This window comes from Eschscholzia californica, unplaced genomic scaffold, assembly GCF_041429995.1.
Source record: "Eschscholzia californica isolate CP2 unplaced genomic scaffold, dmEscCali1.0.p SCAF_5, whole genome shotgun sequence".
In the NCBI taxonomy this organism is placed as follows: Eukaryota; Viridiplantae; Streptophyta; class Magnoliopsida; order Ranunculales; family Papaveraceae; genus Eschscholzia; species Eschscholzia californica.
Genome location: NW_028238472.1, coordinates 20,781,430 through 20,853,046, shown reverse-complemented (window position 1 = coordinate 20,853,046; position 71,617 = coordinate 20,781,430). Strand labels below are relative to the sequence as shown.

The 71,617-nt window shown below is 37.6% G+C and overlaps 6 protein-coding genes across 6 annotated transcripts in view; 2 read left to right on the top strand and 4 right to left on the bottom strand.

Annotated features, from left to right (window-relative positions):
* LOC147537759 (non-specific lipid transfer protein GPI-anchored 11-like) overlaps positions 1–1,860 on the bottom strand; it is a 3,446-nt gene extending 1,586 nt beyond the window's left edge. Inside the window, exons 1-2 of the mRNA XM_086642080.1 lie at positions 926–1,860; positions 600–626 (exon numbers count right to left, since the gene is read on the bottom strand). Coding sequence (XP_086498206.1) covers positions 600–626; positions 926–1,262 — 364 coding nt within the window. The 5' untranslated portion in view covers positions 1,263–1,860. The remainder of the gene's footprint in view (positions 1–599; positions 627–925) is intronic.
* Positions 1,861–24,660: 22,800 nt separating this feature from the next.
* LOC147537758 (Protein phosphatase 2C family protein) lies at positions 24,661–37,657 on the bottom strand. The gene is made up of 9 exons (XM_086644420.1): positions 37,077–37,657; positions 35,504–36,669; positions 35,165–35,304; positions 34,643–34,715; positions 33,331–33,418; positions 26,483–26,652; positions 25,491–25,634; positions 25,150–25,278; positions 24,661–25,012 (listed from the first exon to the last, which is right to left on the bottom strand). Exons 1-9 carry the CDS (start codon positions 37,315–37,317, stop codon positions 24,842–24,844), a joined length of 2,322 nt encoding a protein of 773 aa, XP_086500546.1. The 5' UTR covers positions 37,318–37,657; the 3' UTR covers positions 24,661–24,841.
* A 4,046-nt stretch (positions 37,658–41,703) lies between these two features.
* LOC147537757 (uncharacterized) lies at positions 41,704–44,589 on the top strand. The gene is made up of 5 exons (XM_086642837.1): positions 41,704–41,841; positions 42,361–43,194; positions 43,264–43,401; positions 43,553–44,267; positions 44,372–44,589. Exons 1-5 carry the CDS (start codon positions 41,704–41,706, stop codon positions 44,587–44,589), a joined length of 2,043 nt encoding a protein of 680 aa, XP_086498963.1.
* A 287-nt stretch (positions 44,590–44,876) lies between these two features.
* Positions 44,877–46,268, top strand: LOC147537756 (uncharacterized). The gene is made up of 4 exons (XM_086643596.1): positions 44,877–45,118; positions 45,249–45,420; positions 45,502–45,887; positions 45,966–46,268. Exons 1-4 carry the CDS (start codon positions 45,003–45,005, stop codon positions 46,159–46,161), a joined length of 870 nt encoding a protein of 289 aa, XP_086499722.1. The 5' UTR covers positions 44,877–45,002; the 3' UTR covers positions 46,162–46,268.
* An 823-nt stretch (positions 46,269–47,091) lies between these two features.
* LOC147537754 (uncharacterized) lies at positions 47,092–50,278 on the bottom strand. The gene is made up of 5 exons (XM_086642026.1): positions 50,250–50,278; positions 49,955–50,013; positions 49,756–49,842; positions 48,467–49,242; positions 47,092–48,331 (listed from the first exon to the last, which is right to left on the bottom strand). The coding sequence occupies exons 2-5, from the start codon at positions 50,005–50,007 to the stop codon at positions 48,300–48,302; spliced, it is 948 nt and encodes a 315-aa protein (XP_086498152.1). The 5' UTR covers positions 50,008–50,013; positions 50,250–50,278; the 3' UTR covers positions 47,092–48,299.
* LOC147537755 (uncharacterized) lies at positions 47,289–48,005 on the bottom strand. Its single transcript, XM_086642836.1, has one exon. The coding sequence runs from the start codon at positions 48,003–48,005 to the stop codon at positions 47,289–47,291; it is 717 nt and encodes a 238-aa protein (XP_086498962.1).
* Positions 50,279–71,617: the final 21,339 nt, after the last annotated feature.

Genomic DNA, 71,617 nt, shown 5'->3' with positions numbered 1-71,617 from the left:
TTTTTCAACTTTTTCGGAGAAAATGGGAACGAAAGAAGAAAATGGGAACGAAAGATTTACAATATCCTTGACATGCTGACTCATTTTCACTACAAGACAAAGTTTGACTACGAACTAGACCACTCTACGTAAGAGGCTCAGCCAGTTAAGGATTTTGTTAAAATCCTTTGTACACTTGGCATTTGTGGGATCTAAGCCCCAAACTACCATCAAACAGGAGATGGTTACAAGGAATTGATGGTACTATCAGCAAACAATATTAACAGTTAGATTAAACAAAGTAAAAACTCTGACTTGGTCAAAATATTTTCGAATAGCCTAAGAACTATTTAAAGCTACTATTTCAACAAAAAAAAGAAACTATTTAAAGCTACAAAATTTTGAAAAACAGAGATTTGGGTTTCAAATTTAAATCCTTTTATGATGCATGAAGTTACTTAAAACTAAATGACCTAAGAACTATTCTCCATCAAAATTAGAAAAGAAACTATCACTCTCTTCCCTAAAACTCCGAAAAAACAGAATATAAAAAGATTAAAAAACAACTAATTTTAAAAAGAATGCAGGAATATAAACCAAAAAAGTTAAAGTTTTCATACCAGGAGATGCACCACCTGAAGGAGAAACTGCAAAAAAAAAAAAATCAAGAACAAATGGGATGAAAGAAGAAAGACAGACGAAAAATGCTACGGAACAAGAAAAACTAAACAGACTATGGCAACAAAAAAACACTGGGAGCAAGAAATCTTATGTGGCTTGCCGTGTTTCGTGCTTCCATGATTCTTATTCATTGAACCGTGAATCAGGGCAAGCCGCATAGAATTTCTGTCTAGTTTTTCTTGTTCTCTGCCATGACTCAAGACAAAATCCCCAAATCATAAATAGGATGAGAAGACAGAGAAAGGAGAGAGAGAGATGAACTCACGTCCACATTTAGTGATAGGAGGAGTACTGACACCACAAGCAGAAGGAAGGGTTAAAGCTTTAGTGATATTCAAAGGAATACCCAATTGACCACTGTTTTTAAATGTCTCACAAAGACATTCAGCATCAGTTTTCAACACAGTTTTCAACCCACTACAACACCCACCTTCTGGTTTTGTTAGTTTACTTCCATCACTAACAAAACTTAAACAATCAGCCATACTAAATATTATTGTTGAACAATCATGTCCTGGACTTGGTGCATTTGGTTTTGATCCACAATTTACCCCTCCAAATGCAAATATTGCTAATACCCATATGACAAAACTAAGCTTCATAGCTATTTTTACAGTCTAGTAGAGAGAAATGTAGAGAGAGAGAGAGAATGAAGAAAGAGAACCTAAATGTTGGTGAAGGTGTTTTTGTTTTCGGAAAGTGGGAAGTAGTAGGTGAAGGGATTGCAGTTTTTTGGTTCAAATTAATAAGGGAGATAATGGGGAGTCCAACTTTGCTAAAACACTAATGAACTGCGTCATGTGCGCATCATTATCTCTTTCTCTTCATCTTTCACTATCTACAAAACGCTTTCGACCCCTTCACCCAAAGTGACCTACCTACGCGTGTCTTCTTCACTTTTTTTTTTTGATGAGAGGTGTCTTCTTCACTTGATATTTGAGAATTGGGATTTCTCCCTTTCAAAGCATTTAGGAAATTTCTAGAGGACTACTTTGTGTGGTTCAGTTTCGCGGTACAAAATTTTGGACAATTCTTGTCCCTCAAATTCCTACTATCAATTTTTTTTGTACAACTACGGACAAACTTTTGTTTTCGGGGATCTTTAATATTTTTACATTTTTTTTTAATACTATTTTCCTTCCCCCCTCCATCTCTATCTACTGTTTCCTTTCTCTAATTGTTCCGGCAAAGGAGACGTTTCTTCTTCTTTCTCTTCTACAATTGCCTCTCCTACATCTCTTTCTACTACTCCCAGTCTCCCACCCATTCTATCTGTTCCGGCGAAGGAAAAGGCCTCTTCTGCCGGAAGGTCGACTTGTTTAGAAGAATTTTCTCCTGAACCAGTGTCTGACGTTCCGGCTAAAGGGAACAAATAGAGAAAAGAGAAATGTTACAGTTATTTAGAATTTCTTACTTAAAGATGACATGCTGACTCATTCGGGTAAAAGAACGGTCCAGATCGTAGTCAAATTTTGAAAAAACTTTATCTTGTATTGAAAGTGAGTCAGCATGTCATTCAATAAATGATCTTCTAAGTACTTGTAATGTATCTCTAGAAAAAAAGGGTGGGACTAGGAGAAAGAGGGAGGAAAGAGAAAGAGAGGAGATAAATGATGGTGGTAGTCGGGTAATGGTCGCCGAAATTGGTGGTCGGAGTTTGGCGATATGGGAAAGAAGAAGGAGTTTTACTGTCAAGAAAATTTTGACAAAAATCACATTTACCCTTTCAAATTTTACATTCCGAAAATTTTTCTTGTTTCCCCATATCAACGATCTTTTTTTGCTGAATTTTTTGTTTTGGATTGAATGTTAAGTCGTAGAGATAGTCCACAGTTGAAAATGGATGTTTCCCTTCTATGGTAAGGTTGGCCGACTCTTCATCCTCTCCACTGACCACCACCTCTACCTCTCATTGCCACTTTTCTATTTTTTTTTCTCGTATTCCAGCGAAGGAGATATGACACTTTTCGTGGAAACTCTTGTTCTAGTTGGGGAATACTCTCCCCTTTTGTTGCGATTGAGAGGTAAGTGTATAAAGGGGGAGAGAGATTGAGAGGTATAGTAAAAAAGGAAAGATATATCGTGGTGGGAGGACAAAGAATGAGAGATAGAGAGAGAGAGAGAGAGAGAGAGAGAGAGAGAGAGGGAGAGAGAGAGAGAGAGAGAGAGGGAGAGAGAGAGAGAGAGAGAGAGAGAGAGAGAGAGAGAGAGAGAGATAAAGAGGGGAAGAGAAAAAGAGAGGGAAAGAGATACTTGGATAATTGATTCTGGTGTTACAGATCATATGACTTTTGATTCTAGACAGGTCTCAACCATTACCCAATCTTCACATAATTGTGTATCTACTGGCAATGGCACCTCATCCCCTATTGTAGGGGAATGACCTATAACCCTAACTAATACCTTGAACTTAGACTCTGTTTTGGTTGTCCCATCTTTAAATCATAATTTATTATCAGTGCCTCAAATAACTACCACTCTATTTTGTGTTGTCATCTTTTGGCCTGAATTTTGTGTATTTAAAGATATCCAGACGAGGCAAACTATTGGTTATTGTGTTAGGCGAGGAAAGTTGTATTACTTGGATTTAGCATCTGAAAGCTCTAGTAAATTGCAACAGGCATTAGTAGTGACCAGTTCTGAAATAAAAATAAAGCTGAAATATGGTTATGGCATCGACGTTTGGGGCATGCCTCCTTCGGTTACCTTAAGAAATTATTTCCATCGTTATTTATTAAATGCGATGTTTCAAGTTTTCAATGTGATGTTTGTACACTTGCAAAGAGCCATCGTGAATCGTTTCCGTTAAATTTAAATAAAAGTCCAACTCCTTTTATGATCTTCCATTCTGATGTTTGGGATCCATCAAAGGTTCCTACTTTGGGTGGGTCACGGTGGTTTGTTACCTTTATTGATGATTATACTAGGATGACTTGGATGTGTTTGATGAAATCTAAAAGTGAGGTAAAGTTATTGTTTAGAAGGTTCATAAATTGTTTAGTACTCTGTACAACGCAAATGTTTAGATACTTCGTAGTGACAACGGAGGAGAGTATATGGACCATGAACTTCGAACTTATTTGGATTCTTATAGTATCGTTCATCAAACTACTTGACCAAATACCCCTCAACAAATTAAATAGGGTCGATGAAAGAAAAAAATCGTCACTTATTAGAAGTTATCAGGGCTATGTTGATCGAAACACATATGTCATTATCTTATTGGGGAAAAGCACTTCTTGCTGCAACTTATTTAATTAATAGAGTACCTTCTACTACTATTGAGTTTCAGCCTCCATTTTAAGCTCTATCAGATGCTACTACCTCTCCTACAGTTTCAAAGTTACCTCCCCGTATCTTTGGTTGTGTAGCATTTGTTCATCTTCATGAGAAACAACGTATAAAATTAACTCCAAGAGCATTAAGATGTGTATTTGTAGGGTACGCTGCAAATCAGAAAGGGTATAAATGTTATCATCCTCCAACTAAACGAATGTTTGTTGCATTGGATGTTATCTTTTATGAAGATTCCAAGTATTTTTCCCCTGAGTCTGAACTTCAGGGGGAGAAGAGCAAGCAGGAAGTTCTGACTCTTGATTATGAAGAAACAGATAATCATGTAAAAGAGAATAACATTGGATATAATATTGAAGTAAATTTGATTCTTGAAGAAACAAGGAGAGTTGAAATTGAAATCCCAGAATTACCACCACCTGAATCGATAATGGAAGAAAGTGTTAATGAACTCGTTGAATAAATTGTGGATTTGCCTCCAATTGAAACCGTTGAACCAAAGGTTAGTAATACACCAAACCAATCACTTGTCGAGGATGTTCCTGAAACACCTTCCGAACCACCTAGAAAAATATTACCGCCGCGTCAAACTAGAGGTGAATACCTCTGGTTTGACTTTACTAGACAACTCAGGTTCAAATGTCTCTGTGTAATCGAAAAATATTCCTAAACCGGCATAGGAACCTGAGTTGTCTAGTAGAGTCAAGTAGCCTATGAGCCACTATGTGTTAGGCCATCGATTGTCGGAATCAAATAAATCATTTATAAATCAATTATCTAATGTTTTTATTCCTAACAATATGCAGGAAGCCTTATCTGATCCAAAATGGAAAGCAGCTATGAATGAGGAGATGAAATCCTTACAAAAGAATGACAGTTGGGAGCTTGTTGATCGTCCATTTGATAAAAATCCAGTGGGATGCCGGTGGATTTATTCGGTGAAGTACAAAGCAGACGGTATAATTGAATGTTACAAAGCGAGACTAGTGGCAAAAGGCTACACTCAAACTTATGGAGTCGATTACACAGAGACATTTGCTCTAGTTGCAAAAATCAACACTATTCGCGTATTGGTATCGTTAGCGGCGAATTTAGATTAACCACTATAACAATTTGACGTGAAGAATGTTTTTTTGCATGGGGAACTGTTAGAAGAAGTCTATATGGACCTTCCACCGGGATGCAAGATACCAAAGATACATAACCAGAAGGTGTGTAGATTGAAAAAATCATTGTATAGATTAAAACAATCACCAAGAGCGTGTTTTGGAAGATTTACAAAGGCTATGAAAGAACTCGGGTATCGCCAAAGCAATTCTGACCATACCTTATTTGTAAAAAGGCAGAAAGGAAGACTCACACCACTTATTGTATATGTTGATGACATGGTGGTTACTTGAGATGATCCCTAATAATGAAAGGCTTTACAGAATTACTTATCTAAAGAGTTCGAGATGAAAGACCTTGGTCCGTTGAAATACTTTCTTGATATTGAAGTATCTCGATCTAGTAATGGAATTTATCTATCCCAGAGAAAGTATACTTTAGATTTGTTACACGAGGTGGGTATGTCAGCATGTGAGCCGATTGATACACTTGTCGAAGAAGGATTAAAGTTGTTCGTGGAGCCTAGTCAGATACCAGTTGATAAAGGAAGATATCAACGACTCGTTCGAAGGTTGATGTACTTGACACACTCGAGGCCAGATCTTGCATATGCGTTAAGTATTTTTAGTCAATTTATGCACAATCCCGATGAAAAAGACATGAATGATGTTGTACGTATTTTAAGATATCTGAAGGCGACTCCTTGAAAAGGTATTTTGCTTACTAAAAATTCGAGTCGTCAAACTGTTGATGCATATACTGATGCAGATTGGGTTGGAGAAGTAAAAGGTAGGCGATCCACTGAATGATATTTTACCTTTGTTGGTGGGAATCTAGTTACATGGAGAAGTAAAAAACAAAATGTTGTTGCACGTTCAAGTGCACTCTGAGTTTAGGAGTATGTCAGATGGCATTTGCGAATCATTATGGTTAAGACTCCTCTTGTGATTTATGATATCCTCCTGAAAGACCAATTCAGTTATATTGTAACAATAAAACAACATGCGATATTGCTCACAATCCAGTCCAGCACGACCGTACAAAACATGTTGAAGTAGATCGATGTTTTATTTAAGAAAAGTTAGACGACAACATTGTGGAGTTACTAAAGATCTGATCTGAAGATCAATTGACTGATGTTCTTCCAAAAGCAGTTTCAAAACGAATATTTTTGAAATTGGTAGACAAAGTTGGGCATGTGTGATATCTATGCACCAGCTTGGGGGGGGGGGAGTGTTGAAATATCTTTCCTATATTGAGATATTAGAAACTATTAAATATTAAAAACTGTTATTTAGAAACTACTAGATTTTTTAGTAACTAGTAAATTGGAAACTAGTAGTATTCTAAGTGAAATTGTTGAAAGGCAAGATACCCTCATTAGGGCTTGTCACTTGTATTTATAGAAGTATAATGTACATAAATTACAATAATAGACATTGAGAACAAAGACAATTACAAGTATGTATAAATATATGTTATCACCCCCCCTCAAGCCGAACGACGGGTCCCAAGTGAAAGCTTGAAACATAGCTCTTCAAACTTTGACGTTGAAAGTCCCTTAGTAAAGATATCCGCTTGTTGAGACTCACTTGGTAGATATTGCACACGTAACTTGCCTTCATTTACTTGCTCACGAACAAAGTGAAAATCAATGGCCGAATGACGAGTCTTGGAGTGTAAGATTGGATTTACCGCCAAATATGTTGTGCTTAAATTGTCGCAATGAATAATTGGTGAAGTAGGAGACACATAACCCAATTCATTCAACAAATTCTTTAGCCAAATGATGTCAGCAGCCGTATGAGCCACGACTCGATACTCAGCCTCGGTCGATGACCGAGCCACGGTTGGCTGAGTCTTTGAGGCCCACATGATTAAGTTAGGGCCAAGAAATATACATGAGCCGGTTACGGATCTTCTATCATCGGGTGACCCGGCCCAATCCGCATCTGAGAAGCCTAACAATGGCAGAGATGAAGATGATCGAAGTGTAAGTCCGGTTGTAACCGATCCTTTGAGAAATCGAAGGATTCGTTTGGCTGCTTTCCAGTGAATAGTGGTGGGATTATGCATGAATTTAGACACCTGATTGACTGAGTATGCAATGTCCGGCCGAGTTAGTGTTAGGTATTGTAATGCTCCGACGAGACTTCGATACTCTTGTGGATTCGACAGAGGATCACCATCAAGCTTAGATAGCTTCTTACCAGTTAAAGAAGGAGTAGACACAGGCTTTGAATGTAATAAACCAAACTTAGATATTAAATCAATTGTGTATTTTTGCTGAGTAAGAAGAAGAGAGGAGGAATCTCGAATTGCCTCCATCCCCAAAAAATAACTTAATGATCCCAAATCAGTAATATCAAATTGGGATTTTAATTTTGAAATCAGAGATTGTAAAATTTCAGGTGAAGAACCGGTGACAACTATGTCGTCCACATAGAGTAATAAAATGGTAATACCTGAAGAGGAACGAATGATGAACATTGAGGGATCTGAAATCGATTGATTGAACCCTAATTCAAACAAAAACGAACTGAACCGATGATGCCAAGCCCTTGGTGCTTGTTTAAGACCATAAATCGCCTTTTGTAGTTGACAAACATAATCAGGATGATCCTTATCTTCAAAACCCTTAGGCTGAGACATAAACACAGTTTCTTGAAGATCACCATGCAAGAAAGCACTCTTAACGTCCAATTGACGAATTTCCCAATTTCCATTAACAGCAAGTGAAAGGACTGTTCGAATTGTGGCCGGACGAACAACGGGACTGAAAGTTTCGGTGTAATCAATACCTTGCTGTTGAGTAAACCCACGGGCAACAAGCCGAGCCTTATGACGAGCTATCGATCCATCCGAATTTTGTTTGACTCGAAAAACCCACTTGCAGTCAACCAAATTCATATTTGAATTCTTGGGAACTAATTTCCAAGTTTTGTTTTTATGTAAAGCATTAATTTCGTCTGCCATAGCTGCACGCCAGTGTTCATGTTTGAATGCTTGAAGGAACGTTGAGGGTTCGTCAAGCAGAGATGAATTTTCTAAAAGAGGTAATTTGGACAAACTGGTTGTAAAAAGAATCTTTGCCTTTCTCGTACCATCACGACTGCGAGTTATCATGTGATGCTTTGAAGAGGTAACAGTGTTGTCGGTGGTTGAGGACGGTGGTGGTAAAGGATTTGCAGTAGAGAGAGAGAGAGGTGCAGAGTGGTGGTCCTCTGAATTAGGGTTTTGGGACGAAAGTGAATCAGAGGAGTGGGAGGCAGGAGACGACAGTCGTTGGACCACAGGGACAGGTGGAGGAGAGACAGAAGAAGGTGCAGACGAACGATCAGGATTTGATAATCGCTGGGCCTCACGAACAGATGTAGGGTTGATAGGTTGCGTGAGAGATGAATGGCCAGGATTAGAAGAAGGAACTAGTTGACGTGGATTGGATGGAATGGACGATGAGATGGACCCATCTGATGTGGGAAGGACACGGTGGACAGAGGTAAGGGGTACAGCTCGATTTGAGACCGTTGGAGTATTGGAATTTGAAATAACAAACCAATTTAGGGTTACAGGAGGAGAAGATGACGAACAAATTGGGGATTTTTGATTTTGAAGGGGAAATGGAAAAATTGACTCATCAAAAATCACATTTCGAGAAATATAAACCCTATTAGAAGATTCATCTAAGCATTTGTAGCCTTTATGGTCCGGACTGTAACCTATGAAGATGCAAGGCTTCGTTTTTGATTCAAGCTTAGAAGATCGATAGGCAGTGAGAAGAGGGTAGCAACGACAACCGAACACACGAAGAAACGAGTAATTTGGTGGTTTCCCTGTAAGTTTTTGATATGGAGATATGTTATTGAGAATACGAGAAGGGAGTCTGTTAATGGTGTAAATGGCAGTCAAGAATGTATCAGGCCAAAGAGAAAGAGGAACAGAGGCTTGGTTTATCAAACAAAGAGAGGTTTCTACTAGATGACGAATCTTTCTCTCAGCCACCCCATTTTGTTGGGGTGTATGAGGACAAGATTTCCTGTGAATAATGCCATGAGAATGAAGGAAGGAAGAAAAGGAATTACTAATGAATTCTCCTCCACCATCTGTTTGAAAGATTTTGATAGGTGTGGAGAACTGCTTTTCAACCATGGCTTTGAAGTTTTTAAAGTGAAATTCAACTTCGGATTTGTTTTTAAGAAAATACAGCCATGTAAATCTTGAATAATCATCCACAAGAAGAAGAACATAACGAAAATTAGAGATAGAGGAAACAGGAGAGGGTCCCCACAAGTCAGCATGTATTAACTCATTTGGAGAAGAAGAAAGATGATTAACAGTGCCAAAAGGAAATTGATGATGTTTGCCATTAATACAACTAACACATTTAGTTTTTGACATTGAAGAAGTTGTTAATGGTAACAATTGATTTCTAACTAAGAAATTAAAAATCTGCAAATGAGGATGACCCAGACGAGTATGCCATGTATCCGCAGATGTTCGAACACCAGGAGAAAGTGATTGAGCAAATAGAGTAAGAGGAGGAGTTGACACTGGGGATAGGCGAAACAATCCATCTCTAATCGTTCCTTGTAAAAGTATCCTCCCTGTGGGAAGATCCTGAATAACAAAACCATTTCGATGGAAGATGACAACACAGTCAAAATCATGAAGAAGCTTAGAAATAGAGATTAAGTTCTTTTTGAAGGAAGGCACAATGAGAACATTTTTGAGAGTTATAGAAGAGGAGAGAGGAACATTACCAACACCAGAGACTGAAGCAGTATGGCCATTGCCCACCATTACTTGGTCAGGAGCTTGAGTATCATTTCTTGATGCAATAGAAACATTATCAGAAGCAATGTGAGATGTAGCTCCAGAGTCTACATACCAATTTGGGTCTGAAGAGATGGAATCAATCCCCAAGGTAGCAAAGGAGTGAGAGAGTTCTTGTTGTCGTTGGAGAGAAAAGCATTGCCTAGCTGTATGTCCTGGACGACCACAAAATTGACATATGATAACTGATCGATCAGGATGAGGACCAAGAACAGAGTGAGAGTTGGAATAGGAACGAGAAGAACCCCCTCTGTTTGAATAAGAGCCACGACCACCTCTGTGACCTCCTCTGTTTCGTTGAGAATAGGACCCCCGACCTCCTCTGGAAGAGTTGTTTGAAAAACGAGGAGGGGGAGAGGACATTTGAGTGAAAAGAGCAGAGGGTTGAGGAGTTGGAGGTTGAAGTAGCTGAAGACGACATTCATGAGTTAAGAGATGAGAATGTAATTCAGAGGAGGTAGGTGGTGTGAGTCTGGTGGTCATTGAGGTTACAAAACCTTCATAAGAAGGACCAAGACCAGAGAGAGTGATTAAGACTAATTCATCATCAGCCACTGGATGACCAATGGCAGCTAGGGAGTCAGAAAGGGTTTTGAGACGAAGAAGATACTCAGAAACAGAGAGTGAGCCCTTCTTGGTTGTTTGTAGCTGAAGCTTGAGGTTCATGAGACGAGCTGAGTTGAGAGAAGAAAAGGTATTCTCAAGAGATTCCCAAACAGCTCGAGAAGAGGTAAGACCCAGTACCTGAAGTAGAATAGGTTCAGTGAGAGTGGCATTGATCCATGAGAGTAGCATTTGATCTACTCGATACCAGTAAGCAAAGTCTGGATTAGGAGTGAGCTCAGAGGAGCCTTCAGCTGAAGCAGGAAGAAATTCATTTGGAGGAGGAAGACTGCCATTAATGAACTTGTAGAGATCCTGGGAATGAAGAATGGGAAGAAGTTGGCTGCGCCAAAGAAGGTAGTTGGAAGAATCCAATCGAATGGAAATGAGATTGGAGATATTTGTTAAAGAAGGAAGAGTAGAGACAGAGGGAGTGAGAGAAGAGGAAGAGGGTTGAGGGTTAGGAGATGAAATAGGTGAGATAGGGATTTGATCTGCCATTGAAGAAAGGATGAAGAAGAAGAAGAAGGGATAAAGGAGACGCTGAAAACAAGGGTGGGAGGGAGGGAAAACTTTTAGAAGTTGTTGGCTAGCTCTGATACCATGAAATTGTTGAAAGGCAAGATACCCTCATTAGGGCTTGTCACTTGTATTTATAGAAGTATAATGTACATGAATTACAATAATAGACATTGAGAACAAAGACAATTACAAGTATGTATAAATATATGTTATCACTAAGTCTATAAATAGAGTCTTGTATTTCTTTTGAGATTCATCAAGGAATAAAATAACTTCTTTGATCACTTTGAACTAAAATGACAGTAATTTCGTTTCTCAAACGAATAACACTACATTGGGAGACATTTTGAAATGTCTCAAACGAATAATATAGACATTAAAAGACATTTCAAATATGTCAAACGAGTAACACAAACATTTAGGACATTTTAAAATGTCTCACACTAATAACAGAGACATTTCAAGACATTTAAAATATTTCAAACAATTAAATGACACAAAACCCTCCCCTCCTAAAGCTAACCACTCCTGGCCTTAGAAGTCTATGAGCAAACATTTCAGTCAAATGGATGGTCTTGTCTTCTGGGATATCAACAATGACACTCACATCAGTATCTGACATGATTTCTGGATCCTGAATCACCCTCCCCCTATCACTAATCAGAGTAACTCTAACCTCAATTGGGTTGCCCAACTCATCGCAAATAATACCTGGAATATTAACTTGATTAACAATTGTTTTGATAGTGACAGTTGCAGTGCGAATTTGAGTATTAATTTGCAGTCAGATAAGGAGGACACGACAAAATGGACGCTCACAAAAATCCGGTAACTTCTCAATTAAATCAATTTATAATTATCTCAGAACAGGTAGCAATGGACCTATGCATGATGACAATGACTGGTTTTTCATTTGGAATCCGAACACGATACCACGTATAAAACTATTCCTTTGGAAATGTTCTACGAATAGTCTACCAGTAAAGGACAAAATCAGAAGGTATATTAACAACAATTACTCTTATATAAACTGTAAGATAATGAAACTCTAGACCATGTGATGTTACACTGCAACTACGCTAGAGCGATATGGTTCAACTTTCAGGTTAGAGCGGACCAATTAAGCACGGTAAGTCATTGGATTCAACAATGGATGAATTTGGATGAAGATACTACTAACTTATATGCAAAAATCTCATGGTTTATATGGAAAGTCAGGTGCAAAAACTGCTTTACTGTTAATAAACAAACCCCTCTACAGTTGATCTCTCGCATCAACAACACTTCAACCAAGCCACTCAAAATTGAATCTATTATAACTAACAAATGCAGGGATAAACCACAACAATAACAATGGAGACCTCCATCGACACCATATATTAAAATCAATGTAGACGCTTCCTTTACGCAACCCACAGAACCAGCAGGAATAGGATGTATTATTCATGATGAAGAAGCAAATTTTGTCATAGCGGCAACAGACACAGTCCGGGGACAGAATGCAGAAGAATGTGAAAGTCTGGCGATACACTGTAGCATACTATGGGTCATTCAACTGCGAATATAACATGTCCACATCGAGAGCGACAACCAAAACATAATCCAGTACATTAATGGCCAAAGCAATGGCTTACACTGGCAGTCCAGACAAGTCATCTCACAGTCTCTTGAGCTCAAGAATCAGTTCCCAGACATTATATTCTCTTATGCTCCCAGGAAATGCAACGCCAAAGCAGACACTTTAGCTAAATGGGATAGAAATAATAATCAGAAAAAAATTTGGAGTGTTGCACCTATTTTTATTTATGCTTTTAGTTAGGTTCTTTGTAGAATAGTTGGTTGTTAATGCTAGTATATTTCATCAAAAAAATAAAAAATAGGGAGATTTTGACATTCACCCCCACTTTTATATCAATATTAAGGCTACACCCCCGATTTTTTAAAACTTTTGATTTATACCCCCACGTGGATGGAGACCGTCTACTCAAAGTTAAGTGGAGCGTGTGTAAAACCCATGTGCGAAGTAGGACGATAATGCCCTTTTTTAATCTAACGGATCTCAACCGTTCACAAGATTAATGGTTGAAACTTAAACCCTATTACATCTTTAATTTTTTCCATCCAAATTAGGGTTTCCTCAGGTAGTCTTTCTCACTCTATATTGGTATTGAATGGAAAATCAATACTTCACCCATTAAATCATCTCAGGTAGTCTTTCTCACCCTATAAATTTCTCACTCTGCTTCGATTATTCAAGGATATTGGAAATGGTATGTGGGCTGCAAGTGGTTTCTCACTCTATAGATTAACAGGTAGTCTTTCTCACCCTATAAATTTCTCACTCTGCTTCGATTATTCAAGGATATTGGAAATGATATGTGGGTTGCAAGTGGTTTCTCACTCTATATATTAACTTTGATGAGGTTGATTTCTTGATAATGACAATGGAGATTCCTTTCTCTTGTTGCTTTAGAATCTCTGAATCTCGTATTAGATTTTGAAGCGAATTGTGGAAATGTTCGACCTAATTTGGTTAATGAAGTGTTTATTGATACGCTTGAATTGATTTCTTCCTGGGTTTATGATTTTGATCGATCTCTCATTGATTTGACAAGAGTCATAGAAATTTGTATGTTGCTTAGGTTCAGGGAAGTTTAATTAGGTTAAAAGATGTAAATGAAAGTAAATTTATGAGTTCTTGTGTTTGCTTTTGTTTGGAAACAAATGCAAAATGCATGATTGAATGTGATTATGACTGTTTTGGAGCTAAAGATGAGAAACAGAGATGTTATATTAGATGGTTGAAAGGCGCTGACATTTTAGGTTGGTTGATTTTCGGGTGAGTGAAAAAGGGATTCGGCTAAGAGTTAGTTTCATAAATTTCAGCCACGGGATCAAAGATGATGGTGATGGTTATGATGGTGGGCGGTGAAGATGAAGATGGTGGCGGCGGATGTGGTGGTCGGAGAAGATGAAGATGATAGTGGTGGTTCTCAATGAAGGTTGAGTTGTTGTGGTAAGTCGAAGAAGGTTATTATTGGTGAAGAAAGAAGAAGATGGTCTCAGATGGAAATTGAAATGTAAAGAAGGGTATTATTGTCCTACTTTGCACATGGGTTTTTCACACGCTCCACTTAACTTTGAGTTGACGGTTTCCGTCCACGTGGGGGTATAAATCAAAAGTTTCAAAAAAAACGGGGGTGTAGTCGTAATATTGATATAAAAATGAAGGTGGATGTCAAAATCTCCCTAGAAAATAATACTGACATTGGAGGAAATAAAAATATCCCCTGGCGTCCTAAAGTATCACCACTCTTTTATACTAATTCTCTGACAAGCTGTTGCCAAAACCTTTTATGTCCAGCGCTTCTCGTCTTCCTATGCGGGGATCAAACAAAAATCTGTTTCTCTGGTGAAACTTCACTGGTAATAATCTTGTGGGAATTAGGGTGAAAAATTAGAACACAAATTCATTACAGCCACTGAGACGTGCATTTGGGGAATTATTCAAATAGAGAGAGTTTCAAAACAAAGAGATAGGTCATCTTTCATTGTGTTCCAACATCACTCCACCATAACTCCATAAGTCCATAACAGCAACCAGCTTCACAGTTGCAACAGACGACCCAAAGAAAGAAACACCCCAATAAAGGAAATATAAGCCATAAAGAGTTTTATCAAAAATTGAGGTTGTGTTTAAGGCTACTGGTTGTAGACATTGGTGAACACTGCCATATCCACCAATGCCCGTGTTACTAGGTGGGATATTTGAAATGTTTTCAAATGTCTATATTATTCGTTTTAGACATTTCAATAATAATATAATATTATCATTACATTATCATATTATATATATTATTTTTAAAATATTATAATGATAATTATGTATCTATTATCTATCGTCTACATGGATCCATGCGACCACAAAAGTCCATGAGGTCGTGGGATCGAGTCTTGGTGGAAGCAGTTGCCATCAAGATTTATCCTATGTAATTTAGGTAATAAATTATGTAATAATTTATCGGGCTTTAGACCTCTTTGTTGTCAGGCTTTAGGCCTCTTTCATTCTCGGTTTAAATTAGGCGGTTGTCGTGCTTATTACATCTCCATGATGCATCAATGTCTTGTAACGACTAATGTAGATCGTAGTCGAATTCTCAAAAAAAAATCCAAATAAATATTGTTGAAATATTAGTAAAATTACGTTATTACATATGATAAGATAGTAATAATAATACTAAATAATAAGTATTAACCAATTGTCCAGTCGATGTTTACATATTTTCCAATTACCACGAGAGTTCAAATTTATTTTTTGGAAATATTAGTAAAATTATATTATTTCATATAATAAGATAAAAATATTTGTATAATAATAAATATCCACCAATTGTCTATCAATGTTCACAGATATCCAGATCTCTACAAAAGTCAAAGTATATATTTTTGAAACATCAGCAAAAATATATTATCTCGTATGATAAAATATTAATTATCATGTGTAAATATCTATTATTTATCCATCAATGTCTACGGATATTCACATGTCCTTGAAAGTTCAAAATTATATTTGGAATGTTATATATTTCATATGATAAAATAAGGGTTATTTCCCTAATGGCCCCCTACTTTGTGACCAGCTTCCCGCCTGGCCCCTTACTTTACAAGAAATACCCATATGGCCCCCTTCCGTTATAACACCGTCACTCTCTCTCTTCCATCATGTTTTCTCTCTCTGCCAACTCACGCCACATCATCTGTTACGCCACCTCATCACCTTCTCCGGCAGAGGTCGCCGGCCGGCCAAATTTCCGGCCGGCGACCTTCAATTTTTTTTTCTCTCTCTAAAAAAAAAATTTCTTTTTTTTTTTTATTTCTTCTCACATAAATGAGGTGGCGTAACAGATGATGTGGCGTGAGTTGGCAGAGAGAGAAAACATGATGGAGGAGAGAGAGTGACGGTGTTATAACGGAAGGAGGCCATATGGGTATTTCTTGTAAAGTAGGGGGGCCAGGCGGGAAGCTGGTCACAAAGTAGGGGGCCATTAGGAAAATAACCCATAAAATAATAATCTACCACTACCTATTTTGATGGATATATATATATATATATATATATATATATATATAATAGCAATAAATGTTATAAGCTCTGTAATAGTAAAATATTTAAATAAGATATCCTCTAACATTTTGTTATTAGACTGAATCTCTTGACATGTCCGCACGACATTTTTGTCTATGGACTAAATATCTTGAAATGTTTACAAGATACTTTGTATATGCCAAAGGTCGCGACTTTGGGGCATAAAGAAAGTTCTCTGGGAAATAAAGATTTTGTCAATCAAAATTGACTTAGGAGACATATTTTTTGTTTAGTCCAAAATTTTACGTAATTGTTTTTAACCTCCTAATCTTCATCTCCTCTTCCTCATGTATTTCTCTCTCCATCTCCCTCTGCTTTCTCCCTTTGGTCTCTGTCTCTCACTTTGATCTTTTAACAAAGTGAGCTAGGGTTTGAGGACCCAAGTAATATAGAAATCTTCTCATTCTACTTCCCTTTTCTTTTCTAATATGAAAACCCTAACTCATTGCTCTCAAGATAGAACACCCTGTTAGCAAGATTGCTTCCTGCTAGCAATTCATTCGATTTCGACATGACTTTTGATGCTAGTGATCATGGGACATCAAGCTTTTGCGGGTTCTTATGTTCATAGATAGTTATATTCGATGTTAGGATCTTCAACACAAAGCAACACGTTGGAAATCTTCTAGTTCGGAATCTAGATGGATTAGGCCAGTTTGGTCAAGTCGAACTCATTCCATTTGACCAAAGCCTTTCTCTGCCCAAGAACTTAGAAGATCCGTGAGTGGATCCATTGGCCACAAGCATCTTTTTCCAGTGAAAGACCCTAAAGTGCTCAAAATACATGATTCCAGAAGTATGTATCCGGATTTTGTTTGTCTGCATAATTTTTCTAAAGGAGGCAGCAGCATTTTGTATGCATGGGTGAGATGATGAGTATATTATAATGAGTCATGATGAGGAACACTGAGATGATCAAATTTAGGGTTTTCTTTTTGTTTGATTTGGTCAAATTTAGGGTTTGAACATTAAACATTTGATATATGCCATGGTTAATGTTGCAATCTGGGTTGGATCAAATTTAGAGTTTTATTTTGATAGTCAGGGGCAATGAGAGAGAGAGAGAGAGAGCATCTGGAGAGAGATAAAGAGAGAAGGAGATTAAGGGGTGAAAACCGATTATGTAAATTTTTGGGTTAAAAAAAATTATGTCCTCTAAGTTAATATTTGTTGACTAAGTCTTTATTCCCCTGAGACTTTTCTTTATTCCCCAAAGCCGCGGCCATGCCAAAAGCCTTAAAATGTGTATACTTGTCTACAGACTCAATGTCTTGAAATATGTGTAAAGATATTTTATTTATGAATTAAATGTCTTGAAACGTCTACGCGATATTTTATCTCTAAATGTCGGTCACCATCTTTGTCCACTAGACCACTACCACTACCACCCCTAAAATAACAACCCATAATCACAATGTATTCCGCCACATTTGCCCATGTGATATTAATTTCACTCTTTATTAATATTCTTTTTCTTTTATATAGTCCCAAAGTTCTTTTAACAAAAAAAAAAGAAAGTCCCAAAGTTTACACAACGCACCTGAATTTGTTGTTGCATACACCACTAGGAATTTTTTTCGTCTTGTTTAGTAAACATCTTCAATCTTTTGTTGCAAGGTTAACGTCTTATATGTTAATCGGAAATTGGTTAATGGGGTGTCACTTGCACTGAGGTATTTGTATTTTGAGAAATCTCCAAAGTTCGAAGCAATCTCATAAAACTTGCTAAAAATTTGATGAGAAAAAGAACGACTAAACGATATTTCTAATATATCTTTTATAAGTTGGATTACTGCCTGCTAATCAAAATAGTTTTTTTTTTTTTGAAGTATATCGAAATATCATCTTACTATTGTAACAGTGAAGATTAAAGCCCTCTTTAAGCATCCAATTCTTTTTTTTTCTTAGAACAATTCAAATCTTAGTATTGCTGTTAGCAAGAATAATCAAATAAAGTTTAACAAAAGGGCTGCCCCTACCAACATTCTGTACTCATTTCCCAGCTAAAAAGAAAAACAAAAATAAAGCATCCACTTATTCTTTCACTTTGTTTCTTGATGGGTAAAAAACAAAAACAAAGCACAAGAACTTTCAAAATCTCACCTTTCTTTACTCTGTTTTTATATTTCTACTCTTTCAAATTTGATACAAACTTTAATATGTTCTAAAGTTTAAACTATGAGATACTAGCTTTAGTATTTTAAAATAATTCAAACAAGTGACTAATGAATAAAAAAATTTGCATTTTTTTTCTCTTTGCACAAATTCTCTTTTCTCGTCTAGTGGAGGTTCTTTTAAAGATTCTAATAATAACTTGGGGTTGTTGCATAAGAGACCTCATCATTGTGAAAGTCAAATTCATTAACATAAAACATTATTGCATATCAGTTCGACGGAGCACAAAGTGCTTTTATAGATATATATAACTCATGAGTATCTTCATCTATTTTCCTCGAGAGAATTTTAAAATTTACTCTTCTCTTTTCTCCTTTCCCTTTTCCATGGTAGGAGAAAGCGCACAAAGATTTCATTCCCCTGTTTCCTTTCCCTCCCATATCTACCTATTGAGACATGGGGAAGGGAACCTCATGACTCATGAGGGCATATAAATATAACTTCTGGTAAAATTTGGATGTGAACAATAATAAGAGGATATTTTTTATTTGCTACATTTTTTGGATTAATTCCATTTAGCCTTGAGTTTGTGAACAACTCACTGTTTTGGTGTGTATAAGTGTCCTACAGTTTGTTTTGATCTCCAAAGATTAATTTTTTTACTCTTTCCAGAAATGCCTTTAGAGACAAAAAAAAAAGGTTGTTGCCTAATGCTTACTAAATTTTTTTTTTTGAAAGATATGCTTCTTGCTTAGCTTGAGGGATATGTTGTGCCACTTCCCCCTTCTTTCTTGACAAACTTAACATAAATTAAATTCAGATACTGTTCATACCTTGTGGTCCTGCTCGATCTTTGTGTCAGGATTTATATTCTTGCATGTCGGATGCTCCAATCTGTTTGGGCTTCTCCTCCGCTATCTTGCAGTTTTTAGTTGAAACTAGATAGCATTTTTGGGTTAATTCTTGGGTTCCTTTGACCACCCCTATTAAGCATGTTTGCGAAATTGGAAGCTTCATCATTAGGCGGGTCATGGGGACGATTGCTCCCGACTCTTGTAGGAAGCTTCTTCCTAGGATGATATTATAAGCGACGAGGTTCTCCACCACCATGAAGTCTAGCATGATTATCTGGTTAGCTCTTCCTTTCCCAATTCCCAGAGGTAGTTATATTATCCCCTCCTTAAGGACTTTGTTATCTCCAAAACCTCTTAGGTAAGATTGACAGGGCCTCAAATAGTGAGGGCTTACACCAAGTTTCTAAAAGCGAGCTCCGCGCATGACTTCAGTAGAACTGCATGTGTCAACCATGATACGTTCACATTCCAGGTTGCTATCGTAGCTGTGATTACCAGCGGGTCAGTGTGTGGGATGATTACGCCATGCAAATCATCATTTATGAAGATGATCGGTGGAGTTTCCACTTCAGGTTTTGTGAATATAAAAGGTGGTCCCTTTGCTTCGTTTGCGTATCTGCGACGAACATTTTTGTACTTTCCCTAGAGGCTGGTCCTCCCGCAATAGTGGTAATGGTTCACACTGTTTTTGGTTCTGACTCATCTTAGGATTCCCTTTCTTTGTTTGGCTTCTTAGCCGAAGTGAAGTGGGTTTTAGTATCGAGTCTTGACCCGACTCCTCCTCTTTCAGAGGATTTTTTCACCTTTTACTCGGTTAATTGAGTCCAGTATTCTTGTATGACGTTTTTGTCGAGCTCTCCTTTTCTCAAGAGCTATCCTATTAGATTTTTTAGGTGCCGACAATCCTCTGTTTTATGGTCATGTTCCCTGTGGAAGGAAAACCATGCGATCATGTCCCTTGGCCTGAAATCATTTTTATCGATATTCGCCTTGGGCAGTTAGACTTTGTCTCTTTTCACGAGGATCTGTAGTATTTCCTCTCTTTTCCCGAGTTAGAGGTGTGTAACGGTTGTACTCAAGCCTTCTTCTTTTGTATCGGTCTTACTCTTTGGCAAGTCCAACCACCTCCTTTTCCCTTCTTTTGGGTTATTCCTTCTCGTATGGCATCTTTGCGACTTCTTTCATCTTTTTGTAATCTTCTTCCGACTTTACGACTGACTGGACCTTTTCAATGAACTCCCCGAGAGTGCGTGGTCTGCTCTCTGCGATTTCATGAAGTATGTCATCTTGTTGTATGCCTTTTTTAAGGCTATGTAAGCGACTTTAGGATCCTGATCAGGTATTTGTACCATGAAGTTGAGAAATCATTTCCAGTTCTGGTTATTGGTTCTCCTCTTCCTTGAACGATGTTGAACAAATCCTCTGTCATTTTTTGCATCGCATAACTGCCCCGAATGGCAGTGCAGAAGAATGATGCGAGCTCGTCAAAGGAATGGATAAACCCTGCTTTGAGGGTCCGGTACCATCATTGGGCGGGTCCTTTTAGGACATTAAGAAAGACCAAACACCACATCGATTGATCTATCGTGCTCAGACTAATGAGCGAGATCTAATTTCTCAAGAATATGCTGGGATAACCAGTTCCGTTGTAACTCTCGAGGTGGGGACACTTAAAATTCTTAGGCCTCTGAACCTCTAGTATTTTGGAGCTCAGAGGTGGTATACCTATTCTGGCCCTTGTCAGGGCATTTCTCTCCTTGTACATCATGGTGAGCTCCGCCTCCTAATGCACAAGTACGTCACCCATTGTCGGGTCTTGCGCGTTCACCGACCAGTCCTTTGTAAACTCTGGGATATGGACCGGATCACTTATATATGGCGTATCCAAATTCGAGCTTATTCTTTTTCTTTCTGTAACACATGAGAGCTTTCGTTCGTTCTGAGTGATCAGTACGCATTACGAAAGCGTTGGCCGGTGTTCAGAAGAACTCTCAAGAGAGACTTTTTAATTTACACATTTTTCTCCAATTGCTTGGATGAAATACAAAATTAGCCTCCTAATGAGCTTTTGAGAGGTTCCCCATGTTCACTTGGTCATGAAGCTTTTTTGCTTTAAGGCATTCAACCTCAACAGTCAGCTCCTCCAGACGGGAACGTTAAGCTTTATCGCGTGCATCTTCTTACGAAGACATTTTCCCCTTTGAAAAGGAATTATTCAAAGTAAATAAAAGGTAATTCTATGAAGAATAAAGCAAGGATTTGGGTTACCGAACGATGATCTTGTTGGAGACACCCCTCCTTCTAGCGCCAATTTGTTGATGTCAAAATTTGTCAATCTTATACCACTCAGAACAAAGTTGACTTGATGTTGGATCAAATCTGATTGATTGATTCTGCTTCATTCATTCCTTTCACGATTGATCCTACTCCCTCTCCTGCGCCTGAGAACATGGGGGGAAAACCTGCAAGGAGCTCGAAAACTTCTCTGATGCTCAAGACAGTCAGATTGTCCTTGCAATTTAAAGAATCAAGTATTTAGTTAACCTTGGAGTTCGTTGTGTGCATACCTTCTTCGAGGTGATTTGATACATTTTGATAGGCTGCTTTTGAACGACAATTGATGGACGGTGATGATTAGGCGGTTGAGATCCATCGTTTAGGATTGAAACTACTCTTCCGCAGATAAGAGATTGAGGGTTTCCCTTCGAGTTAATTTTGTATCTTAGATGTTTAGGAGTTACTCTGTTTTAGGATCCTCGATAGATATATTTCGAGTCTAGAAGATGTTTCCTCCTTTTGAGACTCTTGAAGCCCAAGTTAAATAAAATATTCGAGATATTTACCGACTGAGATCTTTAATAAGAATCGAGATTGAGTCCGTAAGCGTGAGTGACGTTTCTACCTTCCCATGTTTCAAGCTCAAGGTATCGGTATTGTTTACGTGGACCCCCTAGTCTTCTCTTAAACTTTAGGGCAGATCTAGTTGAATTTGAGGCAGGGCAGGGTTGGGGTTGTTAGGACTATCGTGCCGACCTCTCAATTCTGGATTTAAGTTGCAGACCTCTTCGTGCTCAGCGGTCCTGTTACATTAATACGGATTGACCCGCTGGACTTTTGGTAATTCCCTGGCCTATTCACACTAGTCAACTGATGATCGTTTTTTGGATCATCAAGAATGACTAATATTCGTAGCAGAACTATGTAGGGGCAAGGGTAGCCTATAGCCTCCCATAACTCCCACAAGAGGCACAATTAAAAGTAGGAATCTCTTATAAACAAATTACTGTGAAATTGCCAAATTAGTAGTGAAATTAGACGTTGTCTAGTTGGTAAACGCTCTAATATTTGTAAGAGCCCGTTGTTAATTTTTGTTTACAATGTTTTTTCGTAAGTTTACTAACTACTTCCTTAACCCTTGTTTTGTGAGTTTGTTTTTTTATTGGTTTTTTTTAAAGAGTGAATTATAAAAATCTCAAATTATATTTATAAGAAATTAATTATGTCACACCAAAATGATTATATTGCGATTTTGAGAATCAAGACTACTTACAAACGTAGAGGTTTAGTTATACTATAAAAGAGTCAGTATCACTTTCATCATGTCTGTTTTATATGGCGACATTATATTGTATGATTTGGATTGAGGAAACGATTCGTATTATAACCAAATTTACAGTTGTTCGTCGCAGACTCTTGCGTATCTCACTTGAAAAATTTATTGTTTCGTTTATTATCAATATAAAATTAGAAAGAGTGTCTGGGTCACTTAGTAAACTCATTGTTTAAATAGATTACAAATGAATTTTTCAATGAAAAGCCCAAAAAGGGGGCCCAAATAGCAAAAAAAGACATTGAGATTTTTCTTAACAAGCCCACTTTTTAAACTGTTGACAACATATATAAATAATTATGTCATTAACAAGACAGTCATATTTTTCCATAATCTTGTTTTTAACCTTCTATCTTACCGATTTGTTATAAACTTTTAACAACATATATAATTATGTTGTCAACAAGACCGACTATGTTAACTGGTTTTACTAGGTTTGCTTACCATTACTGGTTATAAACTGTTGACAGCATATATATGTTGTTATAAACTGTTGACAGTATATATAATTACGTTCTTATAAACTGTTCATAACATATATATAATTATGCCCTAAAATGTCATGAAATGTTGACAACCCATATAATTATGTTGTTAAAAACATATATAATCTATTAGCCAAATCTTCATTAAAAAAAATCCATTAACCGAAATATTATTCGTCCATTAAAGGGTTGTCAAAGGGTTTGTCAATACAAACTTAATATGCCTAACATTTTAATTTCTGCAAAAGACATTAGAAAATGCACAAGTCTAAATATATACTTTTTGGCGAAAGTAAAACAAAAAATACGAAAATCGTTTATTTATTCACAAGATAAATCGAAAAATATTTTCGGCAATATGTTAGTGTCAGTCAATGTGTTTGTCAAATGCAAATGACCAAATGCAAAACTTTTTGAGCAAAAATGAATTTGTTCAGAAATTTATAAAATGGTTGATAGCAAACTAAGATTGGTTCAAAAGTTTTAAAAAATATTTTTCACGTTGATTTGGACGGGAATTGTAGTAGAGAAGAATTCGACCGCAAATTTTATTTCGGAAGGTAAAATTGTACTTTTACGAAATGATTTTTTTCCCGTACTATTCCAGATTGGACTTCGTTTCCTATTATTCCTCAAACTTTAGATTTTAAATTACCTTTCCCATTACAAATTGAGAAGGGCATAAATATCTTATTCAATAAAAATAGTTGACAAAAAACGAAGTAAAATACCAAATGACTATTATAAACATTTGTTTCCAAGTTAGAAAATGTCAAATAAATATTATAAACATTTGTTTGCAAGTTGAAAAATGCAATATAAAGTATAAAAGATTCTAGGTCATCGGCGAACTACCACGACTAAAATAAATTAAAAACTGAGGGGTTTCAGCTATGCCCACCACCATAGTGGTTCCCTCTAGCTCAAAGGTAACTCTCTAGTTTTTTTTCCTTCACTCTTATTCTTCATTCATTCTAATCGATTTCGTACCGTTTAAGAAGAATTTTTTTATAGCAAATGCTTTAGTATGGGAAGATTTCCTATATATAATTCTTACATCTCCCGACGTAGTGTAGATTTCGACGGAGTGAATAGACAATACTAAGTAAAATATATAACAAAGTTTTTTTTTTTGATGAAAAAAATATATGACTAAATTAATGTGTAATTTATATACTTTAACTAAAAGGGCACAACAGAGCTGTTACAAAAGTTTATATACCTATTATTGTAGGAACCAAATCAAACTAGCCATCAAACTTAACTAATATGATTCCCCAAGAATCACGTAGTGAGAATGCGATTCCAGGAATCACATTCTCACATTTTTGAACCTATGACTCTCACATTGTCGAACTAGAAGCAGTACCAACGGTACAAGCAATTGGCAGATTACCCTTGTTAAAACACGGAACAGTGCTTTAGTCAGGGTTGACTGTAAAATCCGAGTAGGTATATACTTTTTCCCCTTAAAATATACACAATGTAGGTCAGTAGAGATTAGTTTTTGAAAACAAAATATATAGACAGCCGACTAAATACAAGTGTTGAGGACTTCAATTTCTTATTTAAACTTTTTACCTCAATTATTTAAAACCAATTTCCCTAAAAACTATACATCAGAGTTCTTTTGTACCAAAGAAACAATGACAGTCACATCGTCCAGCTTTCCCCCTGAGAATGATCTGTATCCCGCTGCCTTTGCCGCATCTGCAAATGGACTCCTTGCTGTTTTTGATCGTCCCACTTCTTGTGCTCTCATAGTTAAGTAGTCTGCTATTTCCTGATTAACATTATTACGACGAAAACTTAAGCAACAATAACAATGAAATAAAAAAATTACTCCAAACTCAAGGTCGGGATTGGGCTATTAGCAATTTACAAAGGGAAGAAAATCACAGAGAATGAAGGTAGGAAGACCTTAGGTTTTAAATTGGCTTGCAATGACTGTTCGATTATCAATGCTATTTCTTGCTCATATAGGTTGTCAAAAAGACCATCTGTTGCAGTGACAATGACATCACCTTCATCCAAATGGATATCGTATTTCTGAAACAAAGATTTATTGAGTAACATATTATCAGAAGTTCGAACGACTGAGTTTTGAGTAGGATAAATATTCAGAAATGTTGAAGCTGTTAGATTACCTTCGTAGGGAACAAATAGTGGGCTGACTAGCGCAGCCTGGTTACTGGCCGGTGGTCAGCCCCACCTTTTTTGCATGAAAATAAATATAGATAAGAAAGTGAAGTGAGCTTTACCTCGATGAGCTCAGTAGGATCATATCCTCTTGCAATTTGTAATGGGAAGTTGAACTCATGAACCATTGGTGTTGATCTTCTGAAAACACTGCCATTTCTAATAATGATGAATCCAGAGTCTCCAATATTTGCCGCATGGAAAACCTGTGTGAAAGTTATAACAGTAGTCCCACGTGAACTCGTGAAGTACTAAGAATCACAGCCTCACTAATTAAAGATACTTCGAAACTCTACATCTTACTTGGTTCACGTTCATGACTCAAATAATTCACAGTGAACAGTGAGGTTGGTGCTGACAACGGTTGAATTAGTAACCTCAAAGGCCAAGAGAGCCTAAACAGTTATAAGCACAAGAAGCAACATCTCCCAATTATGAATGTGCTAAAGATGACATTATGAGCCGTACTTTTGTCGAGTCAGAGACTTGGAAATTCAAGATACTTTAGTAGGGTACACTGATATTTTGGACCTAAATCTACAGTAAGTTCAATAAAATCGTACTGGGACCATCAAATGTCACCATCTTTTGGGTATTAAGTATTATCAGTTGTCAAGAAAAGTTATATATGTAAAATAGAGGACCTAATAACTCACACTAAAATACATGTACACGGCTGCATTCCCGGAAATGCCATTTTCCCATTAGCTGTATCTGACGGCTCATAGTGGTCGCGGCTACGGATACCTATTACCTAACACTCGGCCTTCCATTTTTGAGCCTTCCTCTACTCACACCTCTATGTCCCTGCAGAACTTTCATACAGAGAAACATGGACTTACCATGTACGATACTACCATCACTATCCTACCCTAGCTAGCAAGATCTTTGCAGATAACTCTACTTTGTGACCGAGCAGAATATACAAGACACTACAGTCTCCAGTCAGATGCTAGCTTCTCTTTTCTTAACTTCCTTTCCTTTTTTTATTTATTTACGGTTTCACTACTATCGCCACATTAGTGGGAGGTATCATCTAGTTATAACGACATACCTGACCATCGAAGTAGGCAACCAAAACCGTAGAAGACCCAAGGGAACGAGCATTTGCAGCACTCTGAATGAGAACCTTATCTGGTTCAGAGACTGGAACTTTTTGACATTCTGATATAATCTTTTCACAGTATTCCATTAGCTCTTGAGCGTACAGTCCTGCATTAATCCCTGCAGATAACTATGTACATCAAATCAGCAACCAGAACCAGCCACGCTCTATGTAGTTGGTCTCCGTCTCCGTCTCGGTCCGGTCGAAGGCCGAGACCGAGACGAACCGAGACACTAGGCCGAGACAACATGTATAGCTAATACGTACTAACTAATAAGCTTAATAACCTGACTCTTCATTACCTCATAATTCTCTAGACTTCAAACTTAAAACTACTTCAATCGTTCATAATAAACAAAATCTTATCATAATAAAAATATCGCATTTTAATCTACTTTTTTTTTTTTTTTGTTGAGAAACATTTTAATCTACTTGAATTTTCAAAGTCTGTACAAGGCAAAAGACCTAAAATATCTATATGATGGTATTGCTACAATGCTACTTGTCTTAGATTGATCGGGAATATAATAAAAGGCAGTCCCTCCGTCCCAATTTGTTTGACCTTTTAGGAGGTTCAACTTATTAAGGATTTTCATTTATTGCTTGCTAAATAAATGTATTTGCCTAAATTACCCATAGTTACTTTAGAGTATTAAAATAAATACTATATTGGAAGTAGTGTAGAACCAATTGAAACTTTTTATTACTATTAAAAGTAAGGGTAGATTGGAAAATGTCAATAAAATTAGTAATAAATGAGTCTTATTTGAAGTAAGTGGAGAAACCTTTTCGGACCCAAACAAAATGGGGCAGAGGGAGTAATATATAACAGCATACAATTAGAATTTAAAGTATCCAAAAAAAGTTCCAAGAAATTAAAAGATGGTGTTTCGTTCTCAGTCTAGGTCTCGGTCTGTCTCGGCCGAGACACCCGAGATTCTCGGCCAAACCCCAACTCGGTCGGCCGAGTCTCGTGAAACTATCAGTTATCGTGAATTTGTGAAAGCATCCAGAACCAGCCACACTCTAGAAAACGTAATTTAGTCGATGGCTTTCTTTATAATACTTATTAGATATATTCAAACAGATGGCATATCTCTATAACGAAAAAGGACATGTTTTCTTGGCTTAACGTACTTTCAACTCATTCAAATATCTGTAACATTTTCTTGTATACCCCAAATGGCCCCCATAATATGACCAACTTGTAGAGTTAGCCCCCAACATTGTCCTCCTTTCCCACTTGACCCCCTTTTTCAGTTGTCGTTTGTCTTCCTATTAAATTGGCGTTTACCTTCCTTGTTGTTTCCTTCCATGTTCTTGAGCATTTATTAGATTTTAACTCTGCAAATAATCTCATTACCTCTCTTAAATTATTACTTTTATTTTTCTCTCTCGTCTCTAATCTTCATCTTCTTGGTTGCTTCATCTCCATCTTCTCTCAAATGGATGAAAGTATGGGGTTTGCGATCTGGTTGTTTTGCAAATTCATGTGATAAGCGCAGGTATATTTTGTTCATTGAATCACTTCAATTTTGTCTTAATGACTTGATTAAAATCAGATCTTCTCGCCATTAAACATTTATATTCTCTCTTCACAATTTTCTCTTTTTGATTCATTTATCAGATCAAGATCGACACCACTATCACGATGACGACAGCCGGTGCTTCTGCTGATGTCCAAATTCTTCACTTGCGTCTTTTTTGTTATGATTTAAATTTTAGTGCTTTGCTTATTTATGGGGAAAGAAAAATAAAAAAACTTGTTAGAGAGAGAAAATGAAATTATGTGGAGAGAGAAACAATCAAACCTAATTAATGCTCAACAACATGGAAGGGTAAAACAGGCAAGGTACCAATTGAATGGGAAAACTAACAGTAACAGAAAAAATAGGCCAAGTTAAAAAGTTAGACAATGTTAGAGGCCAACAGGGCGAGTTGGTCATTTTATGAGGGCCATTTTGGGAATTGACACTATTTTTTCGATCATTTTTTATGTATTCTAATTGACACTATTTTTTCAATCATTTTTTATGTATTCTATTGTATACTGGTAATCAAAATTTCATAGTTGAAGGGTCAACTCACCTTTAAGTAAATCTACAAAAAAAGAAATAAAAGACAAGATATGGTGGATTTAATAGTTGAAGGGAAAACTCATCTTTAAAGATAAGATTAAAAATTTAGTTATAAATAGTCATTCTATTTTACATTTTTTGGTAGACCTCTAGGTGAGTTGTCCCTTCAACTACTAAATCCACCATATCTTATCTTTTACCTCCTCTTTTTTGCAGATTTACTTAAAGACGAGTTGTCCCTTCAACTATTCAATCCACCACATCTTATCTTTTACCTCTTTTTTTTCAGATTTACTTAAAGATGAGTTGTCCCTTCAACTGTTAAATCCACCGAATCTGATCTTTGACCCATTTTTTGGTAGACTATAAATTTTAACTCTATCTTCTCTACAATTTATCTATATATAAACACATACTTTAAACGTTCTAACATATCCATAGTCTCTACCCATTTTATCATATCCAAATCTTTCCCACCTTACAAACATGGCAAGCAAAAACAATAATGTATCTCGTGTTTCTTCCTTTTCCACCGATGAAGACATCGCTTTATGTAATGCGCATCTCCAGATATCTCAAGATGCGATACAAGGTAACTTACAAAAAAAGGATGCATTTTGGCTTTGGATTTGAAATTTATGAGAAAAATATGGCCGCCAACTTAGTTAGCAAATTATAACGCTCGATGGACCGCGATACGAAACCAATAAATATATTTTGAGAATGCGTGCGTGAAGATGAAAATCGAAATCAAAGTGGCGCCAATAAGCTAGACATTCTAAGATTTATATAAGATTGTAAACATTTGTAAATATTAATCTCATATATTGCATTTAATTTATCTTTAACTCTTGCAGCTTCTTCAAGCCAGAGAATTATTCAAGAGCAACATCCCAAAGAGAAAAAAGGATTCTCACACATGGCCTATACTTCATGATACTAAAAAATTTGCTGAACAAAGAAACGAAATTATACTGGGAATTTTAATGGATCTCCATTAAATCACCTACACCAGAAATCAAACTCAGGTGTAACATTTTCAGTAAACCTTGGAGCGGACGAAAATCAAACTCCAGAAGGAGTGCAAGCAAGTCAATCTAGTCGACCCACAGGAAGAAAGAAGGAAAATATGAGAAACAGGATGGACGACTCAAAAAGTGATTTCATGAACAAAATGAAAGATGAAGGAGGTAAACTCATGCAAGCAACGTTGTCAAATCGCAAATCGTACGTTGAATCGATTTTTATTTGAATAAATCGAATCGTCAAATCGAATCGCAAATCGTAAGATTTAAATTTTATTACATGTCGATATTAGATTAGATATTTATTTTATAATTAAGAAATATAACTGTTTATATCCATCTATTCCTTCATTCTTACTTGGGCTTAAATATACTAGCCCCACAAATAGAAACTCATTTCAGAATGCAAGCTCTTCCTTCCATACAGAAATACTGTGAGCTGTACATTGAAGATTTTAGGAAAAGTTTTAAAGAGAGAAAATGTCAGCTCTACTTCCCATAAAAAGACCGTGAGCTGTTAATTGAATAGGTTAGATAAATTTTTAGAGAGAAAGAGATTTAGAGAAAAAACCAGCTTCCTGTCCTATGTTTTCTCTGTCTACTTTTTGAAAGAAAAAAGGCTGAGAAGAACAAGAAAGCAGAGGAAGAAACAAAAAGAAGACCTGTAAAAGACGAAGAACTGTGTAGAGGAGCAAGTTTATCCCATTTCACATTCCTATTTCTTTCTTCAACAAGTTCAAAATTTTTGAAGAACCCTAAACCCCTCTTCATCTATCATTTTCTTTAAGTTATTTGAATCGTGGGATTCAGGTTGAATCCACGATTCAAATAACAATTTTGCAAGAAAATCATCCACTTTAGTGCAGAGTATGATCTATAGACCGATTCAAATCGTCCAATTTAGTGCAGAGTAAGATCTAAATCGGGAAAATCGCACGATTTTGGCATCACTGCATGCAAGCATTAAAAGATGAAAATATACGAAGATGTCATAGGCATGTAGACAGTACCCAAGTCAAGTTAATAAAAGTTCAAAATGAACGTGATAGAATTGAGATTCAAATTATAGGCGAGGACCTTAATTCCATACCCCACACGCTTGGAACGCCTAGTACTATCGTCTGAGGAAAGAGGAAATCATTGGGAAAAGGATTCAAATGAGGGGAAGGGATACATAGATAGATTTGGATTTTGGAAGTAGATTCAAAGATGGATCCGAAAGTGGATGCAGAGATGGATCCGGAAGTGGATGTGGAGATGGGTCCGGATATTGAGACTTGCCTCTATATTAGTGATTTAGGTGGTGTTTGTTTTTTAATATTTTCAGATCTGAAATCTGAATTGGATTCCAATTCAGATTTCAGATGTTTGTTTTTGGATTTAAGAAAATCTGAAAAAAATTGCTGAATTGGATAATTGTCTGAATTGTCTGAAAAAGAGTCCTATTATTTCAGACTTCAAAACAAGTCTGAAATAAAATGCCAACTTCTGAAATGAGTGAAATGACTCTTGTGCCCCTGTATTAGAAAAAAAATTCTCCCAGATTTCTACCACCACCAACGGACAGCACCACTGCCACCACCAACAGAACACCACAACCGCCACCACCACTGCCACCACCAACAGAACACCACCACTGCCACCACCAACAGAACACCACCACTGCCACCACCAACTAGAACACCACCACTGCCACCACCACCAACAGGACACCACCGCCATATAAAGATGACAAAAAAATCACTATGAGATAAATAGACATACTCTAACAGAAGAGTTGATCTTGGCATCTGCAGAATTCCAAACCCTAGTTCCAGCTTGATTGGTTCCAACAGGATTGATTGATGATTGGGAAGAAGAGATGGGTCGAATAGGTTGGAAATCATAGCTAGGCAATATATCTTCTTTAAGCTCTTTCTTCAAACCAATATCAGAATTAGGTTTTTCTTCTTGAGGGTTCAAAAGTTCGAGGAAAACGTCGTTCTGGGGTGAACCGGATAGATCCATGATCTGTTTATCCATGAACTGAGAAGTATTCATGTGAGAAATTAGGGCTTCTTCTTCTTCTTCTTCACTAATTTTCTAGGTTTAGATTAGGGGGGAGATGGCATTAATAATAGATATTAACAGAGTGGATGAGTGAGAAAGTTGAGAGCTTTAATAGGAATCTTCCATGGGGAGGGACTCTGGATTTGGGAGATAATCTAAGGTGAACAAGAAGTTGAGGTGTTAATAATCTCTCTTTACCTACTACGATTTCTAGGGTTTCAGGTTTAGGTTAGCAGCTATTGGAGAGAGAGGGAGCAGTAAAGAGAGAGAACAACCATTGGGAAAGAGAGAGATAGTAGCAGCCATTAGAGAGAGCTAAAAGGTGAACAAGAAATTTTAGGTTTTATTGGGCTGCCATTGGAGAGATAGGGAGCAGTAAAGAGAGAGAAGGTGAAATAGAAAGGAATTAGGGTTAGGTTTAAGTCTAGGGGTTGTTTGGCAAAAACATATAATAAGGGTATATATGTCAAAAATGCTATTCAGACCTAATTATTCAGATTTAGAAAACAAACATACTAACTTACAAAATATTCAGCCCAATTCAGATTCAGCCAATTCAGTTAAGTCAATTCAGATTCAACCAATTCAGATTCAGACATTAAAAAAAAACAAACAGCACCTTAGTTTAAATTTAACTAGTGCAATGTTTTCTTTATTTTTTTTTGGTATAATGTTTTTTTTTTCATGCAATGTTTATTTTAATCTCATATGTTGGTGATTTTTAATATTATTATTGTGTCTTTTTCAAGGGTAAGAAATTGAAAAATCGTCTGCTAGATATTCTAATATTTTATAGTTTCATTTTGTATAGCCTTGTGGGGCAATATTGGCTTTTTTAAAGGGTAAAAATTGAGACTTTTAATTGCACCCCTTTTTAATCCTCAATTAACAACACTGATGTCGTAAGAGCTTATCTGTCCGACGATAATTTCATGCTACGAGAATCATTCTAGACAAGAGAACACATCTACAAGATCATCTATTTATATTTAAATTTAGGGCCACTAATGGTTGCATAAAGATATTGTCGGTGTTAATCATTAAAAGCAGAGACACATCAAACAAGAAGAAGAGGCACCTAATTTTAATTCTAAGACAAAAAATGAAGTTAACGAAAAAGGGCCTATGTGAGACAAAGCATAATAACAGTAAAAGAAATGTGAGACAATGGTTGCAAAATGTGATTTACTGTAACGTCTTCCAACATGATATGGTGAAAGGCCATGTTCCCCTTAAAATTGTCAAAAACATGTTGTCTAAAGATGCCCCAATTGGTCTTTAGAAACTATCCACATTCTTCTAATGAGGGGCTTAAAGGCAAGCAAGAAACAAGTGGTATCACATTCCAGGTAATTTTAAGTTACTATTAGTGAATTAAATGATTGAATTATGATCAAAATGTACAAGTTCATGCGATTGACATAAACTCAAAGTTCATAACCATTTTGAAAGCTACCAAGGCTTATTTCAGTTTGTTAAATTATGGATAATTAGGTACCTCTGAAGTCTGCAGAAACACATTACGACACATTACATATGAAGTATGGAAGGATATGGTTTGACTTAATGCCCGATCTTTCGGATTTTTTAGTAAAAATAGAAAGAACGAGTGTTCTATAAATGGCAATTCGAAAATAAGGAGTACCTTCAAGGGACCACTGACCAACTCCATCAGCTACACCTAACCAATTCTGACATGTGATAAAATATGCATCCTCTCCACCTGTTAATGCCTGCATTGCTATGTTTATTCCTTTAGGAAACTAAACTTGAAATTTCGTTCTTACAGATAGACTGCAGTAATTAGGTAAGGTTATCAACCACCAAGAAAAACAAATTTACAACGACGGAGGAGTTTCCTCTTATAACCTGATTTACAACCGTTGAATATTATGGGTGGGCTGTACGCTCATTGAAGCAACAAAAGACCGAAATTTTTTAAGCTTCATTCACATACAAAAATGTAGGAAGTCTACAACAGGTCAGATCTTGATAAACAGCATATGTCTTATACGAGTTTTTCGCAAGAGGTCTAAAGTCATGCATATAAATTCTCAAAAGAAAATGGTTTCCGAATAATTCTTTAATATTGGTAAATTCAGGAACCAGGTTAGGTAGATGAGTCAATAACTCAATACATGAAATGTATTGTCTAAGCGCAGACGTCTCTTGAGGTTGGCATTGGTGTTGATTTGGACCACAAAGATGGATAATGTGTTCATAGTTGTGCATCTTCTCTAATTATAAGCAAAATTTGAATGCCTTTGAAATATGAACGGTTAGATAACATGAATATAAACATCTATATAATAAACCAGAAGGGAAAACGCTGACTGGGACAAACACCCTTTTTAATAAAGGATATTGTCTAGAAGCCCTTCCCAAATTTTAAAATATAGTCCTTTTCAGAATTAAAATAACCTATTTAAGAAAAAATAACCGTGTCCTTCTTAGAAATAAAATATTTAATTTAAGAAAAAAAGGGGAAAAAATTTGCAAGAGTTAAATAAAGAAATTGAAATCTCTCTCTCAATAAAATAACTAATTTAAGAATAGGAAACAAAAGAAAATAAACAATAAGTAGAATACCAAAATAATAAATGTGGAAAGTCGGGTGACATGTTTGGGGAGAGCGCCTAGAGCAATACTATTAGGCGCCTATAAAAGCACTGCGTTAAACTTTCGTCACATTTGATTGATACAATTGTTCGTGCCCTAGGGCACCGGATTTACCCTAGTATATATATATCGGTTAACTTCATTACGCTAGATCAAGTCCCATATAGATCATATAATCTTTTGAATCACCAAACAAACCGCAACTTGATTTCATTGAAGTAGTAGTCATTGTAAACTAATACTTATTTTGCTACAAGATACCAAAAGCGGAGCATAGGCATTTCTGATCCACTACTACTAATAAATAAGTGAACAAGTTTAAGTCAACAATGATATACCTTAGAAGGATGTGGCAACATAGCAGCACCTGAAGATAGGACAATTTTTGGTGTGGAAACTGCTGCTATATCCCTATATCATAAATTCATACTATCATTCATAAACCAACAAAATTGACCAATTCATCCGAGAATAGATATGGTAATTTCAATTCCAGCCCCTCTTCAGCTAAAAAACAAAACTAAATTTTACAAAACATCGCTCAGTTACAGCCAACAAATGGAGACTAAAATCATTCGCAAATGGCTTCAGTAAGGTAGGTAACAGTGTAACACCGTAAGACATAGTTTTTTATTAATGTATAGCAAGATTACCAAGTGAAAGAAATGACACAATCTGAGTTCAAAAAATACCTTCCAACTTTTTTTTTCCTATTCCCTTAAAGAGTAAGTTTTCATACTATATGTGTAATATCTAGAGCAAGATATTCAAACCAATGCTGCTTACAGATTTTTGGTACATTAAACCAATTAGACCGGAAGACCCAAGCTAAAAAAAATGATGAAAGATAAAAATGTTACCTGTTAGATCTAGGAGGAACTTCCAAATCTGGAAACTCTACTCTTTCTGTGTGTGTCAAATCAACACCACCCCCATCGTTCTGTGTATCTTCTTCAGTGCTTACTGTCTCAACAGTGGAAGAAAGATGTGTATCTTCTACCTGAAAGATATAAATATACAAAGAACTGCTAAGGATGTATAAAGCTAATTTCAACTTTAATTTGCAATCTAGTATCTTACGCCTATTCTACCACATACTTTTTACTGCAACATTTAATTCGAACTTAAGGTAACACTAAATAGATTAATCTCCGTGAACATGATTATATATTGATATTATATTGCTAAATCAAACTGACCATTTCGGTACACGGACCAGTACTAGTTCCCTCGTGCTCTTCACCATTATCCACATCAAGAGCAGGATCAAGCTCAACATGGTTATCCAGATCAACAGCAGGATCGAGCTCCATAGTAGTCAGAGGCCTAACGTCATCTGAACCATCTTTCTGACAGCTTTCTAATGTGATTGTGCCTTGATTGTGGTCAATATCTTGAACCGTATTTTCGTCCATAACATTAGCTTTTGTATTTACCACTTCATCTTTTCTGGAAGCACCAGTTGGCTTTACTTTCTTCATAAAGTCTCCCTCAGTAGCAATGGACTGAAGCATAACTTCACCTACATGCTTCTTTCGGAGGTCCTCCTCAGGATGCTCGGCAGCAGTAGGAAAGGTAATGACTTTGTCCTCAACTCCTCCAGAATCTTCTGCAGAAGCATAACTCTTTCCTTCGTCAACAACATTATTCAACTCTGAAGCAGTAGTCGGACTTATAACCCCATCTATATCCTTCTCTTCAGAATCTTCACCAGAGTCAGTAGCAGCATCTATGTCAAGAACAGAGTCAGGCTCTAAAACAGTAGAAGGAAGCATGGCATCGTCTACATGGGTTTCTACACAATCCTCCTTAGCATGGCAAGTTGTCGTGGCACCATGAACTGTATCAGGACATGCGGTGGAACTAGTTAGTTCATTGTGCGTTGTATCTTTTGGACGCTTCTCCTTCAATCCCAAATTATTTTCACCAACAGACTCAGCTGCACTATGATCATCGAACTCGAACAAATCACTCGGTTCTCTGTCACTCAGCCGTTTACCAACGACAACTTCTGCAGTCGAACCACCAATTTCTTCTCTCTCAGATACATGAATGCCCTCTTCTTTCAGAATTCCACTAAATTCAGCAGTACTTATCTCATTTTTATCTTCCTCGCCACGAGAAACTGCAAAATCTTGTTCTATGGTATCCGTCTTTTGTCCTTCAACTCCGGAACCCTTGATACCAGTTGCCACTTCGTCCACTTTAACCTCTCCTATATCAGATGGAACTACAAGTTCATCATCTTTTTCCACACGAGCTGAACCATATTCTACCTCAAAATTTCCTCCATCCATGAAAGTCGATTCCTCGGGTTTTGTCTCTTTTGGACCAAAACTGAAAATGATACTTCCGTCCGGATGCTCTGTGGAAATGACGAAGTGATGTACGAATAAGCAAAATGCAATATAGAACCATATTGATCGGAGAACACTAAACATGACCATGTTGATAGACTGACCTAAGAAGAAACTAACCAAGTAGAGATTAAAAAGAAGGATTATCTGATACAGTAATTGATATCAAATTGAATCTTAACCTGGCTATCTAACAACGAAAATTCAGATTTTCACTTGTTCAAATTCCAAAGTTGCCATTAATGCATACTTATCACTCAATAAGGATACAAATTTGAGGACTCGAGAAACCCTAAATATGATAATGTTCAAAAACTTGGGCAAATTAGATATGAACAACTACAATTTGAAACACTAGTTCAACAATTGAACCCTTACTAAGTCTAACAACGAGAGTTTAGACATGAAAGTGTACCAGTAGTAGAAACGTGATGAAGATCATCAGCAGAAATGGATTGTGGTGGAGGAAGAGGATTTGCTGGCAATGATTTCGCAAACATCTTATGAGAGGATGATCTTCGTATAAATGGTAATCGGCTAAACGAAGAAATTTGTATAATACTAGTACTGTATGATTGACGAGAAATGCAGAGAGTGTAAGAAGATGAAAGGTTTAGTGAGCGAAAGTCGGGATAAATAGTGATGAAATCCGCCATTATTATAAAGTACTAATTGGTTATATTGAGTTGAAAATTAGGGTTTGAAAGACGACGGAGAAGTAGTCAGTGGTTATCATGTTTCCATTGCTGCTGAATCGGAGTGAAGAAAGTGTGAGGTGTTCCTGAGGAGAAAGAGACACGTTTATGAAGAGAGAGAGAGGGAGAGAGAGCGTTCTGGTTGGATTTGTCCGATTGGAAAAAAGAAAGAGAAAAGGATAAGCGCCATACTATTCACCAAAGGGAAACTGAGTGGTCGAGAGGTTAGTAAAGACTAAAGAGTTGTCGTTTAGTTGGGATTTATTTGAATTAGTTCATTCCAAACCTGTGAGTACTTTGACTAAGGGTGGGAATCGGGCGGGTTCGGACGGACTCGGGCATAATATAACCGGGCTCGGGCGGATCGGGCACTACATTGTGTAGCCCGCGACTAATTGGCGGGCGGATCGGGCCGGACAGAAACAACAAATTGAAGGCCCGTAGCCCGTCCGAACCCGCCAGCCCGAGCGGGCTCGGGGCGGACGGGCTCGGGGCGGACGGGCTCGGGTGTTTTATAGAAAAAAAGTGTTTAACTTATCTCTTTCAAAAGCCCCCCCATCCTTACATAAAAATTATCAACCCCTCTCTAATTCTAACTACCAGATGTGGGGCTAATAATGTTAAACCAAACTTCTTCCCTTTCTTTAAGTAAAAGACTCCAAACACTTTGTAATTATAAATACACAATGTGGGACTAATACTTTTTAAATTTTAGATTACTTTCCATCCTTCCCTTCCTTTAAATATAAGTCTCCAATCACTTTTTAAGTCTAAATAGACAATGTGGGACTAATGGTGTTTCCCTCTTTTCTTGACTGATACTTTCAAATGCCTTATAAAGCAAAGCGAATTGTGGGTTATTGGATCGAAAATGAACAGACTTTTTATCTTGTGAAATATTCTTCACGTCGTCAAATCCTTCCGAATGATCAGTATCATCTCTACTCTTTGCATCCGCATGAATCAACTGTGCCCTATTATTGGCATCACTTGTACCTGAGAACTCGTCCCAACTATAAGCACCGTAGTTTTCTACTAATATATGGACTGACTGTGGCTCCACGTCTTTACTTTGTTGTAATGAACACAACTCAGGTGGAGGTTGTTCTGATTTCAGGGGGAATGGAGATTAAAACGTGTTCTAATCTTCCAGTCTTCTATCAAGTTCTTTGTCTTCTAGGCGGAAATCTTCTTCTAAGAGACTAAGACATTGTTTCTTGGTAAATCACTTTTGCGGGTTCGGTTTAAGAAATCATGAAGTTCCTGAATGCAGATTCACAACATTATAAGATAGACCAAATGCATTTTTTGTGTCACTTCGATTATTTTTGACGAAATATTAGTATGCATTCAATATCCATTTCAAAGATTGTAACTAGCTTTCAGATAGTTCACATGAAAGTGTTGTGAACATCATTCTTAATGCTCACAATGTCATTCCACCGTACCTAAATCTCATGAGTTATGCTTGATTAGACGATCAAAATCTTACACGATTGATATTTAGATCATTTGCATTACCTTATCATATATGATGTAACTTGTCCATATCTTTCACGGATGTGGTCATAAAAAAGATCGATTTTTTTAGTGATATTTAGGGAGTGGAGCATCTGGTGCTTATGTCCAATATATGTAAGTGTGTTGTCGGAAGGTTATTATTCATGGAATCGTGGCCAGATATTATTGAAGTTTCTTTCATCAAAATGCAAGATCAAATTAGTTTCCTCACCTTCGGATTGATCATTTCAGTGACGTCCGAAATATGGGTCCGACATCAAACAAACGTAAGCGTCGCATTGAAGATCTATATACTTTTTGTCTTCTATTAAAACATTTAATCTTTTATACCTCGTCTTCTTTAGAGGTGCAACAGATTCAGATGATCCATCTTTAATGGATCCATTCTGAAATATAACTCTCTTATTGTTTTGATTGATGCGAAAACTTTTGTTCTCTTTTAATATTGTATCTTGATGCTTAGCTCTTTTCTTACAAAGGGTAGTAAACCGTTCTTCCCTGCATGATCCGTCCATCTATTACCAAATATCTTTCGAGTCTGCACACAAGATTTTCACTATTAGACCCAAACCACAACTTCATCATCAAAAGTGGGTACTTTCTATTTAATCAATCAAGACGACAAGAACAGTATTAGATGATCAAGGAAAGGAATGATCCATCAAAACAAACCCTCTTCTTGGGATCAAATCATCACAGTTAACAAGTAGTCAAGTTTCATCTAAAGTGCTTAGAGAAAAAAAAATCTTAATAAATTGCAGAAGTGTTAATATAAGAACATGGGCTTGTGTTTCATGTGTATGATTCATTATATTTCAAAAGAAAATGATTGGGATGACCAGTTGACTTAGGTCCCCCACAATAAGTATAGTTACTTCTGTTTTATGTATCTCTTTATTGCACTTCGAAAGAAAAAGGTTAGAATGACTGCTTAGACCTAGGTCCTCCCAAATAAGCATGGTTTATGATTTGAATGATGGAGTATGCACATTAAAATACGGAGTAGGCACGCTGATCATGACCATTAAAATGTATTAAGTATTTATAATGTCTTACAAAACTTTGTTTAGAAAAATTTATCCAAATATTTTTTGTGTTTGAAAAATATAACACATCAAAATTAAGAGAAAAAAAACACATGGTCGTAGAGACCATTTGATATAGTCAATTACCATTGACCATGTCCCATAGTTAGTGAAGGTCACAAGAAGGCTAAAATCACACAACCAACTTCAAGGAAGCCTCAACTTTTAATCCCACACCTTTGAGTTAGAGATAAAAGAAGAAAAGGGAAAGGTTATATATAACCTCTTCCTTTGAATTTGAAGATATGTTCAGTTTAAGCTAAAACTTTAAGTAAGCTCCATCTATTAAACCCACATTGTTGGGATAAAGGTAAAGAAGCAAGAAGAGAGGCTATATCAACCTCTTCCTTTGATTCACAAATCAAGGCTTGACAAAAGCCAAAATATTTAGTAGCTCCAATTCTTTAGTCCCACACCTTTCAATCATAAAAATTTCATTAGGTGATACGGGGATGAAAGGGGTGCTTGCTCGGGTAGTATCAGTCGGGTAGCTAACGGGCGGATCCTCACGGACGGGTACCGGGCGGATCCTCACGGACGGGTACCGGGCGGGTATTTCGGGCCGGGACTCGGATACGAGTGCTTGTCCGAGGCCCGCCCCCTGTAGCCCGAGCCATCGGGCCGGGTAAGCCCGGCTCGGGTAACAGTCGGTTTTCGGGTGCAAACGGTCCGGGCGGATTGGGCTGGATCTCGGGTTCCCGGACCGTTTTCCCACCCCTAACTTTGACTAACTTTTTGGCCCAATAATTTTTGCTTCTGTGATTTTGATTACCGTTTTAAATTTGTAGTTAAAATCCCTAAATCTGTAATTTATTTAATTAAAAACTTAATGTATTTTGTAATTTTTTCGTATGTTGTTTTAAAGTTGTTACAAAGTTGTTGCAAACTATTACAAGGTTGCTGCCATCTATTGCAAAATTCTTGCAAACCTGTTGCAAAGTTGTTGAAAACATTTTGGAAGTTGTTACAAATTACGAAAATACATAGGGAGCTGAAGACTAGAAAAAATTAGACGATCTTTTTGGATTGGGCTGGACGTCCAAAAGGAGGCCCAAAATGGGCTGGACGTCCATGATTGCCCATAAATAAACGAGAGGTCCATTTTGTCAGGTTGCGACTTAAAATGACGGAAACAGCCCCCGAGTTCATCGAATTTACGCCCCGTGCCATTGAAAATTAACCGGGATTTGGCGAATTTTTTGGCGCGATTTCTGACTGATTGGAGGGACGGAAGTGACGTTTCCTGCAAACGGTCACTTCCACATTAACTTCTTCCCACGCCGAGTCCATCCCACGCCTATTCCCAGGTAACTTTGCTCCTTCTCAAGAAATTACAACCTCCAACTTTTACTTCATCCTTCATCCTTCATCTTCCTCCTGCATCTTCCTCCTTCAACTTTTACTTCTGAAGGGATTCAAGTTTTTTTGAAGAAAAGGAAGGGATACAAGTCTGTTTGGAGAAAGAATCTACAAGTTTGTGAAGGGATTCAAGTAGGTTTTACTTCTATCTCATCCCCCTAAACTTGTTTAATAAAAGTTTCTTTGATAAAAGTTTTTTGAAACCCTAAAATTTGTGAAAACCTTAAATTTCTGACGCAGATATGGTGATTGATCTTTCTTTTAGGACGCAAGATTTTAGAAACCCTAAAAGTTTATAGAAATAATCTCTTATTGTTTGTTTGATAGAAGTTTTTAGAAACCATAAAATTTGTGTATAATCTTTCATTTCTTTGACGCAGATATGGTGAAAAGTAACAATACAAACAAGAAATCAAAGGGTGTGACTATCATAGAACCAACTTCCACTAGAGATATATCAGAAAAGGAAAGACCTATAGCAGAAATTCTGGCTAGAAAAACTAGTCCAAGAAAGAAGAAGGTATGTAACTGAAAAAAAAATAATTTGTTCTTGAAAATGTTTCTGGTAAATGTTTTTTATTCTGGTAAATGTTCTTTATTCTGGTAAAAAATATTTTGTTCTTGAAAATATTCCTGGTAAATAAATGAATTTCTGGTAAATGTTTTTTATTCTTGAAAATATTTTGTTTTACTGTGATTTGGATTTGTCTAGTGTTCATGGGAATAATATTTTGCACTGTAAATTGTTTTATTCCTGGTAAATAATTTTGTTTACTGTAAAATGTTTTGTTCCTTCAAAATATTTTATTGTACTAAAATTATTTTGTTCCAAGTGATATGGATTTGTTCATGGGAATAATGTTTTGTACAGTAAATTGTTTTATTCCTGGTAAATCATTTTGTATACGGTCAGTATCCATTGTAAATGTTTTGTTCCTTGAAAATGTTTTTTGGTTCTTGGTAAAGATGACCATGCATTTGAAGTGTTTGTTGTAATGTGTGACACAACAGTCTTTCCTGGTTGGTAAATTTTTTACAGGTAGAAACTACTGAGAGCATTCAAGTAAAAGACAATGCAAAAGGCAAGAGAAAAGCTGCACCAGAGAGAGAAGAAAGCAGCAAAAAAAAGAAAGGAAAGAAATCAAAAACAGAAGTTGGAAACTCAACGGGTGAACGGAAAAATAGACCACCCAACCTTGCAGCACTGGTGCCGAAGGCTTACAAGTATGCCCTTCGAAATACATGGAGACAATTGAAGACCACTTATCCAAAGATGTCGACTAGACAGAAAGAGTTGTTAGCCGCTACTCCATTTAAAAATTTGGTGATGGCTTTTGTGGAGGACAAAATAGATTGGGATAACATAAACAAACCCAACAAGGCTATATTTGAAATTCTCTGCCTCTATTCTAGTTCGACAGAAAGGTTTACATTGGCGGGGAAAGAAATGCAACTGAAACCTGAAGATGTGGCCCTAATTCTAGGTATGCCATTGTCAAGAGAGGTGAGAGAAATCTTCCCTAAAAATAGATCAGTAGAGCAGCCAGAAATAGATTTCTGTATGAAGTACTTCGGTGAAATCCCTGGAATGGTATCATGCATACAAATATCCAATGCCCTGAGAATTGCTGTCAACGGAGAGGTAGATGACATGGATGTGATCAGGCTGATCATCATGTCTATTTCTGCAAATGTTTTATTTGCTCCGCTAACAGGTTACAAGGTTCCAATGCGTATTCTCTTCAACTTGCAAACAATGGAATCAATTCAAACTTTGTGTTGGCCAACAGCAGTGCACTCATACCTAATTGATCGAATCAATAAGTACCCCAACGACCCACTGAAAGCTTCAGGGTGCCTTGTATTACTTCCTGTGAGTATGTTTTTTATCATTTAAATTCAAACTTAACTTCATGTGTCTCATACTCTATGTTTTTTATAGCTGTGGTTTTGCGAGCATACTCTATGTTTTGATCGAGAAGAGAGGTTTAGGGATGAGGTGCCTAGGATCGTGAGGTGGTCTTTGACCAATATAGATGATACATTTGACCAGAAGCTTGCAAATCTTACTGCAGAACAGGTATACATTTGATCAGTGTTAATGGGGAACTGTTTTGTTCTGGTAAATAGAAAATGAACCATTAAATTGTTTTGTTCTTGGTAAATAAAATTATTTCCTAGTAAATGTTTAGTTCCTGGTAAATAATTTCGTTTATTGTACATTAAATCAGGTCAGTGAATCATTTGTGTACCCACCAAATGATCAAGAAAAAGAGTTGCTGTCAGCCCCAAAGAACACAGAAGTGGTAGATGAATTGCTTCTCAAGATTGAACAGCTACAAAAAGAAAATGCTGAACTTAAAGAAAAACTGCGAGAAGCGTGCGAGGATAGGGATGATTCTTACAAAGCATATGAGGCACTCCTTCAAACCTTTTTAGTTCCTGTAGAAGAACAGGTTAGAGGAGAAGATGGCCTGATCAAGGTTGCGTATAATGTGGAGGAGCTACACGCACAGAGGCGTAAGGGAAAAAGTAAGATGGAAGATCCAAAAGATGGGGAGAAAGAGAAAGAAGAGAAACAGAAGAAAGAGGAGAAAGGGAAGACAGAGGAGAAAGAGAAAGACAAGAAAGATGAGGGGGAAAAGGGTGTAGAAAAAGATGATGAAGAGGGAGAAGAAGATGATGAAGGAGAAGAAAGTGAGGATGAGGGTAGAGAAAAAGATGATGAGGAGGATGATGAGAAAGATGATGAGAAAGATGATAATGAGGAAGAAGATGATGATAATGACGAAGATGAAAAGGAGAAAGATGGAAGCGAGGATGGAAGTGGCAAAGAGGAAAATGAGAAAGAGGAGAAAGATGAAAGGAAGGACAAGAAAAATGATCAGAGTAATAAGTATCAACTTAAAGACAGTGACGAAGATGATAGCGATGGCAATGAAGATGGTAATGAAATAGTTTCTATTTTATTATATATTCTCAGTAAATATTATTCTTTTTCAGTTTTTTTTTTTTCTGAGAAAGTATAATAAGTATGCTAAATGATGAAGGCGATGAGGGAGAGGAAGAAAAGAAAGGCAAGCTGAATGATGAAGGCGATGCTGAGATGGATGATGAGGATGAGGTTCGAATCAATTTGTCAAGTGAGGAGCCAGGGTGGGTGGATGATACTTATGAAAAAGAGAAGCCTTACAAGAGAGGTAATGTTGGCAAATTATGTGGTGAAATAATTAAAGTTTTTGAGTTTGTTAAAACATTATTTTTCTGAATATACATTATTTGACCGAGAGTATGAAGGATGATACCAATGATTTCCCAAGTTTTGATCTTAACTTTGGGACGCAAATTATTGTATGGACTCCACCACCACAGCCGGACATGGAGAAGAAGGGAGATGAGGTTTGTAAAACAACTGAAGAGAATTTCTCCGATATTGCAGAAATGGGGAGAGCATCGGTGGAAGAAGTATCCAAAAACTTGGATCATGTTGGAACAAGTAGAAAAATTACATCACCGCACGTCAGCCCCCCAAAATGAGTAGTATCAAAGACACAGAAAGGGTCAATTACTAAACCAACATCTCTTATCAAAAGGGTAAAGGATAATCCCAGAACACGAAAACAAACATCCAAAGCAGCAACTGCCATTAAATTCCCTGTGATTGATATAGAGTCGATAACAATGAAGAAACAAGTGAAAGAACCAATAAGTAACTGGAGAAAGGGAGGGTTATGGCCCTACGTCCAAGAGAAAGAAAAATCACTAATGCTAGAATTCATGACATACGGGTGGACAAGGTAAATAACTCAGTAACTGGTAAATAATTAAATGTCTGGTAAACAAAAAAATGTATGGTAAACAATTTGTGTAGTAAATGTATATCTTTCTGGAAAGTAATTGTGTGGCTGGATTGAATTCTATGTACAGCCTCGAAGTGTGGAACAAGGACAAAGAACATTGCCTAAAAGCGAAAGATTTGGATGAACTTATGATGAATCGGGGATGTGACTCGCAAATCATAGACTGGTTTGAGGACCACCTGGCACATGACGCCAGAGACGTGAACAAAGAAGTTATTTTCCTATCTTCATTGCTTTTTGTAAGTTTCCTTGTCAAACATATAATTCATTTTTAAATGGTGTTGAGTAAATAGTAGTCTAAAATATATAACGATTTGCAGACCTTGATCAAACAAGAGCGGAGTCAGGCAAGTATTGAGGCCAATTTAAATCAACGGCTGGAAGCGCAATACATCAAAGATCATACTACAACGTTGTGTGCGCCACTGAATACGCCGTACACAGATGACTCATTCGAGGGTCATCATTGGACTCTGCTTGTCTATGAATTCGAAGAAAATGAATGGAAGCACTACAACTCTTTGCAGCGTGACACTAACCTGGCTAACCAATGCAACAATAATGCAAAGAAATTTGCATCGCAGCTGGTAGAAACATTGATAAAGATGAAGTGCACACGCAAACGAAGTGGGCAATACGCTAAAGAAAGGATGATGAAAAAGATATCCTATGTAAAGGAGGTTGACTGCCCTCAGCAAGGGGATAGGTGAGTCTAAAATTTGCTTCCTTACTTTAGTAGTTATTAAGTTTCTTTAAACTCACATTTTATTTTTGAATCAAACAGTCCAGACTGTGGACTCTACGTAATGCTCCAGTTGGAGGATATCTTCAACATAAGCAACCAGTCCAATTTCCCGGGGTCTTGCTCGCAGCTGGAAACTTATGCAGACAAAGCAAGAAGAAAGAGGGTAGAAGTAACTTTCAAAATTTTGGAGGAATCAAAGGAGGTATGGAGAAGGATGATAAATGAAGGGTCATAAATAGTTGTTTATGTGAAAATTATGTTTGTGTTTTTTAACTGTTACTAAGTACTGGAAAAAACTTGGAAAGTTTTGTTATTGTGAAAATTTTTAAGTTTTACTAAGTACTGGAAAAACTTATGGTTGTGTTTATGTGAAACTTTTGTTAGTCAAAAATATGTTTTCACTGGAAAAAACTTGTTAATTTTCCATAAAATATGCCGGGAAAACAAAGAATTTCCGGTAAACAAAAATATGTACTTGACATAACTTAGGAAAAAATATTCTAAAATCCAGGAAAAATTTAACTTTCCGGTAAATAAAAATATGTACTCGACAAAACTTAAAAAATTTTCCGAAAAAATCCCTGGGAAACAAATTATTTCCGGTAAATAAAAAAATTTACTAGACACAACTTAGAAAAAATCGCGGGAAGAAAAACAATTTTCGGTACATAAAATAATTTTCGGTAAATAGTAATATGTACTCGACATGACTTAGAAAAAATATATTCAGTACATATTTTTACTCAAAACACAACATGCCGAAGCTTGGGCAGAAGATTGTTTTTCCCAAAAACCTAGAAATTTTTACCAAAAAAACTTAGAAATTTTTCGGAAAATCCATATGTACTGGACAAAACTTAGAAATTTTTCCCAAAAAAACCCGGGAAAAAAAATAATTTCCGGTAAATAAAAAAATGTTCTAAACAAAACTTAGAAAAAATCCCTTTGAAAAAAACAATTTTCAAAACATAAAATAATTTCGGTAAATAATAATATGTACTCGACTTGACTTAGAAAAAATATATTCTGAACACTGGAAAAACTTAAACTTTCCGGTAAATAAAAAAATTTACTAAACAAAACTTAAACTTTCTGGTAAATAGAAAAATGTACTGGACAAAACTAAAAGTTTCATGTAATGCATTATGTTCAGGCACAATACACATTAACAAAATATAAGATAATACATTAACTTTAAACACAAATACATTAAGTTCGACAAAAGATACAAAAAAATCAAAGCAGCACAAGGCTAAAATATGACTCTCTTCAAAAATTTGAAAAGCTCCAACACTGTAAATGCTTTTCAAAGTTGTAGAGTGCCCCTAGTTTTTGCTGCTGATATAAAAACGATTTCAATCACTAAATCGCTTCGTTGCACGAAGCACGGTTGTGATAAGAGAGCTTTTTACACCTACCGCATATCCGCTGTCTCTTTTTAAAGTTTCCAGAACTTTCAATTCTTACAGAACGTGGTCTGCCCGGACGTTTCTTGGTTAAAGGAGGAAGTATCTTGCTGGCTTCCTCAAACGTTTTTGGTTGATCGAAAGATGGGACAGGGTTTATGGAATGACTATAAGTCTTACAGTATGCATCCGTTGTAACAGCGGGATCAAAAAAGGATGATGAATCACCTCCATGCACTTTAATACACAATATGGCATGCTCACAAGGGATACCTTGGACTTGCCACTTACGACATGTGCGTGTAAGAGCCCCAAGGTCCACAGAGTGACTCGGCATGGACATTACTTCATACACAAATTTACCTGATTGTATGCACTTCCAGCTACAGGCAACGTTGAATCTAGACTGCATTTTTTCATTGACCTTAGGGCACAAGAAAGAGTCCCAAGTTGCCGACTCAGTTCTTCTTGCATTCATCATGTTCATAATTTTAATCCTCAACATATCTAGCATTACGGTTATTGGAAGAACTCTCTCATCCCTTATCCACGAATTGAAGGATTCCGAGAGCGAAGAACATATTAAACCGTACCTTTTTCCTGGAAAGAAAACATCAGCCCAATGTTCTGGATTTACAGAGTGAAGGAATGCATCCACGGCATTGCCACCCATGACTACGAGTTCAGAAGTGTACTTCGGAAAATCCGATATATAGTAAGGGCTCTAGCCGCCTTAAACATGAGGGATTGGAAATAGTCCGACTTCTTCGCACCATTCTTTACACGTACATACAAATTGTTTCTTAGATGCCAAACGCAGAATGAATGGTGCGCGGTTGGGGAAATGTTCGAAACTGCATTTATAATACCATTGTGCCTGTCCGACATAAAAGTCAAAGACTCACTAATATCAACCATTTTCGCCAAGTTACAAAAAAACCAGGTCCAGTTTTGATCATTTTCTACATCAACGACAGCATAGGCGAGAACAAAAAAAACCTGCAAAGTACATATCGCAGTAGGAAGAACAGGGAATTAATTAATATTTCAGCCTAAATCTTTAGGTTAGGAAATAACAAAAAAGACAGTAAATAAAAATGTGTACCGGACGGAAAATATTGGTAAAATACTTACCATCATTGCCATTCTTCGCTACAGCTGCAAGAATGCACCCATTGTATTTCGTTTTCGCAAAAGTACCATCAACAAATATCAATGGGCGACAGTGCTTGAAACCTTGGATGCATGCTCCAAGAGCAATAAATATTCGAACAAAACGGTGGGAATCTTTATCAACTTGAAGATCAATTACACTATTAGGGTTAGAACGTGATAGGGCATCAACATACCAGTTGAGTTTGGCATAAGAATCAGCTTCCTCCCCATAGGCCAAAGAAATACTCCTGTTTCGAGCCTTATATGAATAGTAGTAGCTGAGTTGAATTCCATAGTCTTTCTTGAAAGATGTGACAATGTCTTTAGTACTTTTGGTCGGATTCTCCCTAATGTCATCGACTATTAATAAGCTAACAGTTTCGGTTGATAATCTTGGCTTATTCTCTGACATTATAAAGTCTTGACATGTGTGCACAGGGTTGTAAGCTTTTAGAACAAACATTGACCTTGACTTCAGAGGAGCCACAGCGTGAATGGTCCAAGAACATTTTGGGGATTTGCATACGCAAGTAATACGATCAAGATCATTCTTCAAATAATTAAAATTGTACCCGTGCTTTATTGAATATCGTCCAAGTGCATTTCGAAAGGCGTTGGCGCCTCCAGGGAATTCCTGCCCCAAATGTGTAAACACCTCAGGCCAGCTAGCAAACCTTAGAGGTTCAGCCCTGACAATGGCAGTACATGCATCCTCAACCAAGAGAGAGGAATTTCTTGAAAAATCCCGTGGGAGACTGGACAAAACAAAACTCTTTACTCAGAAAATTTTTGTTTTCGGATAAATCAGAACAATAAACTAAATATCAATACAAGAAAAACATATCATTGGCAGGAGAAAATTTAATTTAGGTAAGGAAACAGTTTTGTTTTCGGTAAACATAAATATTTACTGACCATATTTTTTTTTCACGGTAAACAGAAATATGTACTCACCAAAATTTTAAGTATTCATGTATACTGAACCAGAAAACTTTTTTATTTACCGTAAAGTAAGAGATGGTTATAAGTACACAACAAACAACAATATGTAATGAATTCCACACATAATTATTAGACATTTGTTACTGGTTCATATAAATGGCACAGGTAAATTATTATTAGGTAAGGAAACAGTTTTGTTCCTGGTAAATGAAAATATGTACTCACCAGAGTTTGGATTCCGGTAAATGAAAATGTGTACTCACCAAATTATAATTTTAAGTAAAACAATAACGAAACAGTAAAGTTCAAATTAGTTCCAAACTTACTTATTAGATACTTGATTGTGGTCCATCATTTCAGATGATGTTGCAGCAGAAGTAGATGAAGTATAGCCGAAAAAATCACGCTCCAACCTGGATAGAGAGAGAAAATAAAGAAGGTATGAAACGATAATTTAAAGAAAAGAAATTTTTTTTTTTCAATATCCATTGTATACTGTTACAACTAAGTTGAAGTTTGTTTCACCAGAGAGGACGTCGTGCAACAATGTCCCCAGAAAGCATTCCTTCAATATCCATTGTATACTGTAGGGAAAAGAAAAATAAAGAAGGTATGAAAAGATAATGTACAGAAAAGAAAAAAAAATCCTTTCACTTTGTCTGTCATTTTGGAATGTCCAAGTTTCAACATAGATTTAGATGAGTACTTGTTCATTTACAAAAGGCATTATCATCTTCCTTAAAAGAACAAATGGAATATTCAGCTTCCTTAAAGTCTATCATTGAAGACAAATAGGATTTGCTCATTTAAGAGGCATTACCTGAAAAGGTTGGAAGATAAGAGCAGATTCTGGTTGGAAGATATTAAGACAGTGGGTGGTATAAATAGGTTGGAAGATGAAATTTGAAAACTTTTGAAAGATTTTGAAAGTGATCAATAAAGAAAGAGCGGGATCCCAAAAATTTCGCCAAAAATTTTGGCAAAATGGGCGGAAAACTCAGGATTAATGGAGGATAATTTAGAGAGAGAAAGAAAAGGAAAGAAGGAAGAAGCAGGTTGGCGCGAAAATGGAAGGAAGGATTTGATTGGCCTGTGAGATAGGGACGGATATTTAATGATCCCTCAAAAAACGTGGGAGAGAGAAGGGCTGGGTCAAGTCGAGGGGCAAGAAAGGAAGAAAAAAAAGGAAAACAAATATTTTCCCTGACATTAGGACCTGCACCTCATTTTTAGGCAACTTAGGATTTTTTTTTCCTTTTACCCCCCACTTTTTGGACCCCTAGCTCAAAAATCCAACAATTAATAGGGAGTTTTGACCAAACCAAATTTCACTTTTGACTACATACTGTGATCATAATTGTAACTAGTGGCGAAGCTGGAATTTTTATTTCGGTGGGACCACATCTGTAAGGTAGTTAATAAAAAATTATTTGTATTGTATATAAAATTTTAAATAAGTAAACATATATACTGTCATCGACGAGTTTTCATCTTTTAAATCGCTGCATAATAACTTCAACTTTATTATCAAATGTTTCAAATACGTTTTTCTCAACATATGCAAGCAGATTATCATTCCTCCCGTCGTCTCTCATTCGATTGCGTAACCTATTTTTGACAATACTCATATTAGAAAATAAATGTGTTTACCGTGGCAGTTGCAACCGGAAGGATTAACACTAACGGTCAATAGTAGGTAAACAAGTAGGTACACCTTATCTTTTTTCTTCTCGACCATCTTTTCTACAAGATCGACAATCCCTCTCAATCCTATGAATTTCGTGCCATGTAGTTTCAAGTTGATCTTCAAGCACTGGAAGTTCACTATCAAAAAAATCAATAGGATCAAATGTGGCTAGATGGATCAAGTTATGTTTGTTAAATGCCGTAAATGAGTCGATTGGACTCAAACTAGCTAGGCAAATAAGCAACTTTGTATTCACCTCCTTGAAACGAGTATTTTATTCTTGAAGTTTCATATCTAAGACTGTGTAAAATAACTCGACGCGATAATGATCTAAATTTGTAATTTCTTGAGTCTTGGTATTAACATATCATCCGCATTAGGAACTTCAATATTGTGTTTCTTGCAAAAGGAAGTAACTTGAATAATTAAAGAATCTCAACCACTATCTCGCATTACTTGCAATCAAACTTTTATATTCTTACAAGTTTTATAGCATTCACAATCTCATGATATCTTCTATGTAATGCATGTGGAAAATCATTTGTGATTCCCAGTAATATTTTCGTCAGATATGGAGATAAAGTGAAACTGAATGAGTGAATAAAAGTCAATAAAACCTTAGCTGCAAACTTTTGGTAAGACTTTTTTAAAGGAGATATCTTTCACTCTAGAGGAGATTTCCTACTGAAGGAGTGTCCTTCGACCAATATGACAATGCGCTCAATTTGTCATATAGGATGATGATGACTATATCCAGAATATCATCTACTCCGGTCAATTTAAGGATCGTAATGCATAGCTAGAAGTCAACTACGATCGTCGGATCACCTCGGTGATTCGCGACTAATATTGATTGGATCCTACAACGGGTTATACCAAAGAGTAGGGGCTTGATCAAAGAGAGTTGACTGGAGGAAACAAGGCAAAAGGTTGGATTAGATCCAATTTGATAGGCCTAAAAGGTTTGGGTTGGATCTGGACAATGATAGGAAGAACTTGACCCAAAAGGGAGGCCCGGATCAAATGAGTGGGGTCGATCATGTTATGGTCTGCCATATGCAATGGGCGCTAGGCCTAGCCACTAAAGGGGTTGCCTTGTCCAGCCACTTAACGGAGTCCTCGATGGAGCATAACTCACATATGGGATCAGCGGGCTGGGGCTGGCCACCCACTTAAAGGAGACCCAGATGGGACATAACTCTCATATGAGAATCCTGATCAGATTGGGACTCTTGAGATTTATCCTTTTTATGGTCCTTATTAAATCCTATTTTGTAACGCCCCAAATCTAGATTTCCACGTCGGTCGCCATGTAAACCTAAACTCAAAGCATTTTTCCGCAGATTAGTAAACATAATCGATATATTCATCAAAAGAGACAAATAATATCAAATGTGAAGCCCATAAGAATCAATAAATCATCTAAAAGAAATCCATGAAACTTCCTTAACTCAAACAATGTTTTTTAAATCATCGACACATAGGTCAGACAAGAACAAATGAAAGCAATAACTGTCTAGGAGGCGAAACTCCAAATAACTACCTAATCTCGAGAGCGAAAACTAAGAAAGAAACTCCGAGCTGACGAACTGAGATCAAACTGGTGGCGCTCCCCGATCTCTACCACCTGAAAAATAGTAGGCTGGGTCAGAACCCAGCTAGTAGATTTCTAATTACCTAAGGTCTAAATAGACCAATTGAACAACAAAACCAAGTATCGAACATAAGAAAAACAATAACAGTCTATTGTGTTACACCATTCGTGTCAATACCACTAAAGTCAACCTGATTGACAGTTGAAGAGATTCAAACAATACAATTTCCCTTTTGGAGGGACATAACCAAATTTGAGGTCCACGAGATAGCATCACTTAGCATCCGTGTTTGCATCGACTTAAACCTCTCAATAAACCATGGATACCTCCCAAAAATGGGGATCCGTGCAACACGAGCACTTCACATATGAGCAGGAGGCGAGCCAACCTCTAGTTGGTAAATTACTTCTCAAACTAGAAGTATGTGGTCCACAAGAATGAACTTGTGTTTGCATCGATCATCCTGTCGAGCCAACCACCTATGGATTACAACCGTCAATCCATATTAGAACTCAAGCCCCTGGTCCACTAGGTTGTCCAATATCACATTGACAAACCTGTGTTTGCATCGACCCATATGTCGAGCCAACCGGTCTTAGTTCAATTTATTAACAAAACTCAAGATCATGGTGCACCAAGTTATCTAATATCACATCAGTAACTAGTGTTTGCAATCGACCCACATGTCGAGCCAACCATTCTTGGTTCCGACTAGCCTATGCTTTTTAGGTTAACAACCTAAATATCACACACAAATATTGATAGCACTTATGCTCCAATGTCATACACATCATCTCATACAATCAATTATCAATAACATAAACACAAACAATTCTTAATATCTAGGCTGCTGTCTGGGTGTATATATATACCATATTTATATAACCTAAATAACCTAGGTTGCTGTCCGGGTATATGCATACTCCATTAATATAACTATAATGGTCTAGGGTTACTATGTTGTTGTTGTAATTAGTTTCTAATCGTAATATATACCTATGGTATCACTAATTGGTACTAATATGATGATAACCTAGCAAAAATTCATGGTTTAAAATTGTTATTGTTCTAACCATTCAAATCTAGGTTTAAAATTAAAGAGGGCTATGTAAACCCTAGGGAAGAAGAAACCTACTTGAGATGTAGTACCAAGAAGAAGAAATTAAACCCTTTAGCAAATCCCTTTCAAGCTCCTCATTTTCCTTCTTCACTTTCTCTCTCTAAAACCTCACTTTCTCACTCTAGAATGCCTTCTTCAACTTGCTCTTACGGTAAGAGAAAAAGAAATAGGGAGGGTTAGGGTTACTATTAATGAAAAAGAGCAAGGGCAAAATAGGAAATCTGGGTATATGCTATTTGAACCCAATGTATTTTTTTCTTCTAATGGCACCCTAAAAGATGTCCCCATGGAAGTTTGAAAATTCTTCCAAAACCGTGAAGAAAAGGACGAATCTCTGTCTGAAACAATAGACATCGGAACTCCATGCAACCTGACTACCTTCTTGATGTAAAGTTGTGACAATCGATCTCCAGTATCTATCGTTTTCACTGGTAGGAAGTGAGCCGACTTGGTCAACCTGTCTACTATCACCCAAATGGCGTCAAAGCCTCTACTAGAACGTGGTAAACCTGTGATGAAGTCCATCGATATATTCTCCTATTTCCACTCCGGAAAGGGCAACGGTTCCAAGAGTCCAGATGGATGTCGATTTTCCGCTTTCACCATCTGACATACATTACACTTCCTCACATACTCCACAACATCTTCTTCATCCTTGACCACCAGTACTGCCTCTTCAAGTCTTTGTACATCTTGTTACCCCCGGGGTGAACTGTGTACTTACTTCGGTGTGCTTCATCTAATATATCCCGTCTCAAGACCGGATCTGCCGGTACATATAACCTTCCTCGGAATCTCAATCCGCCGTCCTTCCCGGTACTAAACTCAGTCTCGGTCTCTTGCATTAATGAAACCTGTCTCTGGCACCATTCATCATCAACTTGGGCATCCACGATACGGTTCAACAAAGATGGTCTAACAACCATACTACCCAGAAATAACGAGTCAACTCCTGATCCAACCACGTCAATGGCATATGTTACCACATCCTCCAACATTTTCCAGTGGTCCATCATCAATGTTGCCACGATACCCCTCGGTTGTCGGCTTAGTGCATCGACTACCACATTCGCCTTACCCGGGTGGTATTGCAACAAGAAGTTATAATCCTTCATCAGCTCCAACCACCTGCGCTGACACATGTTCAACTCCTTCTGTGAGAAGAGATACTTGAGGCTCTTATATATGATCGGTAAAGAGATCGAACTTCTCACCATACAGATAGTGCCTCCAAATTTTCAAAGCAAAACCTATAGCTGCCAACTCTAAGTCATGAGTTGGATAGTTTTGCTCATGTGGCCTCAACTGCCTAGAAGCATAAGCAACCACTTTATCTTTTTGCATCAATACACAACCCAAACCCAGAATAGAAGCATCGGTATAAATCACAAATCTGGTGCCACTCTCTAGAATGATCAACACCGGTGCCGTAGTCAACTTCGTCTTAAATTCTTTGAAAGCCTTATCACACTTTGTATCCCATGAGAATGTCACTCTCTTCTTTGTAAGATTCGTTAAAGGTCCTGCAATACTTGAGAACCCTTTGATGAACCGTCGATAATACCCAGCCAATCCCAGAAAACTGCGAACCTCAGTAACCGAGGTAGGCTGCTTCCAATTAAGCACAACTTCAACCTTAGAAGGGTCAACCAATACTCCGTCCTTAGAAATAACATGACCTAACAATTTTACTTCCTCTTGCCAAAATTCACATTTCTCGAACTTTGCATATAACAGATGTTCCATCAGTCTCTTTAACACCAATCTCAAGTGATCATCATGATCCTCCTTAGTCTTGGAGTAGATAAGAATGTCATCAATAAAGACAATGACAAATTTATCCAAGAAGTCCCTGAACACCCGATTAATGAGGTCCATAAACACCGCAGGAGCGATAGTCAAACCGAAAGACATAACAAGAAACTCATATGAACCATAACGTGTCACAAATGCCGTCTTAGGAATGTCCTCCTCTCGGACTCGTAACTGATGGTACCCTGACCTCAAGTCAATCTTAGAGAACCACTTGGTCCCCCTCAGTTGATCGAACATATCATCAATCCTTGGTAAAGGATATTTATTCTTCACAGTAACCTTGTTGAGCTCTCTATAATCATACACAACCGCATCGACCCGTCTTTCTTTTTAACAAAAAGAACAGGTGCACCCCAAGGAGAACTACTCTGCCGTATGAACCCCTGATCTAGTAATTTCTGAATCTGGTCCTTAAGCTCTCGCAGTTCTATCGGAGCCATTCGGTAAGGAGTTCGAGCTATAGGCTTAGTACCCGGTTCCAACTGAATGCATAAGTTAACCTCTCTGCATGGTGGCAACCCTGGTACATCTCTGAACACATCGTGGTACTCACTAACCACATCAATACTATCAAGCCCCTCACTCATTACCGGATGCTCTTCTAGCTCTACGTGACTCAAGTCAACGCTGACACTGTAAACACTTCTCCCCCAGGAAGAGAAAATGTGACTGTTTTTGCATAACAGTCAACAAGTGCATGGTATGAGGCAAGCCAATTCATGCCTAAAATCACTTCATACCGCACCACCTCAAGCACAAAAAGGTCTGCAGCGAAGTCTCGCTCACCCAAACCAATAATACACCCCTTACAGATGTGACTATCACAATCAAACCACCCCAAGCAGAAGACACTGAAAAAGATCTCCCACATCGATCTAACTCTATGGGTAACTTACGAACAAAAGAAACAGAGATAAATGTGCCCATGGCACCAGGATCAAATAAAATTTTACCCATTCTAGTATGAATAAGGAATCTACCTTCCACCACATCAGTAGGTGCGCGAACATCTCTAGGAACGATAGCATTCAACTGTGGCTGCTGCCCACGTCCCTGTGGTCTGCCTTGTGGGTTACGCCATGATGACGCCCCTGATTTCCTGTCTGAGCTCTAGTCCTCCTCGGAGAATCAAAAGACCTGTGTCCTACTTCCGGGTATATGTATACTCCATTAATATAACTATAATGGTCTAAGGTTACTATGTTGTTGTTGTAATTAGTTTCTAATCCTAATATATATCTACGGTATCACTAATTGGTACTAATATGATGATAACCTAGCAAAAATTCATGGTTTAAAGTTGTTATTGTTCTAACCATTCAAATCTAGGTTTGAAATTAAAGAGGGCTATGTAAACCCTAGGGAAGAAGAAACCTACTTGAGATGTAGTACCAAGAAGAAGAAATTAAACCCTTTAGCAAATCCCTTTCAAGCTCCTCTTTTTCCTTCTTCACTTTCTCTCTCTAAAACCTCACTTTCTCACTCTAGAATCCCTTCTTCAACTTGCTCTTACGGTAAGAGAAAAAGAAATAGGGAGGGTTAGGGTTACTATTAATTAAGAAGGGCAAGGGCAAAATAGGAAATCTGGGTATATGCTATTTGAACCCAATGTATTTTTTTTCTAATGGCACCCTAAAAGAAATCAGGGTACATATTTCGAATGACATTCCGACTTAGAGTCTTTATATAAGGGCCAAAGAACTGAAAAGGTGTGGAGTTTTCTTTGGAAAAAAATCTATCTCTACAACCATCTAGTTGAAAGAGAAATTTTACCGAAAAATCTCCCGACCCATCTATCTATTAAAAGAAGAAGAGTTCTTCATCTCAACCTCTGAATAAAGTCCTAACTGACTCTAAAGCATCGTATTTAGTTAAAGGGAAAGCGGTTCAGGTAAAATCTCTAACCCGCTTTAGTTCATCTTTAGTTCATGCTTGTCATCCTAGTAGATAGTGTTAGACGTACTAGACGTCTGAGCTTTCACTCAAAATACGAGGTGACTTTGAAATCCTACAGTGGCGTCAGAGCCTCTTGTACGAGTTAATTTTGGTTAGACAAACTAAACTCGGACTTGTTTAGTTAGATAGATAAGTTCAAATAAATTTTCAGACATCTATTTGGTTAGATTTGAATAAGATTTATGATAAATCAAATTGATTTGAAAGAGTTTCAATAGATTAGGCTTTAGATTTCCAGTTTTTTCGAAAGGGAAGATCAGGGATTCTATAAGTTTAGAAAAAGGTTTCAAAATTTGGATTTAGGTATCTGAATGATTGAAATTCCAGTAGGTGGAATTTTTTTTGTAGAAAACTTCATGTCTGGCAAGGTCGCTAGGCCAGACGCGCGCGACTCGAAGCAAGTCTAAGTCCGTCCCGGGCTTAGAGTCCGAGACGCACTAGGACAGCGTCTCAGCCTAGAGGGATGATGATGCGATCATTTTTTTTAGAAAGAATGAATAACGAAGATTAAGGTGGGTCGTTTTAGGGATCGTAATGTTTAGCTAGAAATCAACTACAATCTGCAGCTCAATCGGTTGACCCGCGACTAACAACGACTGAATCCTACAACGGGTTACATACAAAAGCTCCCCTTGATTGGAAGAAAATGACTAGTCAAAATAGTGCATAAGGCACGGTAGAAGACCAACTAAGGATGCACAAAAGGGTCGCCAAAGTGGCTGACCCATGATAGTTAAAACGACAGGCCATGTGCCCGAGCCAAAGAAGGGGTTAGACAAGAGTCTAAGCAATGGGACTCCCAAGGTCGATCATATATACTGGGTTATGGTGTCTCGTAATATTCTAAGAAGAACCTCTAACATTTATATGTCTAATGTTAGGTTGCCCTGATCTCATGTCAAAACTAAAGATGAACTAGATAGATAAAGATTTACCTAAAATCATTTTCCCATTACCAAACTGATTGCTTTCTCCCGAAGATCCAGAGATCCACTTATGCGGCTCCTCTACTTGAGACAGCTGAGCATCAGAACTTCTGCCTTTCAAGTTAGCTAGAACCTTCTTCAGTAGCGAAGATGAGAACTCCTTTATAATTGACTAGATAAATGGTTGTTAATTATTCTATATTTCTATCTTTAACTTGATGTAGCCAGAGATAGAAATCTGATCAGAATTTCCACACATATTTTTGTTATAATGATGTCCTTTTATATGGACTTCTAATGTCAGAGTCCTAATCGAATTTGGATTGTTAAAAAGAACAGAAACATAAATCCTTTTTTTGAGTGAGATTCCCAGATGGTAAGTACGTCCCATCTGGGACTCCCGTTAGGTGGTCGGCCAAGGCAGACACATGTAGGGTTTTGTACGTATCTAATACGTACTAATCATCTAACTAGTGTTGTAAGTGGAATCTCAAACATCATATGTTTAACACTAATTAACCAGGATCATATGCATGAACTAATAATTAACTAGAAACTGAAAGAAGACTGCCTGGATTCGCTTTCCCATGAACTAGATTCCATTAACTTTATCCAGAAGAAGATGCGAGCTTCATATGTAGCTCCTCTACTTGAGATACCCGAGTTAATAACTTGATCTCCCTTCTTCTTTTGACTCCATAGATAGATTGGGAGTTTTTTCTCTAAAACTCTCTCTCTCCATAAGCTGTATATTGTGAGAGAGATGAAGTTTTCTCTTGAGAAAAATCCAACACCTTTTTTGTTCTCTAATGACCCTTATATAGGTATTACCTTAGTAGAGTCCCACTCAAATAAGGAATCCTAAAAAGTCTCACAGAAAAGATAAGCACAAAAAGGAGTTTAACTTATCTGGGATTTCTAATTAGGGAATCCATAAGTGTGGCCGGCCAGGGCAGCCCCTTATGGGCTTGTTCTGGCCGGCCCACTTTCTTAATATGGCCGGCCAGAGGAATCCCTTAAAGGGATTCCCTTCCCGGCCCAAAAGTGTGCCTTTTTGCCCTTTTCGGACTTCTCTTTCAAACCTAATTCTTTCTATCTCTTGAGCACTATCAGACTGGATCATATCCATCTATAGGCAAGCTCCCAGGAGTCAACTCTCTCCGATCAAGCTCCCATTCTTTGGTGTAACCCGTTGTAGGATCCGGTCTATGTTAGCCGCAGATTACCGAAGTGATTAGACGGTCGTAAGCGGCTTTTAGCTAAGCATTACGACCCCTAATTGGACCGGACTAGATGATCTTCCAGATAAATTCATCGTCATCCTAACTGACAAATTATACGCATTGCCATCTTGGTCGAAGGACACTCATTCAGAAGGACATGTCCTTCAGACCGAAGGACTATATCCTTCAACACATTCCCATGGGATTGGCCATGTCCGACCCATAATTATGCCCGGGCGACATGGGGTTGGCCTTATGATGCACTCGGAAAGGTTGCACACCCAAGCGGAGGTATCAAGTAGTAATCCGGCAAAAGCCGGGATCGATCCAAAGATAGGAAGGTAGTTTGTATATCGAAGGGTCTTATCCACCGGTCTAGATATTACAAGCTAACTTAGACTAAAAAGGAGAAGAACAAAGGTAAATGGGGGTTTTGATTGAATAAGCAATAAAGAAAACAAATAAACTAAATTAAACTATCAAAGTGAACGGGCGAGAGAGATTCGAGAGAAGAGTTCGGAGGAACAAGAGTCGGGAGACAAATAAGTGAGAGAGGTGTCGAAGTTCGGGAGTCCATAATGATAAATCTACGACTATGTGTAGTCCGATCTAATGTTTCAAAGTATAATCGATGTTCGACTCCTAAGGTGATGTCTGTAAGCACTACGTATATCCGGAGATCATACTTAGTCAAACAAACGTCATAATCGGTTAATCCCGAGTTAACGAAAGTGTTGTCTAGTCGCCTAACTATGTGAAGTGCATGACAAGACACATGAAATTATGACTTAGACTACGATCGATATCGAATACTTCGTTTCGTCTATTAACTATGTGAAGTGCTTGACAAGACACATGAAAATACGATCAAAACGATAATCGAAATAAATGAACATCAATTTATAATCAAAACCTCAAATCATATTAAACACAATCACGAATTCATCACATTTCATCTCATATAATCGACACACTAAAGTTAGCTAAGCATGGTGATTGAATAAGAAATAGAAAGAAAATGATAAGAGAATCCCCCTTTTTCGATGTGGTTCGAGGCTAAGATCGTCGGAAAATATGAGTTTTTAGTTGCAGCCGATCTCCCCTGAGCAAATTTCTGGGTTCCCCATAACGACCACCATCATCTTCTCCATTTATCACAAACTCCATTGAAGCTAAACCCTAGCTTTCTCTCTCTAGCAATTTCTAGCCCAAAATGAAATCAAACCACATGAGAAGCTAGATCAAGACATGGGGAATAAAAGCCCTAAGGTTCCGGATCAAGAAGGTTGCCGGAACCCTAGAAATTTCCGGCCAAAGGATGGTCAAAATCCGGCCAAAATGGTGAGTTCCGGCCAAGAAGCCACTATCCCGAGCCGTCCCGTGCTTTTTCCGAGCTGGCGCGCACGTCCCACAACCGTCCCGTGCTCCATGACGTGAAACCCGAGCCCTCCATGAAGATTCGAGCTGCTGGTCGCGTGCAAGAGAACTCGGAGCTGCTGTTCCGGTCGTTTTCCAGCCATCCCGTGCTCTGCTCATGCTGCTGATGAAGCCTTGCTGTTGCGCGTCCCGGAGCTGCTGTTGCAAGCAGCCCGAGCTGCTCCATGCAGCCCGAGCTGCTGCCGGACAAGCTTGGCCGGCCTTGCTTCACCGGCACTCCTCCTTCTCCTTCCTCTCTTTTTCTCTCTCTCAAGCTCTTCTTTCAAGAATAAGAACCCTAAAAGCCTTAGTCTCCTTGCCTCTTTTCCCTCCCTTCCTTCTTTTCAAGGTTGATGAATGATGAAGAAGATGAATAGTAACTCTCTATTACTAAAACCCCAGGTCAAGACTTAGTCAATTTCTTTAGACTTTGTTGACTTGGATCCATAAAGAGAGGGTGCCCATAAAATCTTTCCTTGTCATTCTTCTTTGGGCTTGGACTTGGCTTTGGGCTTTGATTTAGAAACCAAGAGAGTGCCTCCATCCTTGTTTCTACATCTTCAAATTCTCACAAAGGACTAGAATACCCTCAGACTTCTTTCTTTCATATCTTCCCTGTCCGAACTCCGAATTGAATACTGTTTTCACCGTCGGACTCGTCATTGACTATACTTGTCATTTGATTTGCTTTAATTCTTTTTCTCTCATTTTCGGCACATGAAATGATAGTGATGATTCGCTATCTTTATTCAAAATTACATGTTTAACTCCAAAATAGGTACCTAACATGAAAAACACATAAAATATTATTGATAACACTCGAAAATGACTAATTAGTCTAAGTTAGGATCTCCAAATGTGACATTTTCATGTCACATCACCTTAGCATGGCCTGGTCATTGGCCTCACCTTTTGCTACCTTTGTTTGGCTCTTAGCCGAACCTTTTTGAATAGTTTTAGGAGGATTGTATCTGATTTCTTTTATCCCATTCCCTCTAATTATATCTTCTATCGAGTCAACACTCTTTTGTGTAACTTGTTAACAGATCCGGTCGTCGTTAGTCGCGAGCCATCCGAGTGACCTACAGATCGTAGTTTGCTTTTAGCTAAATATTACGATTTCGGACAAGTTTTGGTTTGTCCAAGTATCTGGACCATTTCGTTTCGGAATTTTTTCCAGAAACGTTCGAGTGATTCTCTTTTGCCATGAATGATGTTGAGCAGGTCTTCGACATTTTTGTCAACCATCTTTGCTTTCCTGGAAAGTAGTACAAAATACTGAAACGAGATCGTCGAAGGACTTGATAGAGCTGGGCTGAAGCATAGTACACCACGACCTAGTCAGACCTTTCACAACTATAAAGAATTGAAGACTCGATACCCCCACCGACTTGTCGGTGGCGGTCAAACTTCAGAATGAAACATAAGCATAAATAAATATGTGTGGATATCTAAAACCATCATAATTCTACAAATTTGGACATTTAAATCTTTAGGCCTCGAATATTTCTGAGCTCAAAGAGGGGGGGGGGGGGATTTTTCAGTCTGCCGATTTTTTTTGCGTCCTTCTAAGTGAGTTCCACAACTGATGTATGACAAGATTACTCGTTAGGAACTCTTCCTGATTATTTTCTGTTATGGGATTTGGAATTACTTCTACCCTTTCGAACCTAATCAGAGGAATTGTCCCTTCTCGTTCATTCTCCAACTCTTTTAGACGAGACTCCAGTTTTCTTTTCCTTTCCTCACTTTGTCTTAACATTAGGTTTATAGTTTCCTAACCGGTATTGTTATTGGCAAGTGAGGCGACACACATGCGGGTGTTGTTGTCAAAATTTGTCAGGTATTAGTCATAGCAAAGATGACTTGATGCTAAATCATGCCATGATGAATAAATATGCTATGTTGATTCCCGCTACATCAATCCTGATCCCGCTCTTGCTCCTTGAAACTTGGAGGAAAAACCTACAAGAAGCTCGAAAACTTCTTTCGCGCTCAAGACAGTCAGATAGCCCTTGCAGTTAAAAGATTGAGTATTGAATGATCTTGGAGTTCTTACCATGTTTTAGGTGATTTGATGCCCTTTTATTGGCTTTTCCATTTGAGTTATCTCGTATCTTGGATATTTAGGAGTCCCTCTATGTTAGGATCTTTGATAGATATCTTTCTGAGCTGATAGATCCCCAAGGAGATGTTTCCTTCATCGAGACTCTTGAACCCCAAGTTAGGTAAATGCTTGAGATCTTCACCAACTGAGATCGTCGATAAGATTCTGGATTAAGTCGGTAAGCAGGACACACGGTTCTACCTTTCCATGTGTCGGACTTAAGGTATCGGCCTTGCTTAGTGGACCCCCTATCCTTCTCGCGAATCCTAGAGGAGACATGTTTGCGTTTCAGTCAAGGAAGGGCTTAAGGCGCCTAGGACGATCTTGACGACCCCCAGTTTTTGGCTTGAGCAGAAGACCTCCTTTGAATTCACCCATTCGTTGAGTTGATATTGGGCTTTTGGTCTTGCCTTGACTCATTAATCATAGTCAACTGATGACCATTTTTTGGTTCATGAGTAGGCCTTGCGAATAGATTTCAGGAAATGGTTCTCAGAGAATCTTTTTACTTCTAAGTTTGGACTTTTTCCAAGCAGTTCATCTCCTCTTGAGCTTTCGAGGGAACTTAAGTGCATGGCTTGCAGGTTTTCCACGTTTTGACATTTTCCTCCCTAAGGCGCGCGACTTCTGCCGTCAACTATTCTTCGGATGACATTTGCAGTTTCGAAGTATTTTTGAACCTAAAGTAAGGATGTATTCCGTTAGGAATCTAGTTTATAGTTCGGGTTACTGAATGATGACAATAATTTTGCTGGAGGCATACCCTCCTTATAACGGCAATCTGAGGATGTCTAAATTTGGCTTTAGGTTATTATTCAGGAAAAAGAGACCACTGCTTCTAATCTCAAACTATTTTTCACAAATAGCTCCTCACGAACTGGGGAACAAAACCTACATAGGACTCAGAAACCTCTCTCACGCTCAAGTCAATAAGGTGTTCTTGCAGTTAAATTAATTGAGTAAGAAGTTCCGAGTTCAGGAATTGGATCTTCGGTTGATTGCTCTCGAGCTTAAAATGTTGGCAATTTTCAAATTCAAAAGTGGCCAGTGATTTGTCGTGGTCAAACAGGGAGGATGAATGGGTGTCATGCCCATCTAATTAAATTGGATACATCCCATGGGAGTAGATATCTCCACATCCTTTCATTTATTATAAATAAACTGACCATCAACCCTTCACTTTGATCCAACGAAATTCTGTGTCATTCTCCTGCTCTCACATTCTAGCATTTGTTATTAACAGAGTCATTGGGTTTTTATATTATCAAGTTATTTGGAATTTTGGAGTCGTTTTCTATCTGGCATTATCAGTTGATTAATTTTCAGAGTGTTCTTGATCTCGGTCAAAGCGTACATACTTTGAACCGAGATAGTTGTAAAGACTTCATCGTATCCTGAAGGCAAAATCCATACCCGTTGTGTACTCGTGGTTTTACCAGAAGGGGGCGAATTTTTGTCTAAAAGAATCGATATAGTCGAGCTTTGAAGTTTCGTGTACAACATCATATTTTCTGTTTTCCATTTCAAATTATTAATTAGTAACAAATTTTACAACAATTTTTAGACAGAAATTTCTCGCTTAGTTTTAAAATGGAAGCATCAATAGCATTGACTCAACCTCTTCGCGTTATGAATCAAGACTACACACGTCTTGAAAGTTTTAATGGAGAAAACTTTACAAGGTGGCAAGAAAAGTTGCGGTTCTTTCTGAATTCTATTAAATCTATATAATAAAACAGAAGGGAAAACGATGACTGGGACAAACATCCTTTTATAATAAAGCATATTGTCTAGAAGCCCTTCTCAAAATTTAGAATATAGTCCTTCGTAGAAATAAAGTTACCTATTTAAAAAACAATAATCTTTTCCTTCTTAGAAATAAAATAACTAATTTAAGAAAAAAGAAACAAAATAAATTTCAAGGGTTAAAAAAAGAAATTAAAATCTCTCCCTCTCAATAAAATAATAACTAATTTAAGAGAAAAGAAAAAAAAATAATACAAAAAAATAATAACTAATAAAAATCTCTCTCTCTCAATAAAATATAACAATAAATTTCGTAACATTTGATTGATACATGTGTCCGTGCCCTAGGGCACGAGATATACCCTAGGGCACGAGATATAAAATATAAAAATCTTCTATTATTCTATATAATAGAAGGGGTACTCGACAAAATTCCTCTTGAGACTCCTGAAGACTCGACTGAATTAAGGGAAAAACGAAGGAAGCGAAAGGAAGACGACTTTCTTTGCTGTGGTCATATACTGAACGCTTTGTCTACTTCTATCTACAATGATCATCGTTCAATTGATTCTGCCAAAGCATTATGGGAAGCACTGGACAACAAATACCGCATTGAAGAGGCAAATAATCAAAAAAATTTAATTGGTAATTTTATGGATTTTAAGATGGTTAACAATAAGTCTGTTATGCTTCAAGTTAATGAATTTTTACTTATTGTTAGCAATCTTAAAAAACGCTGGGATTTCTCTTATGGATGCTTTTCTGGTGGGGGTTATTATTTCTAGACTACCCCCATCTTGGAGCGACTATAAGAAAAAACTCAAGCATGACGAAGAAATTGTGGCGCCCCGTGTCCCAAAATAGACACGACCACGCCCCGGCAACTCACAGACGAGACAGAAATCTGGCATAGTCTCCTCTATAAATCGAACCGGTAGCACATGTAAAACCTGTCATGCAAACCATACATTCGCATACACAAAGAGATAAACTATCGAGCGGAAGCTAAACAAACTCAACTCAGTTTCGGGTCGAAACCCAAACCACAAAAATACAAATGCCTCATAAAACACCAATACAACTTATAAACAACTCTAAGTTTTACGTATATACATATTAGAGTTTGGTTTCTGCAATAAATACATAACTTGGAAATAACGAAAAACCATATAAAACGACATAACTCCACTAGCCTCGTTAGACAAGATCACCGGCTGGAATACACACTCCGGCTCGAGGCTACGACAAGCACCTGCACACTGACAACTGGTAGGGGGTCAGAATACTCACCGACACGAGTTATTCTGGCAGAAGACCAATCCAAAACCCATCACGTTTTCAAAAGTTCCTTTAATAAGTTGTAAACATCATGACAAAACGAGTTATCAAACCAGTTACTGTATATACTATATACAAAACCATTTTCCTTAATCTAGCAAGCAATAGGAGTGATTAGCTAGCCACCCATGGTGTGCTCCCAATAAGAGGAGAGTTCCTCAAGAGAGCCTAGAGTGCGTTAGATAGTACCAGCCCGTTTAGGCCCTAGCTGATGCACTACGTCTCCTCGAGAAAGAGACTTAGCCCTAGCCGGTAAGTCCCCCTTCCACTAAGGGACTCAGCAATCATTGAAGAGTTTACCTCATGATACATATATACCTTAAGTATCTAGATACGTTTTTTTGATCACCGAGTTCGAATAAGAGAGCCATCCCCTAATTATCATGGAAGGACCTGAACCTCATTCTCTTCGGTACCCTGTCATGCATCTAATGCGATCTTTCAAAATCAGTTTCATTCATTTATCAAAACCAATATTCATATTCAATTCATTATCTTATCAAACACGGAAGTGGAACAACCAATAGCCATATCACACACAAAGCAGAGGGATTCCCAATTAATGTCACCTCCCAAACGAGCGGTCAAGAGTACGTCCCTGAGCCTCGAACTGGAGGCACGAGCACCAATGGCCAGCAAGTGAAGCACTCTACTCCCACAGGTCTCATGACTAGTGTCGCCCACCTCACCGGTCTCACACCGGTCACACCCGTGTCCACATGTCACCTACCATAATGGCTACGTGCCCGTAGGTTGACATAATCCGCAGTCGGGTACATACAACAAAATCCCAAGTAGTTCGCAATCATCACAAAACAGTTCGAAAACATTTCTCATATCGCATCAAAACAGTTGAAGCATGTTGGATAAAGGATTCAGAACCCCTACTTCAGTCCTTGCATCACCAAAGACCTCCCGCCTACCAGACGAACTAATTCCTCCTCATTCGCATACTCTGGGATAAGGAAGAATAACCAAAAATCGAATAAAAGATCAGGTTCTTATACTAAGAACCTTCGTAAATAAAAAGAATCATTAAAACAAAACCATGAAAACTTAAAAGCAAATTCGCTAACTTCGGACGACTTCAAGTATCTATCGAATAGATCTCTAACTTCGTACTTATATCTCCTGAATATCGAAAATGCCTACGAACCAATCAACCAACTTCCCATAAACTCTATTTTAATTTCAGAGTCTTCATAGGCTGACAAATCATATCATAAACCCCACAGTATAATCTATAATTGAAATTGTCCATTTATATGACATATAAAAAAATTCGAGCACTAAAATAATTCGGCAGAACCCCGTCTATATTTGAACACCCCGAAATAGTCTACAATCTCCTAATCATGTTTCTGAACACAAATCATTCGAAGAAATTGAATAATAATCGTGTAAATAGTTCCAAATTTCGATCCCAAATGAAATTAGTATAACTATACGGTTATCGATATAACCACCATAAATCCACCAAATACAGACGAAATTGAAAATTCTGAACGAATAGATATGTAGAACAAGTCGAATGGGATTACCTGGAACAAGTTTCGTTGAATTCCGACAACTGAGCGCGAAGAAATTGACGACGGAACCCTAAACGGCCAATATTCCTCTTTGGTTTTCTAAGATTATGTTGTTCATGGAATTAATTAAGAAAAGTGAAAAATGAGTTTAAATGGTGGCCATTTAATGGGCACGTGTAGCAGGGAGGGGGATTTGGTTGTTTGTTAAAGAAAGGGTTAAGGTGCCAAATGTCATCTTACAAAGGGCCCATGTATAATAATTACATTTCAGCCCCTGACTTGTATATATATCATAAGAAAGGCCCCCCACAACTATACCTTAATAATTCAACCTTCATCAATTATTCTAAGAACCCTAACTTAATTTTTATAAGTGCCAAACAGTCTTTCTTCTAACTGTAGTCTTTTATTTCTTTAATCGAAAACATGGGATGTTACAAAAATTATTCATTAGATTCTTTACAACGTCACCTTCGTATTGAAGAACATTCTCGTATTCGAGAATGAAAAGAGACCCAAACTGATTATCAACCTAAGGCTAATGTTGTTGAAGAAGGAAAATCTGAGAAAGATTCTCTAAAGCCTAGGAAGGATAAAAAGTTTAAGAAACAAATTCGAAAGGACAAGAAGAAGATAATTTGTTACTATTGTAACAAATCCGGCCATTATGCTCGTGATTGTCGCTTGATGTGACATGAAAATGTCACATTTGGAGAGCCTAACTTAGACTAATTATTCCTTTTCGAGTGTTATCAATAATATTTTATGTGTTTTTCATGTTAGGTACCATATTTGGAATAAAGAACTTAATTCGGAATAAAGGGAGCGAATTATCACTATCATTTTATGTACCCAAAACGAGAGAAAAAGACTTCAAACAAATTAAATGAGAAGAGGAGTCAAAGACGAGTCCAACGGTGAAAACGGAAGTCCATTCCGAGTTCAGACGGGGAAGTTGTGAAAGAAAGAAGTCAAGGTTCGATCTTAAAACAAAGATTCTAAGAAGGCACCCCCCTTGATTTCCAAGTGTAGATTAAAGCCTAAGTCTAAAACCCAAGAGCCTAGATATGAAGGAATAAAACCCAAGCCCAAAGAAGATGAAAGAAGGAAGAGATTTTGGAGGCACCCAATGGACCCAAGTTTGAGTCAAAGTCAAGGTTGACTAAGTCTAGGGTTTGAGTCAAATACACTATTCATCTTCTTCTTCATGGATCATTCAAGAACCAAGAAGGAAGAGAGAGAAAAGAGGCAAGAGGGTTCTTGAGTTAGGGTTCTTCATCAAGAGGGTTTGAAAGAGAAAGACAAGAGAGAAGAAGAAGGAGGATCCGGCCAAAGCATAGGCCGGCCAGCACACTAGGTCGGCCTAGCTTTCGCCGGCCGAGCAGCAGCTCGGGCTGCTCGGGAAGGTTGCTCGGGAGAGCTGCAACAGCACGACAACAGCAGCGACAGCACGGCAGCAGCAGCAGAGCTGCTCGGCACAACAACAGGTTTGCTCGGGTAGCTGCTGCTCCAGCTCGGGATGAGCAGCTCGGGATCCGGCACTAGGGACGCATCTGCAGCTCTGGACGCCTTCACGGGCGCGATTGCAAGCATGGGATGCACGGACGGGACGCGGCTGCGGGCACGGGAAGCTTCCATGGGGGCTGCTGGCCGGAATTCTTCTGTCTTGGCCGGAAGTTCTTTTTGCCGGATTTCTAGGGTTTCCGGCCACTTTCTTGGCCGGAAACCTTAGGGCTTTTACCCCCCATCATCTTGGCTAGCTTCCCACATGGTTTGATTTGATTTTGGGTTACAAATTTCTAGAGAGAGAAAGCTAGGGTTGGCTTTAATGGAGGTTGTGTTCTAAATGGAGAAGATGATGGTGGTCGCTATGGGGAACCCAGAATTTGCTAAGGGGAGATCGGCTGCACTTTAAAGACTCATATTTTCCGACGATCTTAGCCTCGAACCACATCGAAAAAGGGGGATTCTCTCATCATCTTCTTTTCATTTTGTATTTAATCACCATGTTTAGCTAACTTTAGTGTGTCGATTATATGAGATGAAATGTGATGAATTCGTGATTATGTTTAATGTGATTTGATGTTTTGATTATAAATTGATGTTCATTTATTTCGATTATCGTTTTGATCGTATTTTCATGTGTCTTGTCAAGCACTTCGCATAGTTGATAGACGAAACGAAGTATTCGATATCGATCGTAGTCTAAGTCATAATTTCATGTGTCTTGTCATGCACTTCACATAGTTAGGCGACTAGACAACACTTTCGATGACTCGGGATTAACCGATTTAGACGTTTGTTTGACTAAGTATGATCTCCGGATATACGTAGTACTTAGAGACATCTACTTTAGGAGTCGAATATCGATTGTATTTCGACACATTAGATTGGATCATACGTAGTCAGAGGTTTATCATTATGGATTCCCGGACTTCGACACCTCTCTCGCTTATTTGTTGCCCGAATCGAGTCTTACCGTCTCCCGACTCTTGTTCCTCCAACTCTTCTCTCGAATCTCTCTTGCCCATTTACTTAGATTGTTTAGTTAGTTTTGCTTGTTTTCTTGTTTTGTTACTCATTCAATCAAAACCCTCATTTATCTTTGTTTCCTTTCCTTTTTAGTCTAAGTTAGCTTCAAATATCTAGACCGAGGGACAAGACCCTTCGATATACAAACTACCTTCCTATCCTTGGATCGATCCCGGCTTTGCCGGATTACTACTTGATACCTCCGCTTGGGTGTGCAACCTTTTCGGGTGCATCATCGCTCGAGAAAGAAAAATCTTAAAGGGCAAGCAAACATGGTCGAAGAAAAATTTATAGCCACAGTTTCTAAAGCCAATACAATAGATGCCGACAGTGGTTGGTGGTACGACACAGGAGCTACTATCCATGTTTGCAATGACCGTAATCTTTTCAAGACTTACGAAGTTGGCGGTGACGGAACCGATATTAAAGGAGCAATAATATCCGTTCTAAAGTCATGGGATTAGGAACTGTGGAACTCTTCTTTACATCTGGAAAGACTCTAACTCTTCAAAATGTTCATCATGTGCCCGATGTGACTAAGAATCTTGTATAGGGAGATCGTCTTAATAAGAAGGGGTTTAAGATGGTGTATGAGCCTGATAAATTTGTATTGTCCAAAAGGGGCACGTTTGTTGGTCAGGGGTACTCTTGTAACGGAATGATTAAGTTGAATCTAATAAATAATAATTCTTCGGTTTATATTGTTGATTTTGTTAATTTATGGCATGGTAGATTAGGTCATGTTAATTATGGTTCTCTTAGAAATATGGAAAAAATAGGTTTAATTTCTAATTGTGATTTTAATTCTACTAGTAAATGCCATGTTTGTGTTCAAGCTAAAATATTTCGAAAATCTCATAAATCTATTGTTAGGAATTCTAATTTGCTTGACATTATTCATAGTGATGTGGGTGATTTAAAAATCAATAACTAGAGGTGGCAACAAATATTATGTAACTTTCATTGACGATTGTTCTAGATATACTTACGTATATCTAATGAAAAGTAAAGATGAGGTCTTTGAAAAATTCATAATATTTAAAGCGGAAGTTGAAAATTAACTTGGTCTTAAGATTAAGATTTTAAGATCTGACAGAGGTGGTGAATACTATCCAAATGAATTTATTAAATTCTGCCAGACACATGGCATTATTCACCAAGTCACTGCACCTTACACTCCTCAGCAAAATGATATTGC

What these genes read in the sequence shown, in the direction of transcription:
- LOC147537758 (XM_086644420.1), bottom strand. Translation starts at nt 37,317, where the DNA reads ATGGCGGATTTCATCACTATTTATCCCGACTTTCGCTCACTAAACCTT. An exon ending in GTTCCTCCTAGATCTAACAG is followed by an intron (nt 34,716 to 35,164) that starts GTAACATTTTTA and finishes TTTATGATATAG; the next exon opens with GGATATAGCAGCAGTTTCCA. An exon ending in TGGTCAGTGGTCCCTTGAAG is followed by an intron (nt 26,653 to 33,330) that starts GTACTCCTTATT and finishes AGTTATCTGCAG; the next exon opens with GGATTAATGCAGGACTGTAC.
- LOC147537757 (XM_086642837.1), top strand. Translation starts at nt 41,704, where the DNA reads ATGGTGAAAAGTAACAATACAAACAAGAAATCAAAGGGTGTGACTATC. An exon ending in GGTGCCTTGTATTACTTCCT is followed by an intron (nt 43,195 to 43,263) that starts GTGAGTATGTTT and finishes TGTTTTTTATAG; the next exon opens with CTGTGGTTTTGCGAGCATAC. An exon ending in CAAATCTTACTGCAGAACAG is followed by an intron (nt 43,402 to 43,552) that starts GTATACATTTGA and finishes ACATTAAATCAG; the next exon opens with GTCAGTGAATCATTTGTGTA.
- LOC147537756 (XM_086643596.1), top strand. Translation starts at nt 45,003, where the DNA reads ATGAAGAAACAAGTGAAAGAACCAATAAGTAACTGGAGAAAGGGAGGG. An exon ending in TCCTATCTTCATTGCTTTTT is followed by an intron (nt 45,421 to 45,501) that starts GTAAGTTTCCTT and finishes AACGATTTGCAG; the next exon opens with ACCTTGATCAAACAAGAGCG. An exon ending in TGCCCTCAGCAAGGGGATAG is followed by an intron (nt 45,888 to 45,965) that starts GTGAGTCTAAAA and finishes TGAATCAAACAG; the next exon opens with TCCAGACTGTGGACTCTACG.
- LOC147537755 (XM_086642836.1), bottom strand. Translation starts at nt 48,005, where the DNA reads ATGGGTGGCAATGCCGTGGATGCATTCCTTCACTCTGTAAATCCAGAA.
- LOC147537754 (XM_086642026.1), bottom strand. Translation starts at nt 50,007, where the DNA reads ATGGATATTGAAGGAATGCTTTCTGGGGACATTGTTGCACGACGTCCT. An exon ending in CACAATCAAGTATCTAATAA is followed by an intron (nt 49,243 to 49,755) that starts GTAAGTTTGGAA and finishes TGTTTTGTCCAG; the next exon opens with TCTCCCACGGGATTTTTCAA. An exon ending in AGCGAAGAATGGCAATGATG is followed by an intron (nt 48,332 to 48,466) that starts GTAAGTATTTTA and finishes TGTACTTTGCAG; the next exon opens with GTTTTTTTTGTTCTCGCCTA.